General features: G+C 48.4%; 2 protein-coding genes across 6 annotated transcripts; both read left to right on the forward strand.

The window, feature by feature from the left end:
- Positions 1 to 18,075: 18,075 nt before the first annotated feature.
- MIEF1 (mitochondrial elongation factor 1) lies at positions 18,076 to 58,817 on the forward strand. Of its 5 annotated transcripts, none has more exons than XM_063395943.1 (6): positions 18,076 to 18,329; positions 34,556 to 35,685; positions 50,732 to 50,880; positions 51,014 to 51,194; positions 53,197 to 53,459; positions 54,554 to 58,817. In XM_063395943.1, the coding sequence occupies exons 2-6, from the start codon at positions 34,557 to 34,559 to the stop codon at positions 55,358 to 55,360; spliced, it is 2,529 nt and encodes an 842-aa protein (XP_063252013.1). In that variant the 5' UTR covers positions 18,076 to 18,329; position 34,556; the 3' UTR covers positions 55,361 to 58,817. The 5 variants fall into 5 exon arrangements, with proteins under 5 accessions (XP_063252013.1, XP_063252015.1, XP_063252014.1 ...); XM_063395944.1 differs by lacking the exon at positions 18,076 to 18,329 and adding an exon at positions 28,040 to 28,096; XM_063395941.1 differs by lacking the exon at positions 18,076 to 18,329 and adding an exon at positions 33,221 to 33,363.
- LOC134549883 (mitochondrial ribosome and complex I assembly factor AltMIEF1) lies at positions 48,762 to 49,240 on the forward strand. Its single transcript, XM_063395948.1, has one exon. It carries the CDS (start codon positions 49,020 to 49,022, stop codon positions 49,230 to 49,232), a length of 213 nt encoding a protein of 70 aa, XP_063252018.1. The 5' UTR covers positions 48,762 to 49,019; the 3' UTR covers positions 49,233 to 49,240.
- Positions 58,818 to 64,077: the final 5,260 nt, after the last annotated feature.

The following is a 64,077-nucleotide window of genomic DNA, read 5'->3' on the forward strand; positions in this document are numbered from 1 at the left end:
TAAAGTGAGCCCCATTTGCGTTTGAACCATAAAGCTATTTGGAGCCCTTGCATAAAAACCCCAAGATACATGTAAGCTGTTAATATTTATTACGTGAAGCTGAGAACATCACTGAAGATGGACGGGTTACAGTAACTGAGTTCAGGCTGTTGAATAGCCAGACAGAATGAAAGAGAAAATAGATGCCCTGAAGGAATAAGAGCAAAATGCATGAGAAATTTTCTGCATGCAGGATTAGACTCCAGTGGAGCATGGAAAGAAAAAGGCTGGGAATGCTCCAGAGAGCCAGGGCAGATAGAATAGAGGCAGCATTACAGCTTCTTCCTTGGAGGTGAATCTTCCCATCTATGCTTCCCCCAAACAGGCATCAGTTCACCCATGGGCTTGCTGGGGTGCAAACAGTCGGAGCCCTGTGAGGAGGGACAAGGTGTTTCCAAGGCATGTGAAAGAGGATTTGATCTCCTGGGGTGTGCAATGCTTGGCCATTGGGCCTCTCTCTGCCTGGTGTTTCAAGAGTCTTCTAAGCTGTTTTCTCTTTGTCTCATCTCTCAAAAACAGCATGACCTAGAAACTCTGCCTTTCTTCTGCTAGTTCTGCCTGAGCTGGGCAAAGAGTTTTTCTCTTCCTTACAAAAAACAATGGTGGAGAACAACACCAGGCCCTTTCTGCAGAGCCAGATCCTCGGTGATCCAGAGTCTTTGATGTCCAAAGGACTGGTAACAAGGAAAGTCAAGACTCAGAGAGCAAGAGTTTCTGGAAGGGCAGACAATCCCACGCCTCTCACTTCAGAAGTTACAGAAATGCTTCTGCACAAAACCCTTGTGGTTACTACAGAACTAAGGTGGCCATCAGCCACTAAAATATCTTGGGAAGCCACTGTGATTTGTTTCCAAAAGCAGCCACAAGCCCAGTCATCCAAAACTAAGGTCCCTTGAGGTAGTTGGGCATTTCTGGACATACAACTCAGAGTTCCCAGCCAAAGTGAAAATGGGCAAAGGCAGCAGCTTCCAATCTCTGATGAGACTTGGTTGCTTTGGAAAATTCATGACTCTTTTCAAAGTAGTGGGATCAAAACTGAGCTATTAGTGGTTTCATGTCTCAGAGATTCATAAAGTCCCTTGTTCCAGCAGCTCCAATGGCAGCTGGCATTGAAGCACAACAGATAGCTGCTCTTGTTTGCCTGTGCATTCGGGGTTCCTCTTGCCCTTGTTGGTGCCAGAGCCCCTTGACGCCTGCCTTGGCTGCAAACCTGCTCAGCAAAATGGCCAAACTTCCAGTGCATCCATGACCTCAGAGGGAGCCAGACAGGGTCCTGCTCGTACAGCTAGGGAGAGGGTTATCCCATGCACATGGGTAGTGTATAATGGGAGGGGAGAGCCCCAGGGCCTTGTCTCCATCAAATCTCCACACCTGCTGTGTGAGGGCCTCCAGCCACCCACACCAAGAAAGGGATAGCTCTGTGCCTAGTTTCAGGCAAAGTAGAGCAAACTGGCTGGATCACTTGGTGTAGCCTTGGCTAGAGGTTTGCTGTGGGTGCTGCTGCAGGGTGGGTGTGAAGGCAGAAACACAAACTCATCTCTGAATGGACTTGCCAGGCATGCTCATTGGTTCAGCATGGAGGATGGCCCCAGTCCTGCAGACACTTTCTATGTAAGGAGACAAGTGGCTCATCCCTCTCTCTGAAGCAAGAAACAGACAGAAAAGCAGCTTCAGAGCTCATACCTATAACACTTACAGCTCTTCAATGCCAGTGAGAGTCAGGCACTAAGGCAAAATAGGTTTTGATATTAATTCTTCATCCAGGTAGTTCAATAATTTACTGAACTCCCCACCCCTTAATCCAAATGCATTCTGGAGCCAACTCTGCTTTTCCTTATTGTTCCTGTTGTTAGCTCTTCCAGGATTACTCAGCTGCTGCATTGAGGAATAACCAAAATAGCTCCACAAGGGACTTCTTGGAGATCTGAAGGCTTGAAACAACATTTAAAAAAAAAAAAAAAAAGCTAGATGGGAAATGGAAAAGGTGAGGAGACAAAACCAACATGCAGTCCATAAAAGCTTTCAGAGGCGAGATAAGAGCAACAAAACATAGAATGGCTTACTGCTTGCTAAAGGTGTGATGGGAATATGAAAAGAGCTTTTGCAAATGTCTGGAGGGGAAAAAAATTAGAGAAGGATATCCATTAGTAAATGAGTGTGTGAGTGTATTCATGGCTGCAAATATCTGAACTGCAAAAATGCGACATTTTTGTTTCTCTCTGTCTTTAGTGGCAAATTTAAGATTTTTGGATACCAAGGATGTAATTGAGACCTAATAAAGCAGCTTGTGCCTGCTGCAGCAAGCAATGAACATGGCAGCCTCCCTCCCAAATTCTAAAGGGCTGTTCACATGCATGAAGTGACTCTGTGTTTGCAGAACTGCAGCTCGATTCAGCATGAAAAAAACCCAAAGAGATACAGCACTTAGGCAGCAATAAGATACAATATTCAATGATTTAGCTGAGGCACATATTAGCTGGTGCTCTTCACCATGGGATTTCATTTTTGGTACCTCACCGAGGTCCTGCAGCTGTTTGGCACCTTGCAAGGGATCCTTGCTGTGATCTCCTTGATCCCTGGCAGTATCTCTTGGAGAGAGAAAGGTGCAAGAAGACTATGCCATGCCTAGAAGCAAGGTGGGCAGCCGAACGCGCCTGCAGTTTGCAGCTGCCATTGCCAACCCCTCCACGAAGCCCCTGTTAATTGTTATGCTTGGCACCTCCAGACAGCCTGGCTACATCTGGTCGGCCGCCTGCCAGGCGGGTGAGCGGATGTGTCGTTCTGGGGAGACACCTCGTCATGCTAATGGTCTTATGTGGAGCTTTAAGTGGGCTGGGGACCTGAGGCTCTCCAAGCAGGAGAAGAAGTCTTATCTCAGTAGATCAATTTCTCGAGCCGGAGCATTGGAGCAGGGCTGTGATTCCCAGAGAAATAGATGGCCTCGTGGGCTGTTTGCCAAACCGGCTGTGGACTTTGCAGGATCCCCCATGCAGGGAAGCTGTGAATCAGGCTGCTGCACTGAGCCTTTTGCCACAGTCTCTCCACACTTCACCACCAGATGGACACATGCTGGTTTTGTTGTTCTCAGGGCAGTCAAACCCTGTGACACAAATCAAAACATGTGGTGAACATGGCAGTGCTGGGTTGATGGTTGGACTTGATCTTGGAGGTATTTTCCAGCCTAAACAGTTCTATGACTCTCTGACAGGGGAGAAGTATGAGGTCCAAGGGTTAGTAAGGTTCTGCATCCACTGGGTAAGCCAATTTGGTGCCCAGCAGCACAGAAATGAGAGTAGTTTCCAGAACAAGAGCAGCCACAGCTAGTGGAGATAAAGGGATGAGAGAAGATTATGTTGTGACAAACTTTGCTTTGGTGGCTGGTGTTTATTGAACCACAGGTGGGTGGCAGCTTCGACAGGAAATTTCAGCAGAGGGTATCAGTACTTCTGTTTCTGAAAAAGAGAATGAAAATTGACAAGGCTATAAATACAGCTATGTGAAAGCGCCGCTGCCTGGAGGACCAGGGCTGCGATGATAAATGACTGCTGAGTGCTATTTAGGGCAAGAGGCCTAAGGAAGTGCCAGTGAACTAAATATCCAGTCAAGCCTTGGCATCTTCACTAACAAGTTCAAAGGAGGATGGCAAAGGGAGCTGCTCCCAATTTATCCGGTGCTGATGAAGTCCCCGTGGTGTCCCCTGAGCTCTGAGAGGCATGAACTGCAGCAGTGTCACTGCAGAAACACTCCCAGGCAGCAATGCTGGGGTTGTGACAGCCTCATTAGAAGGCATGTTCACCAAACCGTGTTAAGCAGATCATCTGGCGTGGGCACATAGCAGGGAGGTAGCAAAAAGGGGGGCTCTGGCATGTGGACTTGGTGGGGAAAACCTATTGACACATTAGGAAAATATAATGGGCATTGAAACCAAAAGGACTTGGTGTGACACACCACATTGGACAACCTCTGGAGAGAAAGCCCTGTGGAGCTGGGAAGGCCAAGCATCCTGATCTGCTGATTTCTCCATGCCCACTTCAGTGCCTCCACTTGTTTTTGCTAGCATGATGAAAAAAAACCAAGTCACACAAGGGTTTTCAAATCACAATAATTCCCTGGCTGAACACCAATAACTTTTTATTCCTGCCTGGTATGTAAACACATTTCAAAGGGCTTCAGCAGCAGAGGAGAAGGAATCTCTAATCTGAGCCAGCTCCTGTGAGCAGTGGCTGTGCTCCCTGGGCACCAGCTGTGCAGTAGGATGGTGTCACTTCTGATCTGCAGGGAAGAAGGGAAGGAAGTGGCTCCAGAATTTGATGTTTGAACTTGCCCTGGACTGCTGACACTGTAGCTCTACTACTGGTGGGCTGAACTCTGCATCCTCCAGCCTACCCCCAGGCTGCCCTTTGGCTCTTTTGGAGGAGCCAGAGGAAACCAGGTCAAGGACCTCATCTGGATTAAAAAACAACACAGAGGAAAAAAGAAATTTAAAAAAAAAGGATTTTTTCAGCCAGATAAGTTCCCCAGCTGGGCTTGGCGAATGTACTCACATGCAGCCGAGCTGCTTGCAGCACTCGGTTTTGGAATCATTCCCACCGTGGGGGTTGTGCTGTGCATGGTGACTGCAGAAGTGCATGGGGCCTGGGAAACATCAGCAAGATGCAGCAAACTTCACTCAGCCTTGCTGAGCTGGTACCCGACAGGGACCACGCACATGAGGGAGCAGAGTGAAATACACATCTCTGAGGACTGGGGAAACTGGAGAGGAGCCACCACAGGTAGTGGCAAGGTGATCATGTGGGGAAAACTGGATTTTGTTACCCTGGTGGTAGGAAAGGGCTGAAGAGTGGAGGGCAGAGAGGGCTAGTGCTGGCATAGAAAGCTGAGGAGGGACTGAGTGACTGCACTGTGCTGCTTGTCCTGGTCCTGGCCACTTGTAGTGTTGGCCAAGGTGCCCTGAGCTTCCTCCCATCAAACAGCTCCCAGAGCTGGCTCTTGCCAACAGACAGGGAGGGCTGCAATGTGGTGACACAAACTTGGAAGGCTGAGGACTCTAGAACGGATTTAGTCCCCTTCTAATGCCTGAGATCTGAGAAAAGATCTGCAAACCACCCCATCAGTGGCAGAAACCCCTGTTTCCACAGAGCTAAGGACAGGGCTCCCCAGTCTTCTGAACTCAGCTCCCACGTGCTGGTGGTGCCTGTTTGCAGAGATGTACAGCAATGACTTGCTCATCCCCAGCTCCCTCGCTCTCCTCTCGAGTCCCCGAATACCTCTAGTTTATCACTCCCAAAGGGGAGCAGGTGCCATCATTGGCTAACTAAAGTATCAGAGAGACACTCTTACTGTCTCTTGTTCTGGCTACACTGAGCACACAGACTGGTTGGAAATCAGAGAGACCAGGGGAGATCAGCCCCCTGGGGATTGTATCCTCCCAGGGAGGATCCACGACAGGGATAGAGTCAATTCTCCATTATCTGCAGCACAGGGAAGGCAGCTGGGGCTCATGAGGAGCTGGCAGGGAGATGGAGGAGCTGAAGGGATACAGCAGAGCTTGCACTGTATTTACTAAATGTGTCTAAAATGTGAGGCCAAACCATTCCTTTATGGTCTGGCTGATGTGCAGCATTTTGATCACAGTGACTGCTGCTAGAGGGAGACCAGACACCCTCAGAAAGGCACCGGGACAAACATCCTGCAGTTCCTCCTACACCAGTGCAAAAGCCAGCACAGCCTTGCAGGAGCAGCACTGCTGCACACAAAAGCGTGGTGCAAAAGCAAGGGGTCACAAGTGTCAGCAAAAGGAAACTGTGCTTGGAGAACTGCCCTTGGCTACTTGCAGGAGCCTGAGCCTTTATGTGTGTCCTGCCCTGAAACTCCACTGCTTGCTCCTAAATACCTATGATGTGCGATGCCTGGCCACTGCATTGAGCAGATTACCTGAAGGCAGAGAGGGTGATCAGTGTGAGGGGTTATATGGATGGAAAGAAGTAGTGAAAAACACTGCCATGACCAACAACAGTAACACAGATCTTGCTAATTTAACTAAGCCCCTACATGAATGCACTGATACCTTGAGTAGAGATTGGCTAGATGATGTTTGTTTTAGATTATACACAGGGAAACTCTGGTGCTTCTGTGGAAGCTCTGCTGTGCATCACGCCCAGGTGTTCAAACACATGAATTAGATTGCTTAATATTCTTGTGTTTGGCAAAAATAATGCCAGCTTCTTTCCATTTGTGTTCTGTTCTTCCAGCCTCTGATGTGCCTCAAGTAGCTTATCCAAGTAGTTCTTTGCAACTTCTAGGGCCCAGAGCTCCCAGAAAAACGAAAGGGGCTCAGTAGAGAAGATGCAGCCAACAGACATCATCTCCTCACCCTTCTATCCACCTCATCAATTTCCCCCATCCCACTGACGCTAAATACATCACCAGGCCTGAGCTTGGTCTGTCCTCAAGGCATCCTGTGGTATTTGGACACACCCATGTTCTTCCCACTCTCCAGCTCCCAAGACCCATATAAGGGCTGGGGAGGGGCCTGCAACCGCCACCAGCAGTAGCTCCCACAGCAGCTACTTGGCCCCGGGTGGGCAGGAGCTTCCCCTCAGCACCATCACATCTACTCAGCCTTGGCAACCAACTTCCTGGGAACAATCTGGCAGCCCTGGGGAACTCAAACTAAAACTGAACCACAGACCATCACTCTGCATCCCCACCAGCTGCAAGGGCTGGGGAAGATCTTTTTAAAGAGTCTACTGATCCCTCCCTCAGTCCAGAGGAAAGCTCCACCAACATCTAAAAGCCGCCTGCTTTCACGTGCAAGGATTGTTCACTACAGGAAAAACAGGTTTAAATAAGTAAAAAGAAAAATAAAAGAACACTTGAAAGGGAAATAGTTCCGCAAATTGAGGTATTTGATGTTTGAACGGCTGAATGAGATGCCATTCTGCAAGGCGAAGCATTCAGGCTCATTTATTTATTTAAATTGGCATGGAGATGCTGCGCAATTTTGCTGCCTGCAGCCATCCATCAGCCAGGATCCAGCAGGCTGACAAAAGCATCCTCAGGCACAGGGGGATTCAGAGCCCCCCTTACCCATTGCCTTCCTCAGGAGGGATTTCTTTTGTGAGGTGGGCACAGTAGGGATGGTAGGGGAAGCAGGGGGCAGCTTACCCTCCAGACCCCAGGAGTGCACTGCCCTCCACTCCTGCCATGGTCTCCCAAGTCAGATGCAATAGCATGGGTGGTTCTTGGGAGACCCGTGGGGATGGGGCCAATCCTTGGCCCCCCCCAGGCTGTGACCCTCCTGATATCACATTAGATGCTGTTGAAACAGCCCAACAGCAAGGAGAGCAATCAATCTCCTAAACTTCCTAGAGTTTTTTGGCCCTTGGCCAACAGCGTGTAAGCAGAGCAGGGAAACCCAGCTCTGGGGCACCTGTGAGATGGGGCAGCCAGTGGCAAGTTTCCCCAAGTTAATTTGGGAGTGAGAGTTAGCAAAAGGCAGGAGCAGCCTGTCAAACCAGTCCTTAGAGGTATTACAGTGCCGGTAACACCTGTACCTGCCCAGACAAGTCAGCAGGCTCCGGGGTGGGATGCAGACCCCATGCAGCCATGCGAAACTCAGGCTGACAGTCCAAACACACTGCAGTCTACTTAGAGGGAGCGCCCACAACTTGTATTACTGCTTTTTCCACCCTGTAGTAAGCAGGGACAGAGAAGTTTTGGCCCTGGCATGGGAGAAGTGCCGAGGGAAGAAGTCAGTAACTCTTCTGAGCATTCTCATTGCCCAAGCACAAGGCCCCTCGCAAGGCAGGAGTGCTCCCAGCACCGACTCACAGAAGGAAAAGGTGTTGGTTTTGAGGGGTGGGTCCTCCAAATACAGGACCCACTTTGGAGGTACCTTCTAGCCCCTCTTCTGCTGCATGGTCCAAACAGAACTACTGCAGTTGGTGAGGACAAATGGCTGTCAGGCAGGAAGCAGCAGGAAATGGGAATTTATTGCATAAGTTTTGACAAATTCACATAGGACCAGTCTCTTCCTGGCCTCTCATGGCTCAGGACATATAAACACCCCAAGGGTTACTGTAGCCTGTCAGGAATGACCCTCAAAAAATCAGGCAGTTGGGAAAGTGGAATTTTGTTTCCCATTACGAGCAGGACCTGAGCTCAGCTACAGCCAGAGGAGAGGTTTGTTGGTTGAAGCTGAAAGTAAAGGTGAGCTAAACCTAATCCAGCCTTTGCTTAACTGTGTTACATTCCTCTCCTTAGGGCTCTGCTGACATTATATGTTGTTTTCCAGACTAGTGCCAGACATTTTCTATGGACATATTCCCAACGGTTTTCCAGATGAAGACTTGTGATAAAAACCTGACCTATTATGTTGTAGGGCACTTCCTCTTCACCCCCACATAATCCAGGAATGGGATTTATTTGGGATATTTACAGCTGTGAAGGAATGGCACCTAGGTAAAACATCTCATGAACCAAAAAAGGAAACTCCAACAATTAAAATGCAGCTAAAGAAAACACGTGAAACCCGAGATATAGAAGAAATCCCAGCTTGAATCATCTAGTTCCAAGACCTACGGTGGAGCCCATTGAGCTTGAGCTAATATCTATTCACAACATGCAAGAAGCAAAGACAAATAGGGATGGCCTGGAGCTAAAGTTACACAGCACTGCATCCAGAGACACCAGCCCCCTCTTCTGCTCTGACACCGGTCAGGGCACTGCCCTGCTCCTCCTGTACGTGCCTCTCTGGTGCTGGCACTATGCTGTCCTCACACATTCAGCTCTTCTCCAGGCAGGGCAGGAACACCACAAATGGGAGCACACAGCCCTCTGCAAACTCAGGAGCTCTTTGGTGACATGACCTCAGGCTTGGAAAATGCCTCAGTCTACTCCAGGCCCTGTGGCAGCCCAGCAGTGCCAGAGTGATGCACTCAGAGGGCAAGAGTTTGGGTGAAGTACCTTCTGTCGTCCTGACCCCCAGCTCATCCCCACCAGGGAGCTGTCTGATTGACAGGAGCTGACACGGAAGCTCCTGGCCAGGTATTTCTCCCACAGGAACTTGTCTGAGGGGTACATGCAGCAGCCTCTTTTGCATTCGTCCCATGGAGGTACCCCAAGCACAGCAGTTAATTGTGGCACCACATCCAGGAGGCAAGATGAAGCCAGCTCTGTATAGCACTTTGGAGCATGCAAACCTACCAAAGCCTCCTTTGCATCCCTAACTGACCCACAGGGATCAGCTGGCAGCTGCACCCTGACATAAAGCCACTGCTTCTTCCCTCTCCCCTGGCCAGGACAGCATTGATGCTGGCCAACCATCCCACGTGAAGCTCTGCTTGCACTGGCACAGGCAGCGTGAGCTGGGCAAACAAAGGCTGGCCATGAAACGGTTGTGGTTAACCTGAGCCACTTTGGCAAAACAGGTCACTGGCTGACCCAGTAATTTTGAAAGTGCCCAGGAGGAGGCCAAGCCTTCTCCTGAGGAGGCTGGTGGTGACAGAAAGTCAGGCGCAATTACCTTTTAACCCTGCTCAGCTGCAGGTAGCTCAGATGCAATCAGATCTTTCAGTGTTATTTCCTTTCCAGGTCTTGTTTTGCTTTCTGAATTTTGTGTTTCTGGGCAGTTGGGAATCTGTCCTGCTTGGAAGATGAGCAAGATTTCATTGAGAACTCTATGGGGCAAGCCCCCATGCAGGCAGGGACTGCGGTTCTCTGTGAGAGCGTGCCAGGCCAGGCAGAGTGTGCAGCTCGTGGCAGCACAGCCCCATTAGCCCTGCAATAAACCATCACCCCAAGCAGGGTTTAATGGTTCAGCCACATTAATGAGCCTGAGAGAGCTGATCCGGTTCATGCCTCACACGTGTGGTTCACTCAGTGCAGCCCAGGAGAGCATCATGATTAAGCCAATGCAGCCAAAATTTGCCAGCTAAGAGACTGCAGTGTCAGAGTAGTCCTGCGGACGGTGGTTCTGTTGGCTTTCCTGCCTGTGCCTGTCACCCCTCCCAAGACAGTTGAAATGGTTCTATCTGGGATGCCTCTGTATCTCACAAGTACTTCAGGAAAGAGCAATACAATGAGACGTAGATAGGACAGACACATAAGGGGACAGCAAATGGCCCATGTGTTGTAGTTGCCAGTTCCAGACACAGACAACAATCAACAATCCCCTCCTTGGGTGTCCCCTTTGAAGGGAAAGGCAGCTATTGGATATAAAGGCAGCTATCTGCTTTGTGTCCCCATCTTTGCCGAGGGTGGAGGAGTTGTGGGTTGGTATGACAGAGGTGCGAGCAGGGCTGAGGCAAGAAACCTGCCAGGACAGTGTGGGGCAGGCTGAGGTCTCCCTCATGTCCTGGTTGCTGCCCCCCATGGCGCTGCCTTGGCTGCTCACTACCTGTAAGGGATGTCTTATGGGTGGTGGTACCTGTGTCCATCTCCCCTCTACCCATGGTGAAGGAGCAGTACCTTCAAGACAGCCTCACCCAACACTGATAACTCCTCTCCACAATATTATCAAAGGCCTTATCAATGCATGCAGCTGGTACTGGTTACAATAAAAATGGTTTCAAGCCTGATTTCTTTACTGTTTCCCATTTGGACATGGTTGAATCAGTCACAGGGGCTAGGAAAATCAATCTGGCCCCAGTCAAAACCGATTCAGGCAGCAGCAGTTTAACTCATTTGGCTACAAGTTCCATGGTGCCTTTGCCTATGTTGGAGGTTGGATGGGGGAAGGTGAGGGGAGCAGCAGCTGTTATGCTCCCAGGGGAGGCCAGCTGCAATGTGAGCCAGCCTCACCTGGCATGGGGCTGTGCTTATCAGGGGCTGCAGGACTTCTGGCCCTACCCTCACCCCCTTCCCAAATCCACTTGCCATGTCTCTACATGTCTGGGTGGTTTAAAGTCCAGCCTGTGGCTTTTTGATAGATGTGTTCACAACAAGACAAGAAAAGATGCTGAAAAAGATGCCAAATCAAGGAATCAGATCAACATCAAGGCCTAAGAGGGGAGGGCAAGGGAAAGCAGAAGGGGTGGCTGGACTGGCACCTTGCTGAGACCCTCAAGGCAAAGATGTACTTTCAGGGAGGCTGTGGTGAAAACCACACCATAGGGAATGTTTCAAAGCTAACTCCAGAAAACATTGTTTCAGGAGCAATTCTGCAAGTGTATGGGGATGGCTATGGTTCAATGTGTTTCTCCTGTCTCTGATTTAAAAGAGGAAAAGTCACAATTCAGAGGTGTTGGGGCCATCCCCAAGCAAACAGGCAGCCAGAGAAAATTCACAGGTGGAGGTGAGCCTGCCTGGTCCTGGCCAACACCCCCATCTCCAACAGAAAAGGCCCAGCGAGTGTCCCTTCCTGGGTGCCCCAAGGTAAATCTTTCCTGCTGCTGGTGAACACTTTAGACCCCCACAGCATGCATGGAAGAGTTAACTGCTGCTTCACCATGCCACAGGGAGCTTCCTGTGGTTTCTCTCACTGTTTTCCATCCGTGTCTCCATGACTATCTCACTCATGTGCTGCCCGAGCAGCTCTTGGCATCCCTCTTGCTGCAAGCTGAACACTACCGCTCAGCCAGCGCTTTGCAGCCAAACAGTTGAGCTGCAGGTACACGTGAGAGTCCTGCTATGGCTCAGGCTTCACATCGTGGGGAGGATGTGGGCTCTGGGATTTGACCACGTCCACTCTGACAGCACCTTCCCGCATTTCCCTGAATTTTCTCCTTCAGCCCCAGAAGGTACTGACTACATTAATCACTGAGATCAGCACCAGGGTCTAGGTCAGAGGCACATGCCACTACAGTGCTGTGGCACCAGGGCTTTTTCTCCTCTGTGGGTGCTGGATATGGGCAGCATCAGACACACCAGGGGGCACTCCAGCAGCTGATGGAGGTGAAGATTCATCCAGAATGAATGCAAACAGCAAAGTAAAACTCCTCCATATTATGGCTACCAGACAAAAAGACACCCCAGCATGCCATTTTCCTTCCTGCCCATGCTGGTGAAGTGACTCTGACACACATCTCATGTGTGTCACATGGCTGGTGCTGCACTGGATGGGCTGTTGAAAGAAAGCATTTCTCAACAAACCCCCGTCTTGGCTGTGGTTACTGCCTGGGACAATGCTGGGAGGGAATATGCCTAGAGATACTGTGACCAGTGAGTAACTTGACATGTAGGTGCTGGAATTCAGGTCTGGAAGAGGCCCTGCAGTGAGGATTGAGGACAGCAAGGCCGGAGAGAGCATGCAATGATCTTGTCTTCCCCCTCAGTGCCTCCATGGGACCAAGACTTCCTTTTCTGATGGCACAGCTCCATTTTAGAGGATTTGGAAACTATATCCTAGTGGCAAATGAGAAAACTGCTTTTGCCCCTCCCTTCTCCATGGTACTTTTCAGTTCTCATTTGGGAGCTCCCAGCATGCCAGAACTGTAGCAAGGGGGGATAAGAGAAGCACATGAGCTGGGGAGGCAGCAGGCCCAGGGAAGCATGGGGAGATGGGTCAGTTTAACCTGACCCTGGTTTAGTGAGGAGAAACACAGAGTGTCTGCAAAACTGCGAACCAGGGACTGGAGAGGGGTGACAGGTGATAGCTGCAGGTGCTGCATGTGGAGAGAGAAGTGAAGTTCACTTTTCTCCATTTTTTTCCCCTCTCATGTTGTGATAATTATATTTGCAGAAGCAAATTAACACTCAACTGTGAAGAGCAAAACCCAGCCTTGTGAAGGAGAGAAAGAGAAAACTGCCTCCCTCCAAGAGGTCATCTGCCTCTCCTTGACTACAACAACAGCTCTGTGTACCCCCAGGGCTCCCAGCTATTTCTTTGGGGTACACATGGCGTCTAGCATTGTTCCCAGAATCCTTCCACTCCCTATAGTTGCATCATTCACAGAGAGATGTTCCTTTTGACTTCACCTTCACCTTTGCTTTGTCCAGTTCTGGACACTGGGAAAAAAAAATCCTCTGCCTTATCTGGTTTCCAAAGCCAAATAGTGATTAGCTGTTGGCTCATGCGTCCATCACTGGGAGAGCTGGCAGTTCCTCACCCCCTGCACTCCAGAGAGTGCAGGCTAACCAAAGCTCAAACAGTGAAAAGAACTAGAGAAATGAAAGCAGACATCATTCTCCTTTTCTGTTTGCTGTTGCTCCTGAGGGGAAGACACCAGAAAACACCCAGCCAGGCAGGATTTCTTCCACAAGAAGAGTTTGCTGTCATACTCAGAGTAGGTGATTCAGAACAGGAGCATGCAGTGACATCAGGATTCTCAGTCCCCTGAGCTTATATTCAACTCCTGTTAAAAAACTCCTCTGCCTTGCAGCAGAGATACCTCTGAAGCCATTTGCTTTTTCTGTTTTTTACGGTGGAGCTTTTTATCAAACTTATGTTGAAACATATTCAGTTGCTGCCAAACCAAATTTTTGCTTCACCTTTTCAACAAGCCACCACTGACTTGGTATTATTTACATTTCCGTTGTTTTTTAGAGGCAATGGTGGAAACTCTGATACATTAAGTGGGCTGAAACTCTACCACAAAATATAGCTCCATGCTAAGGAGTTTGCAGGCTGGAGAGGCATTAGCAGGTACATGTGGTGTGAACTGGGCCTGTCAGGATGCTGGTGGCAGCAAACACTCTTTGTCTCCATGCCCACTGTCCTCCTTTGCCCTCCCAGCTGCAGAAAGACTGGATTTTTCATGCTGCCCAGAATTGTTCTACAGTAGGAGATGAGGATGAAACTCAATCTCTTTGCCTTTATGATTGCAAACTGAAAAATAGCCAAATGCTATTTGCATTTCAGCAAATAATCCAAGGAGCAGGGCTGCCAGAAACCCCTAAATGAGAGAAAACAGTCCTTATCTGGCAAAGTTTTATGTTACTTAACACCAGTGCAAGCTTAAAGGCATTTGTTTGTTTCTGTTGCACACAAGGCATCTTTTCTGGGTGGATCCTGCTATTAGGGTTAGTCCCTGAGTATTTATACCAGCACTTGTTCATCTTCCCACTTGCTCAACTACAGCCTGATTGCTGAAAATGGTGATTGCCAGTGACTATAATTTTCTTCAGATACAAGGCCTCTGAGCACTCAAGAAGGAGATAAATATCATTCTCATGCTGTTTGCATTGTGACTGATAGAAATGTCACTTTGTTGTTTCCCTCCCTGCCACCAGCAGTGCAAAGTGAACAAGGGCATTGGATTTCAAGACTGGTTGGCTCAAAGGAGGACTTTGTTTGCAGAGTCTAGCTCCCAAGGGCATTAAAAGGACTCTAATTCCAAAGGAGGGGGAAAGACGTGACCTTTTGGTGATCTTCTGGAGAAAGGGCGACAGTGAAAGTTTGGCTCTGCCACCATTAACTCTGCTCTGTAACTCAGGGTGAAGGAGTTAACCAAATGTCAGTGAATTGCACACACAGAGACCAAGAGTCACTTATCAGCATTAACCACAGGGTGAAGAAAAGTTACCTAATAGCAACTGAGCACATCCCCTTGGGTGCAAAGGTTCACCCAGAAGTGATGGAGAAGGGCCCTTCCATCCCCTGCCTTTGGCTGGCAGGTTGGAGCTACCACCTCTGCTGGGTTTGTAAAGCCCAACATCCTGCCTGGAGGCTCTTGCCCACACCATCTTGCCACTTTTGGCACTGCCCAAAACAAAGAAAATAGGGCACATCACAGATCATGGCTACCAAAATATAAGAAAAGAACCCACATAGAACAATATTTTGCTTCAAAGCCTTGTACCTGGCAAGGCAGAAGCATGGAGTGGAGAGATGCAAATTGTCACAGGACTGAGAGCACCACCTTGGCTTCAGCTGCAAACACAAAAGCGTCTCAGTTAGTAAACAGGCTCAGCTGTGGCTTGCTGCTTCCATTAGAATTCATTTGCCTGCAGACGTTTGGATTTTTAGACCATTGAAGGTTAACTCATTGCACATGTTAATCGGCTGTTTTCCCCGGAAGAGCAGCCCGCGGGGGTTAGGGAGTGTGGAGAGCAGAAGTTGCTCTGCCAGCGGCAGGATGATCAACTCTGCTACATTCATGCCTGGGGTTGCTGCATGCCCAGGACATCCCTGCAGTGTGCTCAGCTACTTCCTGGCTTTACCAGCCCCACACATTGACCTGAGCTCAATCCCTCTCTCTTGCCCCAGAGAGGGGCTGGAAGCATCACATACCATGCCAGAAGTGCTGTTTGGATGCCATGCAGCCCACAGGCACACATGAGCATTCTCTTCCTTCGCCTCTTCCTTTCCCTCTTTTGGCTCATCATGGAGCTCATCTGAATTGTTTTGCTGTCAAATCCCTTCCTTGTTGCTGGGTTGAAATTGGCCAGTGGATTCAAATTATATTGTGGGCAGCTGATAGACAGGCAGATAGACAACATGATTGTGAGACCTTCATTTCTGTAAGGAATCAGGCTAAAAATGACTCCTTATCCCAGGGGAGCTTGTCCAGCATGCCTCAAACTGAAGTACGCAAAACAGAGTGAAAAGGCACCACAGAGAGCAATGGTTACAGTGCTAATTCAAGATCCGTAGTAAATTTTCTACCTTACCAGAACCTCTCTGTTTGGCCTCCAGTAAATCACATAACCTTTCTAATCTTCTGTTTCTTTTATGTAAAACAGTGCCAAAGGTCTGGGGTTTTACCTTTAGGAGAAGGGATGATGACTGAGTAAATTAGAAATCATGAGGTGCTTGGATACTACATCTAAGACTACAACCTCACTCTGGTGCCATCAAAGCACCTAACACCATTAATAAAAATATATAAACGCCCCCAACTTCTGTGTCTGGACCTACAAACCCAGAATCACATGGCTTTGGAAACCAGGTCCCCCTTTAGAGGAGGTACAGATGCAGTTACAGTGGTGTGAAGGAGATAGCATGCTGTTGCATCTGGCAGTGTACTAGCACAGGCTGAAACAACAGCCTTCTGCATCATTATGGTCTGTGGTTAGCTCAGGAAAGATGAGCAAAATCTTGTCTTTCCTCAGACAAATATTCAGAGGTGAAGCTAAAATCCCACATTCCCCTTCACATTGTTGCATAGTGTAGGAAAGGGGCAGACACCTCAGGGAGGATGCAGGAGCCTGTCTCTGTTGTGAGGAGTATCAAGCGTGGCAAATACTGTCACGAGACCAAGGAGCTGTGGTATTGCAAATGCCATTCTGTGCACAGGATGTTATTCTACCTCTAGGTTTGTGGTCTGATGCTCTTGAACATTTGCAATCTCTGGGTGAGCCCATAAGGCTTCAGTTTTATCATATTAACATGGAGAAGTGTTAGCTGTCTTCACATCACCCCAGGGCTAATATTTGAAGCAGAGGGATAATATTTTATGAGCAAAAGAGATCTGAAATAGTGATGTTTTCTTCCTGTTAGTGGCAACCATCCCCGCTGTGATGGGTGTTTGCTGGCTGGGGGAAAGGAATTGGTGATGGCTGCCCATCCCTAATTGGATTTATACTCCCAGAGCTGAAATCACCCACATATGCCAGACTAATGCCGTCACTTGCCAGCCATCTCAAAAAAAAACAAACCAAACCCGCAAAAAAAAAAAAAAAAAAGCCGTCATGGACCTCAATGTAAGTTGAATCATGACTGTCAAATTCTTCCTAGGGATGTACAAGCTGAGGACTCCCTTCAAGACCAATCCTCTGCTAGGGACCCATGACTGTCTTGAAGAGCATAGTCTTGTCAGAGAACAACTTCATCCTGGACCCCCAGAGATGGGGATGTTGTTGTCTTCCCAGTGTGTTCCCACCAATATGACACTGCTGTCATAGAGGTGGAGCCTTTCAATATCCTCAAGGACTTGTGCTGGTGTGGTATTGTGTCTGCCACATAATGGCCTCCCTCATGTTGTGAGAACTTCCCTTGCTGTGCGATTGTCTTCCTCCTATGTCATCATTCCTTTCCCTCAATACTTCTACAATACTCAGCTGACCTCTGGCTGTCTTTACTCATCCTTCTAGCTGAGTTTGCATGGGGGGAAAATTCCCCTTCAATTACACTGTCTCTTTGCCTGAGCTCTGACATGTTCTCAATGTTGGCCTTAAAACTCAAAATTAAGGCCGCCCTTTCCCATGGAAACCCTCTGTGGTGCTGGCCAGGCACCAGATCAGAGCGTGCAGCAGACCCTTGTGCATCCCCATTGGGACGCTGCAAGTGCTCAGAAGAGGCAGTGGCAATTTGACAGAGCTACTTCTCACCTTCTCCCCACAAGCTGCCCAGTGTGCCCATATGATAAATGGCAAGTTGGAGAGGTGTTGGCACCAAGGCTTTGTTTGCAATGTGCTGCTTTTCCAAATTCCCATGAAATGCTGAGGAAGGGTGTACTCAGTTCTGCTTCCTTTGACCTTTCGCTTGCTCTTGGCTGCAAGGAGTGAGGTCCCAAGGTTGTGTTACGGCATGTTTGTAGCAGTGCGGTTCAGCGAGGGGAGAGGGGGTGGCGGTGTTATGGTTTCGCTTGGCTTTGTTTTCCTTCCCAAAAATGGGCCCAATGTGGAAGAAGGCAGGGAAAAGTTGAATTGAGGAAAAGGTAGCTTTTGCGGTTAGGGTGCACGACCGGGAGTCAGCAGACGCAGGTTCTATTTCTGGCACAGCAGCAAAACTTCCTGATGTCGCCGGGCAAGGCAGCTCACGCATCCCCACCTCGCCTCGCCTCCCTCCCGCCAAACAGCGAGTGCTCCCGCCCTCGCTCGCCCCCCGGGGCGCGGGGAGAGATGCTGAGAGGGCGGCTCTGCCGCGGGGCTGCGGGCGGCACAGCGATTCTGCTTCGGCTCCGCAGCATCCTCGGGGGGTCACCGCCTGGCCCGGCATTCACTAACGCAGCCCGCTCGACAGCCCAACCCCGCACACCCCGCCCGTCCGCCCGCCATCCGCGGCGCTCCTTTGTGCGGGAGGCGGGGGGCGGCCGTGCCGTGCCCCTGGGGGCGGGCAGCCCGCGGCGGCGGCCCGGAGGGGCGGGCAGGCTCGCCGGGGGAGGAGACAGGCAGTGAGGGCGGCACAAAAGGGGCTGCTGCAGCCCTGCTCGCTGCTGCCGGCGGGGCTCGGCTCGCCGCGGCTTTGCAGCGTAGCGCATCTTTTCCCGCGGCTGGGAGGAGGTGCCGGGCCGCTCCGAGGCGGAGAAGGCGGAGGAAGGCGGCGGGGGGCTGCGGGCTCCGGGTTCGCCTGTCGCCTCGCCTCGGCCGGCGCCGAGCCATGCCGGGGGGCGGCGGGCGGGCCGGGGGCGAGCGGCAGCCTCGCCCCGCCTGGGGCCCGGCGGGCACCGACACTGCGCCGGCCGGGGGTGAGTGAGTGAGCGAACGGGCAGCGGGGCTAGGGCGGCGGGCAGAGCACGCCCCGGGGGAGCCGCCCCGGGGCTGCGGGCAGCGGCGGCGGGACCCCCATCGGTCCGTCCTCCCCGCCGCTGTCGCCACCTGCAAGTTGTGCCTCGGCCCGGGGGTGCGGCGTCATCCCCTGCGAGCGGTGCTGGAGAGGCTTCCCCCACCAAGCCCGCACCTTCGCTCTCCTTATTTATTTATATTAGTGCTATTTTTTTTATTCTATCCCTATTCTTCCCCACTCCCGCCCCCCCGCCCCCCCAATAATCCCGGCATCCCCTGCTAGGGAGCAGCATCGGCTGTGGGGAGGAGGCGATGCTGCCAGCCCCCTACCCGCAGCGGAGGGCTCGCCGGGGATGGAGGCACCCTCCCTTCAGCCGGGGCACTGCAGCCAAGGCCCATCTGCTGCCCGGGTTCGGCTTGCAAGGATGGCACGGGCTGGGGATGCGTGCCAAGCCTGCAGCAAGCGAGAAGGAGTAACAGGAGTGCGTGCGTGGGAGGGAAAACATCCATACAAATAAACGTGTATCGTCAAACGTCCCCTCTGCTCTGTCTCCATGTCGGATGGCTGCAGTCTCCCCGTTCGGGGCCGGCCGCAAAGGAACGCAGGCACCCAAGTTGTCCCCACTGGTGCTGAGCTCTCGGGTTGTTTGTGGGCTGGAATAGCTGTATGTCCTGTCGGAGTAATACAAATTGGTGTACCTCAGTCCTTGCGAGAGTTTTGCCCCCGGGGCGAACGTGATAGGGTTGATGGGGAACAAGGTATCTGCTGCAGCTCTAGACTTCCTCAGACAGCTTAGCAAGGGAGGGAGCGTGGCGCGGGATGGAGATCAGCTTCTCGCAGTGCTTCAGCTCGTAGTTTTCCTTCGGGGATTTCCACATGCTGTGTTTCCTCGAGCCTGGGTCACACGGGAACCCTGCCTATTTCCCAGAAATGATGGTGGGGTCTTGCATTTCTCCTTTGCGTCCTAGGGTAGAGCTTGGGTCAGGAGCCTGCCTGCCCTATCTCCAGAATGCAGTGTGGGTGCTGAGCTACTCACCTCCTATAGAACAACCCTCCAGTTCATTCCAAATCTCTCTCCTTTAACAGGAAGTTCAAGCCTATGAAAACGCTTGCTGGCACCTCTGCTAATAAATATGACTTGAGTCACCAGGAACCCCCAAGCCTTTGCAAACTGAATTTCAAATTCCTGCCTACTCTTGCCGCTGTGTCCCTCACCTTGGCAGAGTGTGAGTCAGCAGGGACTTTTCAGGTTCCCTCCCCAAAGGGCGTTTTTTGTGCTCTGTGGGTCCCCCCTGCAGCTGTGGGTCCCCCCTGCAGCAGTGATGTTTAAGTCCAGCTGGCACCTGTGATTTAGGAAGCACTGGCAAGTTTCTGTTGCTGCAGCTAGAGTGGGAGAAGAGCAGTCCTTTGAGCTATTGCTAGGGAGGGAGTGTCCAGCCCTGCTATAGCACTATGAAACAAGCATAGAATGAAAGCCATTGCAAACTGCAGAAGAGGAGTGAAGCTGTAGACTCTTCTACTGCATGTTGTAAAAGTCCCACAAAGATTTATAGCTCCTCTCCACCCTCAGGTGATTTTGTAGTAGGGGTAAAAAATCCATGGCAATCATTCCTCCCTTTGAGGATTCAGTTATATCTGCATAGCTTGTTTATTAACACCCTGGATACAGCAATTGTATCCTTAGGAAAGGGGATGGAGTCTGGCTAGCTGCAGGTGTGTTTTGTTGCCCAGTTCCTAACTTGGTGGCCTAGCTGCTTTTTGTCTAGTATACCTTCGGTCCCAGGTGCTGCTGTGGCTCACCTCCTTTGGAGGCACCCTCCACACTCTTGCTTCTGAAGTGGTTTTGGTAGCTGAGTTGCCTGCTTGCTTTCCTTCCTCCCTGCAAATGCTGGTAAGATGGGAAAAAGAGTTCCCTGTGTGGCACACAAGGGTTGCCTTAGCAAGGAGGTCAGGAAGATTGGGTGGACAATAGTGTACTTGCAGAATGTTAGCTTCAGTGGATGCTTGGAACTATGAACTAACCTGAAGCACTGGTGCCCAACCTGAGACAAGGCTAGCTGGGCTGCGCAGTGAGAACAGAGCCTGTTGAACCTCGGCTAGGCACAGACACACTTGATGTGTTTGCCTGAGGGGCGTACCTGTGAGGTTTATATACTTGTGGGCTTCCTGTGTGCCTTGCGTTTACCTTTCTCCTACTTCTCCCATGCACAACTGGCTAAGTGCAGTGTGACACTGGGCTGTGCCAGATTGATGTAACATGCTTACTGCATGCCTTTGAGGGATGCTTGTGTGACAAACATGGGTGGCTGTTTGCTGGATGCCTGTAGCAATGCATGCAGGTCCTGCTGGATGCACTTACCATGGAGCACAGGCACTTTTGCTGAGTTTATGCCCACAATAAATGCGGAGCATGTAAGGAGTCACGGGTATGGCAATTGTTCATGGCAGTGTATGTGATGTCGTTGTGCATGTTCAGTATGTGAAGGGCACCTCGGAATAGACAAGTTTCTCTCAGTCCCTCCTTTGCTTTGACCTGCCAGCAAGCAGAGATAGATAAACTATGTCTCATGGAAGGGTCTACAGCTGAGTTTACAGCTTGCTGTTTCTGAGCTTCTTCCTCTCTTGAGAACAGCATCTTTAAGGTGCACCTGCTGTCACAAATTGACACCCCTACCCCACCTCAGCCTCTGTGCTGGATCATGAAGGTGGAAGAAGGAAGTGGGGGAGTTTGGTGATGAATAGATGGGTCAAGCTGGGCCAGCATTCATTCCTAACAGCCGATTAGGTTTGAGGTGGGGTTAGTTGCTCTAAAATGAGCCCTTTGTACATTGTTGCAGTCTGTGACCCAAGCAGTGGGAAGTAGCTGGAGGAGGTGGTGCTAACGAAGGCTGGTACAGATGTCAGTAACTCTGGCGGAGAGGAAGGCAGAGAGCGTACTTACTGGCACAAGAGATGTCTTCATGACTTTAGGTCAGTGAAGTTGCCTTAAAGGGCTGGTCCATGTTATCAGCTCTAATTACAGAAGCAGAAAAGTATGGGTAATTGTGCCCATGTATTTTCTGCCACTGTCACCCATCAGTTCTGCACAAAAGGTCAGACTGCACTTCAGTACCACAAAATGCCATCAGGACGCTACAATGAAATATTACAGTGGGATCTGATGTTTGGGAAAGATAGGCACATGGGGCAGTGCAATCTAGGGAGATGTGGGGGTTGTCTTAGGAATGCCTGTTGTTCCCCATCCTGGATGTTCTTGGAAAGGTAGTGATGTAACTGCAGTGCACATGTGGACTATGCTGTCAGTGATGCAGGCTGGCCTCGAGGAGCCATGACCCAGCTGCATGAAGGGGCCAAGCCTGGCATTGTGGACAGTTTTAGGTTAGGTTTGGGGCGCTTTGATAGCATTAGGTGAGCATCTCGCAAGGACTGAGCTGTGCCACAGCAGCAGTGCTGGGAGGGGTGCCAGGACCAGCTTCTTGTGCCAGAGGCCAGGGCAGAGCTGCTGTCACAGAGCTGGTGAGCTCCCCCTTCTCCAGGGGAAGGTGTAGAGAAATGCTGTGTGCTGGAGCAGGGGTGTAGGATTTACAAAAGCACTCTATGCATGCACCCTTGTGGAATAAACTCTGGCTGCATATCTCAGGAAGGCAGAAACATGATTCCTTTACCTTCTTTTTCTGACTTCTGTGTTTTCCTTGGCATGCAGACCCTTTACTTCCCAAAGCTCTTCTTGAAGTACAACAGGTACCTCCTGCTCTTCAGATCTCTGAATACCTGTAGCAGGGCGGGTGTATTTTTGTGCTCAGAAACTTGCTCAATAGAGCTGATAGGCAAAAGGGAGTGCAGCACTGCACTTTGAGCTTTCATCAGGAGGGCTGAGGGAAGAAGCAGCACGAAGGGAGATGGCTGCCTTACAAACAGCAAGGGCTTGTTCTAGAGCTGTGATTTTGGAAGTGATTATTCCCTGCTTTAGGACAGCAAAAGTTATGTGAGCTGCTTGCTGTTGGGGACTTGGCCTTTTGTACCGAGATAACCCCCCTAGATAAATAGGCACCTTGGTGACTTACTCTAAGGTTCCTTGTTTCCCCACCTAGGGAGTGCTGACGCCTGTGTCTAAATAGGCTTCTTCCAAAACATCAGCTGTGGCTGCAGGGTATGACCACACTCTGCATTGCCAGACATCTTTTTCAGCCTGTAATGCAAAAATTGCAAGCAAGAGGAGAGGTGGATGTGGCTGACCAGAAGAGAGAAAAGCAGAGGTGGCTTCTTCTCTTTCTGAGGATTATCTCTGTCCTGCATTTTGACAGAATTTTTCTCCAAGGACCCTGAAGCAACCTATTAAGCATCTTTTAATTAGGTAAGCCCTTACCCAGAGCAGAAAAGTGTCTCACATTTCCCACACGGGGAAACTGAGGTATGGAGCATGGCTGTGCTGTGCCCAGTGGCAAATGCAGGGGCTTGTCAGGAGAGTAGCAACCAAAGTGCCATGCTTCCTGTACTTGCTTTGCTGCTAGCTGTCTCAGAAATCCTGGAGAATGGCTGGGTGTGGGTGCTTAGCCAGGGGTTATCAATAATTTTCTGGTCACTGCTTGGGTTCTGCAGCCCTTTTCACCATAGATATTGTCTTCTTCTTGATCTGCTGCCTAATCTATAATCCCAGCTCCTTGCTGTCTTTCCCTCAGAATGCTGTTTTCCCCTCAGTGTGTAAATCTGTACAGGTTGGCCTAGGGTTAGTAGGCAGACTCAAACTGTTCAAGGCTTCTTCAAGGCATTGGGGTAATTTTAATTTTGGGATATTGCTGCATATCTCTTGCATGATGGCAAAGCTGTGGCAAGCAGGTTTGGAGCACACTTGAGAGACTAATGCAAATCAGCCCTGCTGCATAGTGGCTCACAGCTGTGAAACCTGTGAACTAAGCACAGGTATCCCGTCTTGGTGTGCAGACATGGAACTGAACAGAAAGCCAGGGAGACAGCATGGCAAAGAATCATGAAAGGGAGTTTCCCTTCTAGATATTGAGCCCTTTAAGAAGGGGAGGGTAAGCTAGAGCCCTGCGATTTTAAGCTGGTTGTGCTGAGGCTGAAGAAAGGGTTATGGTAGTGCTTTCAGTTGTTCCTTTTTCTAACACAGATACCTCTATCTGGGCAGCAGGGAAAAGGAGGAGGATGGAGGCCTGTGCTGGCTGAGCACGTTGGGCACAGACAGATCTTGAAGGCTGCAGCAGCTAGGAAAGATAGTGTTTTGGAAGAAGGATTTGGCTGTAGGGGCTGGGAGTGCATGGTGCTCACTGTGTGTGAGGAAGTTGTGTTTTCGTGGAGCTTGTAGTGTGAGGGCTGGCTCTGAGGCAGAGCAAAGGGCAGGGTGAATGAGGACAGTGGTGCCCTGGAGTGATCAGCATGAGCTTCACTCTGTTGCTTAATGACCCCATTTCCAAGGGAAACTTTGGAAGCCCTGATATTCAGGGAAGCAGGATTTCCCAAAGACAGAGGATTGGGACAGCAGAACCAACTGTGTTTCTCTCTGCTTTCAGCTTAGCCTTCCCTGTATGTTATTTGTGTTAGCAAAACTCTTCCTTCTGTACCACTCCAGAGTATTTTTTTATTCCCTTTTCTCTTTGCCACCTGCCCAGCAGTCCTTTCTTCCCTGCCTTGCTGTTCCAATGCTGCCCAGCTGCAGCTTTTGCCAGCTAATCCGATCCATGGAGGCAAGACCTACTGAGCAGCCTTGCTTGAAGGGGACATGATTTTCTACATTTGTTCCTGGGGCCATGTCAGGTCTCTGGAGAAGAGGTGGGTTAAAGGAGCTACTGTTTCTCCATCAGCTCTGTGTCCCCAAATACCTCCTCTCGTGCCGTTGCTCGGTGCAGGCCTGGCTGTGAGCAAGTGGCCAGTGTGCTCTCAGATATGTGCTGTTGGTACAAAGCCTCTGTGGCCTCAGAATCCCTATCTAGCAGTAACTTCTGGAGGAAGGGTTGACCACACCTGCATTCAGCTTGGCTAGGGGGACGATGGGATTGCTTTTGCATAATTTAGCAGTCCCTTGAATTATTTATAGTGCAGTTGTGCTCTGGAACAGAGTCTTCTTGCTTCCCGTGAGCACTGCTGGGGGGAGGGGAGTTTGTCAGGCATCCAGAGTCTGTCACTTAGTGATGAGGAAGTGCTGTGGGCTTCCTTTCTGCCTGTGTTTGTTTGCATATAGTTCTGTGCAGCTGAACTATCCTGAAAATGCAATTCTAGTTTCTGCATCACTCAGGTGTGTGATACTGCTGAGCATCTCTGTGGCTTAGGACTGTGCAAGAGGTTCCTGAGTTCAGAGCCTTGTTTTTGTAGTAAAGAGACTGTGTCAAGCTGGAGACAATGAATCTGATGCTTGAATTTGGTTCCTCACTCAATTATAGTGCTGTGTTGTAGATCAGGGGCAGGGATCTTCTGGACTGTTCTGTAAAATATTTAGGTGCTCAAAAGCATTTTTTGTCTTTCAAAGGTCCATCTTGTCTTGCCAAAGTGTTTTTTAGATTTGTCATGACATGGTCCGCTGGACTTTACACAAGATCATCAGGATCTGAGCACTGCGTAGATCAGGTGGTTGAGTAGCAAACCATGCAGCTGAAATTCCCATCACTTCTCAGTGATTAAAGTCTGAAGAGAAACCACCTGACAGCAGAGGCAGACTGGGGGAGTTTGTCACAAGTTCTTGCAGCAGTGGAACATCATGAAGATGAGCTGGGTAGCCCAGCTATGTCTGAGCTTAATGCCTTTTGTCCCTCTGCCTCACTGTGGGCTGTGGTACCACACAAGTGGGCTGTCCTGCTTCTGCCCTGCTTGTCCTGTTGACTTCAACATGACCACAGCTCCCTTCCTGCACTACACATCCTTCTTGTTCATAACCAATTTTCACAATATGCTTACACATTAGTTCTTTCTCCTTTCCTTCCTTTTTGACCTGTTTGTGACAGCTGGCTTCTCAGAAACACAGTTCAATATAAAAGTTTGTGTTACTGAAGACCTGAAAGGGGAGGAAAAGGGCTGAAGGTGGAGAAGGAAGGAAACTTGGCCTGTAATCAAGTGATTGTGGTAGTAAACTGCTCTGTCTGTTGTACAGTTGAGCAGAAGTGCTCAGCTTCCCTGTTTTTATTTGCACAGTGACCATTTGTGGCTTTTGTGTTTGGGGCAAAGTTGGACAGGTAATCACTGTATGTTCCCTGGACAAGCTGTGCTGTCCCACCTTGCCCTGGCTTGGTTCTTGGTCTCATCAGCATGAAAAAACCCCATTCTTTCATCAAATGGTTTTACCTCTTGTCAGGGACATCACCAGCTGGCTAAACACAAAATTCCTCCTAATCCTTCTCAAGAAATAAGGCAACTTAAAGAAAGAATGTGAAGACAAGTGATCCCCAAATCTGTGTGATGTCCAGGATGGCATTTGATTTTGCTGATGAAAACAAACTTTCTTCCTCTTTCCCTATAGACCTGCTCTCAGTTCTTCCTGCTTGGATTAATCTGGAGATCAGGGTACTGCTTTGCTTAGTGAAAGGGAATGTTTGTGCAGAAGTAGTAAACATATTGTTGAGATCCAGGCCTGCTGCAATGCCTGTAAACCAGATCCAGTTGTCAGTGGGAGGCAGAAGAGAGATTTATGTGACCCTGAGTTAAGTGCATTAGGAGGCTTCTGATTTCATTCTGAGAAACTGCCCCTTTTCACAGTACCATATGCCTGTTATCGGCAAAGAGCTGTGACTGCAGAATTGATTCATGGGGATTTAATCCAAGGGGCTGCAATACTACAGTCAAAAGGGTAACATAAGCAGAGGGTTGTCTCTGCAAGCCAGAGCCCCTGAGCTCATGCCCTTTGTCCACCCTAGAGGTGGGAGTTTGGACTGACTTATACCTGCCTTGGGGCAAGGCATTGAAGAGCTCCCTGCCTATCATCACTTTCTTTCTGAAAAAAATAACAAAGTGAAATGGCAGCAGGGGATCCAGGCAGCACTGTGTCGAGGTCTTCCCTAAGTCATGAAAGAGGAAATGAAGAACAAAGGCAGAAGAGACAAATAAATAAGGGTCTGTTCGTGGTCCAAGAAAAATTCCCATGGGCTTGTGTAACATTCTCAGGAAGATGTGACACTCCCTGGGCTGGAGTTAGTTTTTGAGAAATGAAAGGAAAGGGGGGGGGGAAAGGCAAGAGAGTGAGCAGCAGGGGTTGGAGAAGGGGGGGGAGAGAAGGAGGGAGAGACACCCCAGAGAAACCTCTCAGCATGGAGTCAGGTTTCTCTGGCTGTTTCTGGTGAAGAAGGTCTCTTTGCATGGGATTGGCTGGTCACCAGACATTCGGAGTAGAGGGAGATCTGGGGCCTGCCAAGCAGGACCCCTGTGGCCTGAAAAGGAGGGGAGGAGGGGAAAGGAAGAGGCTCTTCCAAACTGTAATAGATCTGCTACTGTGGGAAAGTGAGCACACTGCCAAACCCCAAGTAGTTGCTGATGGATGGGGGAGGAAAGAGGGTGGGGATGGAGGGTCAGTTCTTCTCCTGGCAGCTAGGACCTTGCTGCTATTCCATGGCCTCTCTGTTTATTGTCTTCCTGGGGTTTAATTGGTTCTCCTTCTCGATCCATCTTGGAGAGCCTTTATTGTGGGGATGAAAAAACAACTGCCCGCTTCAAAAATAGTTGGAGTTAACATGGTTTCTCCTGCCTGCGTGGATCTGTGCACTTCAGCCATCACCATGGCATCAATTGTTTCTTGCCTCTTTCCTCTTTTAAGTGCCTTGCTCTGGGCCTACAGGGCACACACTTGACCTTCCTCTGGGCTATTCAGCCTGCATCTCCCTGTTGCTTGGGGCTGTCACACAGTCCCTGCTTCCCTTTGAACAGGGTTTGTGTGCCTGATCTGGTGTATATGCCATGTGCTCTTCACCCATGGACTCGCAGGTCTGAGGATAATCTGGACTGTTCATCTTGGAGCTGTTCTCAGGATTTGTGGCTTGTACTCCTCTTGCTTGGCCTGCATGGAGTACCTGCCAGGATCTGCATTGAAAGCAGTTGCCTGTTACTGCTGCTTCTTTCAGTTCCCTATTTGAGATGTGCTCCTTCTCTCTGATGCGGCTGGGAAAAATTAGTGAGCTCATGGTGTTTGAATGGGGGCCTTGCAGTTCTGTAATTTTGTATGTCCGAGGATGTATCTACATGTTTTGCTCAGAAATGAACTGGTGAAATAATTTAGAAAGTTTCTGCTGGTCAGCTGCTTCTTCCCTAGAAGCCTAGGCATTTTCTTCAAGTTTATATTTAACCTAGTTAAATCTGCTGCTGATATGCCTGTAAAAGCAGACTTTCATGTGATTGACAGCTTGAATTCATACAACTGAGGGATGGATAAGCTGTGATGGTGGTGGGTAAGAGGGGGAACCTATGACACAACAGCCTGTGTTGTCACATGCCTCACTTGAATTCTCTGAAAGCATGATTAGGTTTTGACCTGTCCCTCTTTGAAAGGCACCAAAACTAGAAGGGAGATCTTACATACTTGTTTGATGACCCAATGGTCTGTCTGAAGACATAAGTTGCCTTTTTGTGTAGTGTTGTCCCTCTTCCCTTTCCTGTTCCTCATGATGGAGTACTCCTTCCCTCTAAGATACCAGAAGACCTAACCGGCTCTGTTTTGCAGTGACTGACTGCTGTGCGGTTGGAGCAGTGAGCAGCAGCAGTCCTATGTTTGTCTGGGAGAAGAGCCTCGCATCCTGGGTGAGTGCAATGAGCAGTGCCTCAGCTCGCCCTCTGATGTGCGCAGAGGCCCAACCTTGAAGCCAAGTGGTGATGCAATCTCTAGGGCCATTGCAGCAGACTTCCTGGAACCAGATGTTTTGAGGAGGCAATAAGCAGGGTTGAGGAAGAGTCCTTCCAGGATATCAGGAATAAGTGAGGGAGAGAGGTGCTGCTTCTCCTACAGCAGAAGGAGTGCTCAGACTAGTGATGCTAAGTAATTAAAGGTGCAGCTTCTGAGAGCCTCTGAAGGATTAGAATGTGCAGAAGCATCTCTGAAGCAGTGAAAATTCCTATGGTGAGATTGGATTTAGCTGGGGAGAGAAGATTAGCTACAAGGGAGCCCAGCATATCTGAAGGATACTGAGAAGAGTATTTGATAGATTCCAGTAGAGTTGGAAATCCAGCTTAGTTTCCTTTAGCATGCAGTGCTGCACCCTTGCGACGTCCAAGTACTTCTTGGATAAAATTAAATTGGTGTCTTGTAGGCCATTACTGGATTTCACTAGAGTTTTCTAGTCTTTTCTGAGATCTTCTTTTAAACCAGGCGTTGGAGAATTATATCATTATGTTGCTATTAGTAATATGGTAGCTACAGTAAAAATAGTCTGTTTGAGTGGAGGGTTTTATAACGGCCTCTGAAGGCGTTCAGATGTTGGTCTGTTCTGCTAACTTCTGGAAGATCAATCTTGAGACAAAATCCTGTCAACAAAGAACCACTTTATCTCCAAGTCCCATGTGTTTTGTATGGAGGGTTAAGAGCGGCTTTGTCCCACAGTGTGCAGCTGTCTTGCTGCAACTGGAGGTGTAGCATCTGAAATAACCAAGGCTTAGTCCACTGAAGGGCAGGACAAGACATTTGAGAGAACAGTTGAAACAATGAAAGCCCATGGGAAGTGTAGATTCTGAAGATACTGTGCTCACAGAGGTGAGCAGCCACAGCACTTAAAAAGCTGGAGGCTTTATGTTGTATCCATCTTAGTTTCTGTGTGCAGCAGATAGTAGCTACTAGTGTGGAGCACTTGGGTCTCCTAGAAGAATGCATAAAAGAGATACTTGGTTTGTTTATTTTTTGACTGTAGATGCTGCAGGTCTGTTGAGACTTAGCAAGGTCTTGCAGACAATCTGGAGTCTTGTGGTTGACATGTACATCATGTGCCTGCTTTTCCTGGGAAGGGGAAGGCAATGCCTTTCTTTGTGCTGTGCTGTCACCCTTCCATGGCCAACCTCAAACCTTAGTTTTGTGTAGATTCATCATTTAGCTCTTTTTTCCTCAATCTGGTTTTCTTTCTGACTTGACAAGACCTATTACTGGTGTGTGGATGGCAGCTCTGGGGAGGCAAATGGAAGTTAGGGTGGCACACTGTTGAGTGGTTACCTCACCACTCTTTTTACCTGTCTGCAGAAATGGAGGGAAGGTGCTTAGGACAGAGCCTTGCTCTCCCTCAGCCTGACACTTCTTGGAGAGTGACCGTGCTGGATGGCTTGATCCAGCTGTTTGGCCTGACACCAAGTCAATGGCACCTTGTGGTCTGTTGCCTCAAGGCTGCAAAGGAAACAGAGTGTGAGCTATTGCTGTTTTGCATTAGTGCTGTGGGCAGCAGCTCTTGATGAAGGACACAGAAGAATATTTTATTCTGTCCTTGGAACTAGAAGGGAAGCTGATATGGACCTGCTTACATTCAAACCACCTTGTGCTGTAACTGCCAGAGCTTTTTGCTGACATCCTTGTAGCTTGCAGTCCCTGAAAACACTGTGGCATCCTTCACGTGAGAGATGCTGAGCCCTAGCTACCTTCTGGTACATCCTGCTTCTCTCAGATTTTCCTGCAATGTAGGATATTCTTCTTTTCCTACCCTTAAGCAAAGTGCAGGCCTGCTGTCCCAGAGCTTGTTCTAGTTGTTGACAAATACTAAGTTTTATGGTTTCTCCTTCTGTGGATGTTTGCAGGACAAAAGTAACTTTTTTGTTATTAGATTTTTAGAGTGTTTAGAGGTACTGTGCCTCTGATGCCTGCTTGATTCCTGTGCTTAGGGATAGCAGGTAGACCTAGTACTCCAGAAATGTGGAGCCTGTTCCATTTGTCTCTAGCTGGAGCAGAGAGAGAGTTGGGCCCACCACGTGGAGTGGGAATTAGAAGTCATGCTGGGTTCTTTATCTGCCATGTGAAAGTGATTCTAATTTGAATTGCTGCTTTGTGTTGAAGTGTCTTAGTGATCTGCAAATATGTTACTGCATGGATTTTACTGAATAACTTCAGGCAGAGGAGGTGACCATTTTGGTATTGGGGAAAACCAGAAGCTTCTGCTCTGAATTGTTCTCCACAGCTGCTTTTTCCCTGTGACCATGAGAGAGGTCTAAGGAGTCTTGAGTCCCATGCCCTAACAAGATAGGGTAGCCAGTATCCAGGAGCCTATGGTGTGGCCTCTTGCCAGTGTTCTCCAGAAGAGAACATTGGGGCTGGTGAACTGCCAGCTCTTATCGGTGCATATCTTTCTCTCTGGCTTCTTGAAAAATAAGTGTATTATTTCAGGATGGTATAAATCAATTGGTCAACATGGTATAAAATGGTAACAGCTACCTGGGGATAACTCTTGTGCATAACACTTCTAGCTTTCCTCCTTTTCTGAAAGCATTTCCCCTCCATGGTAGAGACAGAACTTCAAGCAAGGAAATATTAAAGGGGCCCTTTACAAAAAGAAGCTTTCAGCTTGTCTCTCCAGGACTGAGTGTTGCTGAAGCAGTTTATAACTGTGTGCTCCCTGAAGAGTTTTGTCTTAATGGAGCTGACTGTCCATACTACTTCAGGCTTTTTCTTCTACTTGAACATTAATGTTTTTCTTGCTGCTGTTTTTAACCCGACAGCAGCTTGGTCACTCTCCCAGAGATCAAGTTGACTTTTCCCCCCCCTTCTTCAGTCAAAATTGTCGGAAGGGAAATATATCTGTTTCTGTGTTCTGGTCACTGATGGCTGCTTTGTGTTAGAGCAGCTGTGCTCTTCTGTGACAAACTGAGATGTCTCTCTGACTGGTACCTCCTTTCTCATTTCCACCACATGTAAATGTTTTGGATGGGGAGGGTGGGTAATCCTCCCTTGCTGGCCTTTGTCTCCAGCTAGCTGCCACCAGACACGTCTTTCACTGCAGGTTGATCAGAGGATATGGGAAGGGATACATGACTGATGGTATTTAGTGTTTTGGCTCACCCAAGGGTGCATGAGTGTTCTCCACTCCCTGGCAGAAGAATCTCTGGCACGTGAGAATGAAGGTGGTTCCCAGGGAAGAGATTTTGACAAGGCACATACCTTGCTTCTTTGCTTCCCCTCTTCCAGGAGGGGTTAGGAAATGGGTTCGTGTTCTCACTCCCTAACAAAACCAACTGAGCAGTGAAAATTGCCTCCTGGGCCATGTCAGCAGTGGAACAGCAGAGGGTACTGCAGGGCCAGCTTGACTGGCAGAGCAGCCGGGGAGGGCTGTGCACACCAGCCTGGCGAAGGAACGGAGGCAGTGCAGCCCTGCCCGGAGCTTATTGTGCCTGACAGATACTGATGTATGCAAATGTCAAGTGAGGAAAATATACTTTACTTCCTAAAACTGTGCATCCTGCTATGTTGACACGGCATGCTGCATCTCAGAAAGCAGAGCAGTTAATTGAATTTCAAGAGTTACAGCTTTTTGTCTGGGAATTTACTGTGCCATGCAGAGCATCACAGCCATCTGAGATGATGTGCTGTGTGTGATTCCTTTAGCATTTGCCTTCAGCCCTGGACTGGCTCAGAGGGAGCTGGCTGCCCTGCATTTGTGTGTCCTATAGGAACTGTAGTGAAACCAACATTACCTCACAGTCATTGGGATTGCTGTATTGGAGCAGATCGGCTGTTCATCTTGCCCAGGTTTCAGTGTCTGAGAGAGCACCCTGATGTCTGTAAGTAATGCCTTGGAGATGCCACAGGACATCTGACTGGAGAAAGCTGTACTTATTTACCAGTGAGGGACACTTTCTGCTGACACCCAGTCACTGCTAATTTAATGGGCTTTTGGCTTCCTTGTGCTCTTCTCTTCCCCACACTTTAAGACAGACTAAAATCTGGTGATGTGCAAGGAAAAGGCACTGAATATTTCTCTACCTTACAAGTGATCTTGGTGCTTCTGCAAGACAGTAACAGAGTCTTAAGAAAAGAAAGGATCATGGGTAGAAAGAGATGCTCATGAGGATTTCTGCAGCTCCTTGTTTTGCCCCCATGGAGAAAGCTTAACAGCAGTCCCCAAGACAGTCTTTTATGGCTTTTAACAGAAGAATATCCAGCCCCTTAATGTCTGGGCCACTACAAAGGGGATGTCCCACCACCTGGGCCATGACCAGATGTGTGAGTTTGGGCTGTGGAGCTGTGGTAGATGAGTGCTGGAGGCCAGGGTCTGCTGTGGTGCAGCCCCCTGAGGAGAGCCATTTCTTCCCTTTCCACATGCCCGACAAGATGGTCTCCCAGTGGCGCTCAGTGCCAGCACTCTGCCCTGCCACTGACTTGTGTTGTGGCAAAGTATATCAAAACCCCTACTAAACATTAACCAATAGAATCAAACTCTTTCTCCTTTTTCCTTGTTTATTTTTCTTTCAAATTTTTCCCCTCCCATGGCCATACTGTAACTTTTCCACCAGCTTCAGGCTTACAGTCCTTCAGTCAGAGCTCAATCTGGGACTCCTTGCCCTGCCAAGGAGTCACCTCCTGAGCGCTGGTGACAATGCCAGTGGATGATAACTTCCACTAAAAAATGTGACCACCAAGTGTCCCGGAATGCTGTTGCTGAGCAGTAAGGAACAACTGTGGACAGCCCCTCTGCCGAAGTCCATGTCAAAGCCATCTGTGGAAGGCAAGATAAGTTTTCCTTTGGGCAGTTGCCATCTGTCTAAATGCTTTATGGCTTTTCACTTTAGTATTAAATTCTCCTCAAGTTAATCAGTAAACACACTTTGCTGTATTTTACCTATTACCCTCTGAGGTGGCAGGAGTGGATTGGGTTCTTCTTGCTTCTGCCCCCACACCTGCCTACATGTCAACCTTGAGGAGCCTGTGGCGCAGCTCCCCCATGACCCCCAGGAGCAGGGACTACCTCCAGTGGAGGCGTTGCTGGCACCACTGTGCCAGGTGGAACCTTTATAGGTGATGGTGCCTCTCAGGAACTTCGGCCCTGGAAGGGAGACTGCGCCAGGGAGAGAACCACCAGAATGGAGCATGTGGAGGGGGTGAAGTGGTATGTGGCACATGTGTGGGGATTTCTGCCTCTGTCTGTCACTGCAGGAAGGGTATCATGCTCCAGGACAGCCTCTGACTTGAAAACTACTTTTGGATGATCTTTTTCCCATGCACACTTTTGCCCCAATTTGCCTTTGCCTAAGCAGCAGATGGTGAACACCTTTTCTACTTTTCCTTGGTGAAGCACTGTGTGAGATTAGGTAGGGTTTATTTTTTTATCCTTTTTCTGAGTTTTAGTCTTCAATCACTTCTCTGCCTGACAGCAGTTCTATGTTCCCTGCCTGGGCTGGAGGAGGGGAGGATGAAGACAATATTTCATGTTGTTTGGAGGGAAGGGCTCTGCAGCGCTGGCTTCTTCCTGGCCTGACATGGATCCATCATGATGGCACGGTATTACTGGCAGAGACAGCTAGGCATTTATTTTTGTCACCTTGATCCAGATGCAGAAAAACCTCAGCATCTGGTCCACAGAAAGTGAAAAGCAAGTGGCAATGTATGGAGATACAGAGGACTTGAAAGTCGCAGGTGGGAGAAGAGTAAATGTGACAGGATCTCAATTTTATTTTTGTTTTCTTGTCCTCTATGTGAACTTGGGTAGTATTTCCTAAGAACAAGGGTGGGTTTTCAGGGTGTGTATTGAACAAACACTGTGAAGTTCTGGAGAGTGTAGGCTGCCTCTATCAGTCTGACTAATGATTTTGGGCCTTTAAAACTACCTCTCTTGCACCGGTCATATTTCAACCATGCCCCCTCCCCCCCCAGCTCTCTCACCCTTCCTGCTCTCTGCTCTCTTCATTTTCCCCCAACCGTCGAGTGATGCACCTCTGGGGAGGTTTACATTAATTTAATTTCCATTGGTGAATAATCTGGCAAGTGTGGTGAGTTCACTAGATCATGAATTCCTGTTACCCTGGATTTCCTGTCTTTCTACCCCATTGCCAGTGCCTTTCTTGTCTTTGTGGATTTATGAGACTGATCTAGCAGAGGTTCAGCTTGGTATAACCCAGCTGAAGCAAAAGGCCCTCTGAAGATGGCAGGGGGTGGGGGTGTAGTTCTTGGAGTGAAGTCTCTAAAGATGCATGCTGAATTTGGACCAGCATTCCTGTCTTCCCCAACCTGTTAACAGGGGTAAGCATTTTGCACCTCAATAACTATTGAATGTGACTTTGCTTTTCATGGCTCTTCCACAGGATGAAGATGAGACGCCATAAACTCTTTCTGACTCTCTGCATGGCTGGTCTCTGCCTCATCTCCTTCTTGCACTTCCTCAAGGCCCTTTCCTATGTCACCTTTCCCAGGGAGCTGGCTTCACTTAGTCCCAACCTCGTTTCTAGCTTCTTCTGGAACAATGCCCCTGTCATGCCTCAGGTCAGCCCTGAGCCAGGGGGTGCGGAGCTCCTCCGAACACCCCTGTACTCCCACTCCCCCTTGCTCCAGCCCCTGTCTCCCAGCAGAGCCAGCGAAGAGCTGCACAAGGTTGAGTTTGTGCTGCCAGAAGACTCAACGGAATACTTTGTCCATACCAAAGCCGGTGGCATTTGCTTTAAACCAGGCACCAAGGTGTTGGAGAAGCCACTTGTGGGAGGTCGGCAGGAGGAGCGAGCGGATGGCGCAGCCTTGGGACGGCCAGCTCGGAAGCCGCTGAGCGCCAGCGGAACCAAGCGGCGCAAGTGGGTGGAATGTGTGTGTCTGCCAGGCTGGCATGGCCCCAGCTGCGGGGTCCCCACTGTGGTCCAGTACTCCAACCTGCCCACCAAGGACCGCCTCGTGCCGCGGGAGGTCCCCCGGCGGGTCATCAATGCCATCAATGTGAACCACGAGTTTGACCTGCTGGATGTCCGCTTCCATGAGCTGGGAGATGTGGTGGATGCTTTCGTGGTGTGTGAGTCCAACTTCACAGCCTATGGAGAGCCACGGCCCCTCAAGTTCCGCGAGATGCTCCTCAATGGCTCCTTTGACTACATCCGCCACAAGGTGCTCTACGTCTTCCTGGACCACTTCCCCCCCGGTGGCCGCCAGGACGGCTGGATTGCTGACGATTACCTGCGTACCTTCCTCACCCGGGATGGCGTCTCTCGCCTCCGCAACCTGCGCCCGGACGATGTCTTCATCATCGATGATGCTGATGAGATCCCAGCCCGTGATGGCGTGCTCTTCCTCAAGCTCTATGATGGCTGGACAGAGCCCTTTGCCTTTCACATGCGAAAGTCGCTCTATGGCTTCTTCTGGAAGCAACCAGGCACCTTGGAGGTGGTCTCGGGCTGCACCATGGGAATGCTCCAGGCTGTCTATGCTACCGATGGAATACGTTTGCGACGCCGTGAGTACTACACCATGCCTGGGTTTCGGCAGTATGAGAACAGTACAGGACACATCCTGGTGCAGTGGTCGCTGGGCAGCCCCCTCCACTTTGCTGGCTGGCACTGCTCCTGGTGTTTCACTCCAGAGGGGATCTACTTCAAACTGGTGTCAGCCCAGAACGGGGACTTTCCCCGCTGGGGTGACTACGAGGATAAACGAGACCTCAATTATATCCGGGAGCTGATCCGGACTGGTGGCTGGTTTGATGGTACTATGCAGGAGTATCCCCCTGCTGACCCCAAGGAGCAAATGTATGCTCCCAAGTACCTGCTCAAGAACTACCAGCGGTTCCGCTACTTGTTGGAGAACCCCTACCGGAAGGCGGAGGGAGCTGGGTGAGGCCACCGAGGCTCAGGCTTGGGTGCAAAATCAGAACTTCACAACAAAGGGAAAGAGTCGGGTGTTTTCATCTGTTCCTTTTCTTCTTTTGTTTCCTTTGTTTATGGGCAGGGTGTGCTGCTTTTCTGGGGTCTCTGTCCTCCCTCACTTCCTGTTCTTCCCTTCATCCCAGGGTGATGCCTGGGAACCCAAATTACTCAGTCAAATGAAGGGAGGCCTGGACAGGAGGAAGAGAGATGTTGAGGACCTATTCTGTAGTAGCATAAAGACTTCCTTGCATCTTCCAAACCTCTCCTGCTGGCTGAAGAGAACCTCTGCAGCCAGCTGGCAGATTTTCCTCAGGGGGAGGCTGAGAGGGTCCCATGGGGAGAGAGGGCAGCTGTTCCCATCCATCCTCATCTTTTGTGGATCGGAGCAAGCATAGATGCAAGCCTGGGCTATTCAGTGAGCATGTAAGTCAGCAAGCACAAACTCTTGTGAGTGACTGCGTGTGCAGATGTGTGTCACTGGCATTTTTTGGGTGAGTGAATGTACAAAAGCATCTCAATATGCTTTTTTTTTTTTTTTAATATCTCTATATTCAAAGGTTATTTTGGGGAAGGGAAATCCTTTGCTTCCAAGGTGTTTCGCTCAAGATGCAACCCCTTGCACAGGCTTAATGCATTCTGTCCTGGGCTAGATCTTGCCCCAGTACTACCAGTCCTGGAGCAGATAGATAGGAAGCAGAGGAGAAAGCTGGGTTCGAGGGAGTTTTCCACTCATTTCCCCCCCCTGCCCCCACAACACTGTATGGACTTGTCCTACAGAAGCCAAAGCGTCTTCCCTGCTGTACATGCTTCTGTTGGGGCTGGGATAAGCTGCAGGGGACTCAGTCAGATGGTGGGAGTGGATGTTGGCAAGTGCATGGTTGCCTGTGTGCAGGAGTGCTCGCATACATGGGTTTGGTGTGCACCTGGGTGTTTGTTACCAGCATTGGGGGAGAGGGGCTTGGCTGTGTGTGCTTGCAGAAAATGGTGGGATCCAGAAGCTGTGATCTCAGTGTTGGCATGGATGACTTCTTGGGCAATTCATAGGAGAGGACCAGGGATAGCATTGGCTCTGCACTGCAGTGCTGCACACATGGGACTATTGCATGCCTCTCTGGCTGTCTTTAGAGCCCTGCAGGCTGTGCCTGTGGCAGGGCTGCTGCTTACTTGTGCTGGCTACTTTTCTTATCATGGGGTAATAAAAGGGAGAAGAGGAAGTGCAAAGTTCTGATTGCTGTGGGCAAACAAAGCCTGTCAAGGCACAGGATCCATCTGTCTGCCCTTAGGGTGTGAGGAAGCTCATGAAGAAATAGGCCATGGCCAGATTCTCCCTGGGGCCAAGAGACTGTTTGGGGACCATCATGCAATCCAGAGTGTGTGCAGCCCACATCTACAGCCTGGGCCATGCAGACAAGACCATGGAGAGGAGAAGGGATCTAGGAGGGTGCTAGTTACTGTTGGTTGGGCTGGTGTCTGCTCAGGCATGGGCAGTGAGGATCTGGCCTGCTGATGTATTCGATTGTTTAGCTCACTGAGGAGGCAGATTCTTGTCTCCACCCTTACCACCACCCTTCCTCAGCAGATGGCTTGACAGGATGCCCAGAGCCTGGGTCGTAGTGGGCAGAGGGTGAAAAACATAATGAACTTGCTCTCTTAGTCTTGCAGTGGAAAGACTGACTCATGTTCCAAGCAGAAATCATGTGGAGGAGGATAAAGAGGAAGGCATTGGCACAAAGAAGTGTGGCCCTTCTGGCCAGCTGTTCTAAAGCAGGAGGGTTTTCACTGCCCTGAACTCCATCAGGGCTCCATAGTCCTGTGCTGCCCAGCATGTGCCATCCTTGTGCTTCATTCCTGTCTATGTCTCTCTTCACCTCTTAGTCCCCTCTCTAGAGACGGGAAAATTGTCAACAAAATCAACTTGCTTGCCTAATAAGGCTGAGGCTGGAATAGAAAGATGAATGTGTTTTTATGATCAATGGAGAATGCAGTTAAGCTTAGGTCCTTCCACATGTTGTGTGCCATAATGCCTTCTTAGAACTGAAAGAACCTCTTTTTTGTTATGATTTTGGGTTTCTTTAAAATCACTGTTCTCAGTTCTGTTGTGTCTTCCCCACCGGCAGAGAAGCCCCTTTGGGAACTGGGTAGACAGACAAACTTTTCTAGGCAGAATGCTCCTCCTCCAAAGGGAAGTTATGGCTATTTAAGTCTAGACTTACTCATGTAGCAGAAGGAACTCCTGTTACAGTGATGGGGTTCTAGTGCTGAGCAACTGTGTGGAGGACTTAGGTGTAGAGAGATTGTAGAGAAATGGGGTCCCAGCTGAGAAAAAAGGAACCTGTATTGAGCAAGATGAAAGCCACAGTACTGGGAGTGCAGCACAGGGGAAAGTTGCTTTCCCCAGGGACAGCTGGAGGAGAGCAGGTGTGTTAGCTCATGCAATTCAGCAGCAGCAAAGTATGGAAGGAAGAAGGCGTCTTTTGTTTTAACTCTGAGGAGGGAGGCTGAGGTCTGCTCTTGGACCTTTTGACTTTGCCTTGTCTCGGTGATGATAATACAAGGCCAGTGCCAGGCTTTGCTGGAGACAGAGGAGAAAGACAAGCCAGTCTTAGTGTGGGTGCTTTGACAGCACCAGAGCCCCACTTCAACAGGAGCTGAAGTTCACGTGTGCTGGGGCTGCACCTCCTTATCTCCCACAGTGGGAGCAGCCTCTCTTCTGATATCAGCCCTTCCCATGCATGACCATCCTTGGGGATTTTTAGTGCACAGCAGTCACATTTTCAGTGTTGAGGTATGACCCTTGTCTCTTGGGAGTTTGATAAGCCCACAGCTGCAGTATCTGCTTCTCCTGTTCCTGAAGTACAGCCTGTTGCCTTCTCTCCTCCATTATTTGCTCTACCATTCTCCTCCCTCTGATTTGTCTCACCCTTCTGCTCCCTTGGGCTGGAGAAGATGTTGCTGGAATAGGACTGCTGAGGCTGTTCTGCAGAACTCCTGCCCTGGCTGCCTCCTGGACTTACTTCCTTATTCTTAGGAAATTAAATTTAAACCAGACTTCTTGCTGTAGTGGGAGAAAGGGGCTTTACAGATGAAATGCATTTTTTATTGTTTCTCTTTCTCAAGAATTGTTTAAACATTTTTTGATTTAAGGCCAAACCAGTCAATGTTTCTGTCTAATTTGTCTGGCTGACCCCTGTATTATCCTTAGGGAGCTAGAGTGCTTGTCATTAAAAGTCTTCCTTCTTGTCCCTGGAGGGAACAGACACTACTAAGCTGGCTTTCACATAGTGATTTTCCAAGGTCATGTCTTACCCCTCTGCTCAGCCTTGCCTGTGCTGCCTGCTGGGACTTCTGCAGCCAGCTCTTGGTGAGACAGCCACCCCCTCCATGCAATTGCCACAAGAGGGAAGTCAAAAGTATGTGGGTATGTGAGTTGGTGAGAGAGACAAAGCAGGAGGCAGGTTTATGTCAGATCCTTGTTTCCTAGTGCTGGACTCTGAGGTGAGCCCTGAAGCTCCTTCATGTTATCTGAATCAGGTTCTGAAATTTGAGAAGGGAAAGACCAAGATCCTTGCCCTGGCACTGGGATCAGACTACCAGACCCTGATGTCTGTGGATTGTTGCAGCCCACAGACAGTGGGCAGTGAATCCTGCTGTCTCTCTTGGACCAAACTGTCCAGTAGACAGAGGGTATGCATCACCAGCCTTTACTTGCAGCCGTCTTCAGCCTTGTTCTTTTTCATTCCCAAAACCTTTTTTAGCTTCAAGTCGATAAAAGTGGGGCCAGGAAATAGGTGAAGCACTATGTGGCACACCCAAGCCTTGCACTTCTTTCTGTCTGTCTCCTGTCTTTCTTTGTGCTTCCCACCTGGAAAGAGATTGTGTGCCTGTGCATGGCTTTGTACTGGAGAACGCCTCTTCCTCTTCTGCCCCAAGTGAAAGGAAGGACCTGGGCTTTGTGGGACCCTGCAGCAGGTGAGCTTGGTAAAGCAGAGGGAGTAGGGCAGGTTAGACATATTTGCCCATCTGGGGGTAATGCCATGCCCAAGTGACAGAAAAGACATGGTGACTTTGTGCCTGTGGATGGTATGGAGGATTACATGCTCAAGCCTGCTCTTGCTGTTGCTTTCTCTGATCCCTGTGTCCTGCTGAGGTGTTTGCTGTTGCGCTGCCCAGGCAAACCTACTCTGTGTCTCTGTGACAGGTAAACAAGGAAACCGAGGAGGAAGAGTGTCAGAGCAGAATGGATGTTCATTCCACTCTGCCTGCCTTGCTGTTTCCTTGTGGGATGGTGTCTCTTCCTCTCCTCAGGGCAAGAGGCTTGGGCTCCTGCCAGGGCTCTCGCCCTGTGTTCCAGCTCCTGCCGGCGATCTCTGTGGCTGCTATGCCTCTGCACTGTGAAGATGCCTGCCCAGGGTCACTCCTGGTTCCATTAGTGAACACTGGTGGTGAAGAAGGAAGGGGTGGCTCATCCTGGCTTCAGTGACCTCTAACCTTGGCGAGAAAGGAGGGAAGTGAGTGGGTGAATGGATCCTTCCATCATTGTGTTCTCCCTACCCTCCCTAAACCCCTCCTTTCTGATTTGAGATGTTAGACAAACTCACTCCTATTACAGAAAGGGAAGGGGAGCTGGAGGGTAAGGGGGTGGCAGGAGGGGCTCAGATTCAGCATTGAGAAATAACTGTTCCTAATGCAATACACTGACATTTTAAAGCTTTGGGCACTACAGGTAATGGATTAAGAAGGGATCTGAAATGCTCTGAGACTAAGATTTCAAACCACTGTTTTTCCTGCCTGTGCGGATGATGATGCAGTATCATCCTGGAGACGGTCCAGCAGCACTTCTGAGCCTGGGGTCCATCTGGACCTACTGCTGGTGTTGCTCCTGGAGGGGCTCCAGCACACCCTGCGTTGAAAAAAGAATTGCGTGGACTTGCCAAAAACTAAAAAGGAAAGAAAAAATAAGAGCATCTGCAAAGCTCCTTTCAACTCTGTAATTTATAAACAGCAAGTAATAATGAACTTTTTGTAAGGATAAATCAAATGTACATTCTGAAATCATTTTCTCTGTAAATGGTTGGATTTCATTTCACCCTTAAAGGGATGCTTAAAAGGAGGAGATAATAAAAATTTAAAAAAATTTACAAAGTATGAAAGGAAACCAAGATGTGTAACAGCTTTTATTTCTGATTGCCTGGCCAAGGGGGCTTCCTGTCTTGGTGGAGCACTGTTCCCAGGGAGGGAGATTGAAGGGTAGCCTAGCTGGTCTGGGGACTGATTCCTGATTTTGTAGGCCCATGTCAGACCTAATTTGCATGTTAGGTGAGTAAGGCACATGAGTGGGGAATGATGGCTGCTATGTGGTTCTCAGAAGAGCTGTTGGACATGGTAAGCAGCATCATCTCATAAAATGGTCCTTTGACACCAACTTTTCTCCTTTGGATGCATCCATTTTTCCAGGTAACACACTGGAAACCCTGTGGCCCGAAATTAAACCTCTCCACTGCAAAAATGCCTCTTTTGGCATGGTGCATGAGAGAACATGACCTCCTTGTTTTGGTTTATTTTTAATCTGTCTGCTGTAGTTTTGGCTTAAGTTCCTGTTACTTGGTATCAAAGCCTGGTCCTGCTTTGAACCCTCCTAACCATCTGGCCTCTGCAGTGCTTTTGGCAAGGGCCTTTTGCAAGCTCACGTTTCATCTACAGGTATTTAATTTTTCTACTTTTAAAGTGTCTTATGCTTCAGGTCCATTCCTGATTCCATTTAGAGACAGTGATGGTAAGCATCATAGGTTATTTTCCTCATAATTATTAGCTCCAGTAAATTCACTCATCTTTCTTTCATCCATACCAGTTTAATGTTTTTAATTCTCCTCTTGTGGAAGGGTCTAATCAAACTAGAGGCTTGTGTTGTGCATTGCTGAATGCAATTCTGCTGCTTCCATATCCAAAACAAAGTGTGTGAAAGAAACCTGCCACTCAAAGTGAACAATTAAAATTTTCTATTTAGAATTTTTAGCATTCTTAGTGGTCACTGTATTTTTGTTCCTGAACGAGGAATAATCTAAAAATAGTTAATGACCAGCATGCTTGAAATTTCAATTTTTTGAGAGAGGAAGTCTAAGTCTATAAGCATAGACCAATGGCAATTTAGTGACATTTTAAGAAATGAATGTTGACTAGGTCAAAGGTTCTTCCATGTTATTTTTCTTGCCTCTAACACAAAATTTGTACTGACATTTATATTATTTTAAAAAGTAATATTAATGGTGTTTCTTTTGTTTCTCGTGAGGTTTTAAAAGACTTTTTTTTTGCTGGAGAGACTTGTGCTGCAGGAGCTTCAAGTGCCTCTGTGAACCGAGGGGTTGGCTCTTGGACAAACCAAGGGGTGGAGACCTTCCTTTGCAGGAGCAGCAGGGAGCACATGGCCCCACCAAAAGCCCAATTTACCATGTTAGAGGGTCCCTCAACACACCAGAAGAGATCTCAGCATGTGCAGCATGCATCCTGGGTATGGATAGAGAGCCTTAAGCACCATACTGAAGCAGGAGCCTGCAAGCCATCTAATGCCAAGTAATCCTGCATGTTTTTCAGAATTTCAGTACCTCAGCAGGCATTAGATGGGGTGATGCATTGGAGGAGCTCTGGCATGACCTGCCTTGATTCTCCCAAGCCACCTGCACGGGTTTCTCCCAAGCTCTTGCTCTTTGTCATGGATGCCAGGTTCTCATTCTGGGCATTGTGGAGATTGTGGGGAGGCTTTGAGGGACTCTCTGGCTCACAGAGGGGCTACCTCCAGCTGATTCTTTGTTGATGCCTATCAGGTCAGCTGCTAAAGGGATGCACATGCTGTTTCCAAACACCGGGGTGCTTGTAAACAAAGTGACTTCATTATGAACTTAGGACACCTTTCAGAAATCTGGAAAAGGGATACCAGACCCCATTTTGTCAGTTGTTTGTTTTTGTTGCTGGGATATGTTTGTTCCCTGTATGAGAACACATTTTAACATGCCGCTTAGCAGGGACGGTTAATTTTTAAGTATTAATCCAATTCCATATTATGCTTCTAAATATTGCCACTTTAGCAGCTCAGCTGGGGAAGTCAGTGAGGTCTCAGCTGGCTGGCAAGCAGCCCGTGGAGCAGCCAGGGAGAGTCACCCCAGCCCTGGAGAGCATCACTAGCAAATGGCTTTATGCTCATGTCTCCACAGCTGCAGGCACTGGCTGCCCTGCTTTCCATTACACCACCACAGAGAGGATTTTGCCATGGCCACAGCAGAAGGGGAGGCATGTTCTTGCTTCCTAGTGGTGGCTTGTGTTCCTGAGGCTCCTGGGTGTTCTGAAGGCAAACCTTCACCTGGGTGCGAGCTTTGCAGGGCTTTGCTCTGTTGCTGCAAAACTGTCCCATCTAGAGAAGGGGCTCCAGATCACTGAAGTGAGAGGCTGACATAAGGAATATAATCCATGGATACTTGGTTGAGTAGCCTGGCTTGGGGCAAGGCTGCTGCAAGCTCTGCCTCTGTAGCTGCAGCAGGGACAAGCACATTAGCAAAAGGTAAAAAGGATCAGCCCTCTTCAGATAATGTTTGGGATGTTACTGTAAGCATCTGAGATCCCCAGACATGAACCTTTAGTTGGAACTAAGGAGCATCTGGCAAACCCAGCATTTTCAGCATTTCTGTATGTGCTCTTTTTTTTAGGCAGAGTGAGAAGTGAAAATAGTCCTTAATGTCTTTTAAAAAATATATTACAGCTATGTAAGAATACAAATCTTTCAAGGCCATATCTCTTCTCGCCCTGCCAAATGAAACACAATATAAAACTCCATTGTTTTACTCTTGTGTTTCCTGTGCCTTATGGCTTGAACCATGGATCCTCTTGGCTGAAGTCCATCCTAGATTTAATTTGGGAACACACTTCACCTTTCTAAAAATAAGGAAAACTGAGAAGAAGAGCAAATAAGCTGTGCTGAATAAAGATCTAAAGTCTTCTCCAGGATCTGAAATTTAAAAAAAATGTTATCCAAGGAATGCATAAAATAACATAAGCCTGCCTCTATGTAGCAAACACTTTCCTGGCATTTTAGCCCTGTTCTACAGTCTGGACTTTTTCCAAAGAGAGAGCAACAAATCATCAGTGATATATATATATATATATTTTTAATTATTATTATTTTTTTCCCCTCAGATGCTTACTAAGAACCAGGCATACACACAAAAATAAAAGAATGTTGAAAACATCTACCCACTTCTTTTTGCTTCACAGTGTTTTTAAAGCATTTGTCTCAAACTGTTACCCAGAAGCGAATGTCAGACCACGGCAAAAACAAAACCACCAGGTAAACAGGACAAAAATAAATCTAAGGGCCTGTGACTTAATGGGGCAAGGTGTGCAATAGGTGTGAAGAGAAGCAGCAGGATACAGAGCTGTGCCCTTCGCATGTAGGCGATATGGACATGGGACCAAACCACAACTCATGCTGGATAACCCTTACATGTTAACTAATGCAGATAATCCTTACACAAACCAAAATCCCATATTCACACCGAGAGGGCCTCATCCCAGCACACAGCAGGCAAAGGAGCGCAAGGAAGCCTGAGGTCAGTGTGTGCAGCTCAGCTCAGGCAGGTGGTACTGCCAGCTGCCCTCTGTCCTCTGCTGACACTTCCCCTGCAGAAAACAGGGGCTGTCATAGGGATGCAAGATTGCAAGGACAACAGCACTCACAAAAGCAGTGTCTCTGAATGGCTGTAAACCTCCTGCAGCATGCAGCTGGTGCAAGGTGAAAAACTGGGTGGGGGAGGCTGGGGGATGGAATCTTAGTAGTCAGGGAAAAATGAGAAAAACCCCCAACAAACTCAGCCACAGGGAAATTTGTTTGGAGAAACAGGAGTTGCACTGGGAGTGAAGATGGGCATAGACCAATTGTAAAAGTACTACAGAAGAAATTTCAATGTGTTAGGTAATAAAACTGAGCCTCCTCAGTGACTGTCAGTGCAGCCTCATGGGGACAGAAGCTCTGCTTCACATAGGAGACCCCTCACTGCTGACTGTTTTTGTGGCCCCCTGCACTGCAGGGATGGAAGTCTGGGGATCTGAAAAGCCCCCAGACTATCTGAAAAGCTGAATACTTCAGCTGCAGTGAGGCTGTGGCCTTTCCTTTCTTGTCCCTGTTAAAAACATACCCTGAGCATGGCTTCCCAGACTGGATATTTACTGTCCCTACTAAAATGTGGGTCTGGGTACTAAATCAGGAATACTCCTTGAAAGGTAGTTCTGTACCAGTGGTCTCTCCTCCCTCCCCACCTGTCTTCTTCCCACATGCACTCAACATCCAAACTGCTGGAGCTTTAGGGAATGAAGCCATGTGTGCTACCCTTGGGCCTCTGCCCCTCCTGGCTTGTCACAGTGGAGAGCAGGAGCTCAAATGCCATTAATCCTTGCGACTGCTCAAGAAAAGAAAAGAAACAGGGGTGCAGTTAAAGAGAGAGCTGTTGAATGGGGTTGAGAATGCCAAAAGATTTTACTAGAAGATACTAAGGATATTAAGCTCAAGCTCAGATACCATTGGTGGGTCACTATCCATCTTCACCCTCAAATTTTAGAACTGCTTTCTGGCTCCTTTCGAGACCAACGTTCTGCTTCTATGCACAGTTTGTTTCCCATCGCTGCAGAGCCCTTCCAAGATGCCATTTGCAGCTCTGAGGCTCACATTCACCTCCCTGCTGCCCAGGAAGGATTTGCTGGCTGGTGACAGGCAGCACAGGGATGTCTCCCTGGCTGGGAATGGTCCTGCCCTTGCAGAATGGGTGGTGGGAAGCCCTGGGCATGGCACTTGGCTCCCAGGAGCAGAGGCTGCAAGCCAGGCTCAGGAGCAGCCATTTGCTGATTTTAGTGACCATCAAAGCTTGTGGCAGTGGCTGCTTGAGTGGGAGGACTGGCTGCAAGCAGGAGAAGACTGGCAGAGGAGTGATGGCTCTGGAGACTCCCAAGGAGATGAAGGATGGGGGGGATTTCAGTCTTTTTCCAGGCAACAGCATGGGTTATTGTGCCCTGTCACACATGGTGCCTTTGATATTTCACACTCACTTGGTCATTTAGAGAAACAAAGGTTGTTATTGTTCTCCAGGAGCACAGTAAAAGTCTGCTCCCTCCTCTCTGCCTGCACCTGGCCCTGTCAGGGCAAGTAAATTCCCTTTTGTACAGGGACACAGGCTGAAGTCATAGGGGGAACCCCATTCCGGTGAGTCCCTGGGCAAAGAAGCCACCAGGCAACAGGGTTCTGCAGGCAACAGGGCCCTAGGGCCCTTAGGGGGTGCTGTGTGGGTCCAACCAGCTGTGTGTAGTGGGTCATCAGAGTTTGGGAAACCCTGGAGACGGGGGGGGGGAGATCGTGCTTCACTGTCTCAAGGCAGAGTTCAAATTTACAACCCCCAGCACTTGCACGGCAGCTAGAACAGAGTCAGTCATGTGCTGCTCAGTCCTGACACTCGCTCTCCTTTTTGCAAGAGAGAATAGGCAGGTTGAGGCCCCTGCCCACACAATGTAGGCATGAGCAACACACAAGGGGCAGCGAGCACAGGGAATCAAGTCCCGCAGGGGCTGGGGCACTTTGGAGACACTGCACAGTGTGGGTGGAGGAGCTCAAAACATGCACACGCAGCTGCTGGCGAGGGGCCCAGGAGCTGGCAGTGAGCCTGGGGAAGAAAGAACAGAGAGAAACACCAAAACAGGCACAACCCAAGGGGGCCAGGCTGGGGAGGGGGCACTTATGGAGGTGGCAGTCCTTGGCTGCCATGGCAGGAGGGCAGAAGGGAAGTCCATCACTGCTCGGCCTGACCTGGCAGATCCCACTGGTAGTGTACCAGGGGTTTGCCACATGTAGCTGTTCAAGTTTTGATCCAGTCTTGGGAATTTCGGGGACCGGGCTCATCAGCACACCTGCCCAGGGTGACAGAGACTGCTTGTGAGAAGGGAAGTATTTCTGAGGATTAATAACTCAAGGAGGCAGGAAGCCGGGAAGGTTCAAGGATCAATTTTCATTCTGGCAGCAGGTTAAGAGTAGGGAATATGAATGCTGCCTCCGATGTCTTAGACAAACCAGTATATGAACTGATGATCTGGAAACAAAGATGAGCAGTATATTGAACCTTTTTAAAAGATGACTCAAAGCTATTGACTGAAAGCTATTGAGAAGATCAAAAAGGACTGAGTAAAATGCAAATGTTGCAAATGAGGAACACCACATATTTGCCAGAGATCAGCTGGATATGTGCAAGATCAGAAGACGAAAAATGAATTGCACACAAGAATTACAAAGCCCCAGGTGTTCTCTAGCAACCCAAGAAATAATATGGACGTCACACAAACCGTGGCTCTGAGAGTAGCTTCAGGTTTAAAAAAAGCACACACAAAATATTAGCATGCAGAAGGAAGAAGGAGGGAATAATGTGGAAAATATGATAATGCTATTATGTAAATCACTAGCATGGCCTCTCTGGGAATACTGTCTGCAGTTCAAGTAAGCCCTTCTCAGAAAGGGCTGATTAGGCGCATGGCAAATTCGCTCACAGAGAGATCAAAACGATTGAGGTTGTTTATCTCAGAAGGGAAATGAACAAGGAGATTGAGCCAGTCCAGAGCTTCTGTTTTTCTTCCTGTTCAGTTCTATCACTGTCATATCTGGTGTCGCTGAGAATTGTGTGAAGTGATGTGGGTCCTCTATCACAAACCATTTGCTTTTTCTCTCACCCTCCCCTCCAGGGGAGGCACAGCACATTATGTTTTATATTTAGGAATGACCTGGGGAGGAGGGGATGGCTAAGGAGAAATATATATGCCCCAGAGACACCTAATAGTAGAGAAGGTGAGAATGGAAAAGTGGAATTTGCACCTGGACGGTGGAGCAAAAAGTTCTGGCTCTGGGAGTCTCCTCCCATCAGCTCAGGCAGACCTCAGAGAGGTTGCCAGCTACTGCCATTCTCCTAGAGCCTTGAGCTTGTCATCCAAGCCCTGGTCTCTGGGGGTTCCTTGGAGATAAAGATAAGGAGCTTGAATTTGATAAGTTAGTCTGTAAAAAGCATTTCAGAAGTCAGAAGTACTTTGAGATGCAGCACTGACCCACTGCACTCTTGCAGGGGAGGGTCAGGTTGGACGTTAGGGGGAATTCCTTCGCAGAAAGGGCAATTAGACATTAGGGATGGGCTGCCAGGTAGGTGATGGAGTCACCGTCCCCGGAGGTGTTTAACGAAAGACTGCACGTGGCACTCAGTGCCATGATGTGGTTGACAAGGTGTTCAGTCAGAGGCTGGACTCCATGACCTTGGAAGTCTTTTCCAACTTAACGGAATCCGTGCTCCCTTGACCGCGGTGCACGGCAGACACGCTGTCTCTCGGGGCTGGCAGCCCAGCGCACTGTGCTGCGGCACACGAAGCCGCACATGGCACACGGAGCCCGTGCAGCACATGGAGCCCGGGCTGCCAGCGGGCCCTTCCCGGCCGAGAGCATTCCCGGACTGCCGGGGTGCGGTGGGCGCGGGCAGCGCCCCTCCCGGCCGCCAGGTGGCGCCGCCGCAGCTCAAGGGGGCGCGGCTCGGTGCCGCGGCGCCAGAGCCATTGGCGGGCGCGGGGGCGCGGCCCGGAAGCGAAAGCGCGGCGCTGCCGAGTGACTCCGGGAGCGGTCCCGGGGCGGCCCCGCGCGCAGCCCGGTAGAGCGGGGCGGTCGCGCTGCTCCCGTGGGGCTGCAGCGGCCTCCGCGCCCCCCCGGCCGTTACCCCACGCCGTTGGACAGGTGGCCCCGGCACCGAGCGGACACCGCCACGGAGCGGCAGGCGGCGGCCGGCGGGTCCCTCGGGAAGAGAGAAGCTGACCCGGGTCCCGGTCTCGGTCACTTCTCTGCAGGTCGGCCGCCCGCGCCGCACACTTGTCCCCCATGGCCGCGTGGTCCCGGGAGGCGGTGCTGACTCTGTACCGGGCTCTGCTGCGCCGCGGCCGCGGCCTGCGCTACACCGACCGGGATTTCTACCTTGCCTCCATCCGCCGCGAGTTCCGCCGGAACCAGGGGCTGCAGAGGCTGGAGGACAAGGAAAGGCAGCTGGAGAAGGGGCAGGCTTTCCTGCAGAGCAGGCTCGGGGGCCTGGTTTAGAGATTTTCTGTAGCTCCCACTGGTCCTACTTACCTCCCTCGTCCTTCCAAAATCCCCTCGCCAACCAGAAGAGATGATTACGACTCACTCCCCACTACTTTCTTGAAGAAGTCCTGAAGGTGCTTCCATAGGCACACCAGGAGGGCTCTCCTGTTCTGTTCACAAATGCATTAGCTCACAGGTAGGTCATCTACAATGATATAGACGCGTTCTTTGTGCTGCTGTTAGCGTGAGCTTTGCGAAACTGTGGGGTTGTTTCTGCTTGGGGAATGGCAAGTGAATGTATTCTTGGTTCATCCAGGCAGGAACATTCGCCTGGCTTGACTTCAGAAAAAACAAAGGGCAGTTTTAAACCACCCCAGTCAGGCAGGTAGGCTCAGAAACCTTGGACACTGACTCAGAAAACAGACCTAAAGCCACAGTGCAGGAGTTCCTTGGTGTTTTCATGTAGGTTCACTGGGGATCCACCTCTGGGTACAATGACGGTAAAGTGCGTTTTACAGGATCACAGAACCATTTAGGTCGAAAAAGGCCTCTGAGATCATTAAGTCCTATCTTTGACTGATGACCACCTTGTAACTAGAACATGGCACTGCATGTCACGTCCAAGTTAAACACCCCTGGGGATGGTGACTCCCCAGCCCATTCCAATGCCTAATCACCCATTCTGTGAGGAAATTCCTCCTGATGTCCAGCCTGAGTCTTGGCACAGCTTGAGGCCATGTTGGCCAGAGAGACTCTTTAAATTTAAATCTCAAGGTCAGGTTAAATGGAAATTTGAGGACACAAGTACATATGTAAGAAAATACTCATATTAATGTTTTACATGATTGGTCTGAGAATCAAACCCACCAGTGTCGAGGGCAGGAACAAACATCAAAGGAAGGCATGGGAGCTGTTCCTTTTATGGTGTGTTGCGGTCTCTGCTGTTGATTAGGTGTCTTTGAAGGATCTGGGACTGGACACTGTTCAGAAATTAATTTGTGAATGGAAGCTCTGAGACTGCTTGTCAGTTCTTGGGGAAGATTCCACTCTGTTCCAGACAGTTGACCAACCCTGTATTGCCTTGTCTGTGAGCAAAATCACACTTGTTACATTAGAAATGAGAAAATAAATTGGCTGTGCTTTGGTTGAGAAGCACAAATTATAAGAAAAATACCTGAATAGTCACAGGGTTTTGCTTAATACACAGGATTTCATTGCAAAATACTGTGGAAGTATATTCTATTTTCTTTCATTAAATCTATTCAATTATTAGAAACCTCACATCAAATTTTGATGTGTTCCCTCAGGTATTGGATTTTGCTTGGTCAGTACTGTCCTGGCACTGCTGGGAACAAGCAGCTCTTTGAGGGAACATAATTAGAGAGGATGCAGGGTTGAGTGGTCCCTTCCTGGAGTAAAACATGGGAGTAGCAGGTGTGAGCTGTGGGAGAAGGGAGTGAACCTTCAGGGCCGCGCGTTTTGGCCCGTGCGCATAACGTTCCTGCTCCTTGCAGGTAAGATGGCAGGCGCTGGGCAGCGCAAAGGGAAGAAGGATGACAACGGCATCGGCACCGCCATCGACTTCGTGCTGGCCAACGCACGGCTGGTGCTGGGCGTGGGGGGCGCCGCCATGCTGGGCATTGCCACGCTGGCCGTCAAGCGGGTGAGTGCCATAGCTGGCACCGGGCACAGTTCCGGGAGCGGGGAAGGGCAGTGAAGAGAGCCGGGGTGCTGGCAGTGGCCTGGGTAAAATGCAAGCATCGGGCCTTTGGTGACTCAGAGTTTTCCTGGTTTAGATGTATGACCGGGCAATCAGTGCTCCCAGCAGCCCCACTCGCTTGGGCCAGTCAGGAAAGAGAAGCTGGGAAGAGCCAAACTGGCTGGGCTCCTCCTCACGCCTGCTGACCCAGGACATGAAGACCAGCCTCAGCCGCTCCCTGCAGACCCTCCCCACTGAGCCTTCAGCTGCAGACACAGGTAACAGGCATGGCCATGCTCCTGCATCACAGAATCATTCAGTCTATAAACCCTGTGTTTGTTTAAAGGTATGCAGGGAAGGAAATACCCTGTCTGGCCTGGGATTTTTATGTTTTTCTTTTAAGCAGGTCCACTGGTAACTTCAAGAATCAGAACTGACATTGGGAACTAGTCAGTAATGGTCATCTATTTGCACCCTTGATTCCTTTCGTGACTTCATGGTGTTAAGCTTTATTCTCCCTCATTTTTTCTCTTTCAATTGGAATATCTAATCTTTCCTGATAGAAAGCTATTCCAATCGTTTCAAGCACTCTGTTGCCTTTCTTTGGTCATTTCAATTTGCTTGCATCTTTATAAGTGGGGAGTATTTGAGTTATGGATGTACTAGCAATTTATAACAGTAGTTCCTGTATTATTGTTATTATTTTCCAAACAATTTCTGGATCGATGTTTTCCTGTTTAGTGCTGCTTATCACTGTGTTTGTTGTCAATAGTCCATAGAAAGTGTCCTGTAGTTTTCTTTCTGGGTGGGATAATCAGTAATTTAGAATCCAACCATCTTTTGTTAATGTGTGGTTGGTTCTTTGTTCTCAGTGATTTTATTTTCTATCCCTGATCACTCATTTCAGGAGATTTACACTTGGATATTTAAACTAAAAATCAGAGTCAAGCTATTAACTTGATTTCCAGATTATTTTAAAGGAAGTTATCTTTGGCATGGCATAGGTTTTCTGCTGAGGAAACATTAAAAACTAGACACCTGTGTTAAATGGTGTCAAGATCATTTAATTGGAGTCCCCAAGCATATGGACTGAGTAATAAAAACACTGATGATGGTGTCTTAAATTTTTCAATTAGAAGTAAATTAAAACTCAGTATAGAAAAAAAAATCTCATAAATAGGCAATGAAATCCAGTTCTCTAGGTTTTGTGCATTATTACCTTTACATAAAAATGCTCAAATCTGTCCAAAAGAGTCTAGTGGGACAAGAGACAGCAGCTGAAGAGGCTGGGCTGTATGGGTTTGTGTACAGCTTGGCCAGCCATTCCTCACATGCTGTGTCCAAGTGCCCATCACCAAACAAATCTGCAACAGCCAGTTGCTTTAATGGAGCCACTAACTTGGCGATTTCTCCTGCACCCCTTAGGTATCACAGCCCTTCCAAAGTTCTTTTAGATCTGTAATTCCCCTTTAATTCTCATTGTTAACTTCTGAAACTCTTTGTCCATGTTAAGAGAAATCTGAAACAGGAAGCATTGATTCATTTCTTTGGGAAACCAGTCAGAAAAAAAGGGGCTTAGAGAATCTGCACAGGTCAGACGTTGTTTAGTAATGCAGATGACAATGTAAACCTTGTGTTGCATTGTGCCTCTGGGTGGGCTCTCTGGTCTTTTTCCAGTGAAGGTGTTGTGGGGTTATCGCTGGAGCTAGAAGGGCCTGAGCTGGGATGGCCCCAGGATCTGTCAGCTCATCATCCTAATAACTGTGCTGATCAGACTCCCAACAACTATTTCATTTCCAGGTGGCACAGTCTTCTCTGATCTCATATGCTAGTCAGCACTGGATTTCACTGGTAATTTGTAATAATATGTTTCAATGTTAAAAACTCAAAGAGATCATGACGGTTGTTCAAAAGTGTTTTATTCACTGGTGTGGCATCACACTGAAAGCTTTTGAACTAGTGACAGCACTGAATTTTTGATAAAATTGAGCTGAGGTACTGCCCACATAGCCATTAAAATTACATTGTTGTACACAATATTTGTCTGGCTAAATTTCAAATCTAGTAACTTGTTTCCACTCTTTTTGATGCTCTTAGTAGTATATTTTGAAGTTCCTCAGCACTCTCCTTTGGAGTGCTACCTACATAAAGCCTGCAAAATGTCTGCCAAGGGCTTTTTGAGACCTGGGAGACCACAGTTCTGCGCTGCAGATTCTGTTCTGTGGAACACATCACAGCGAAATCAGCTGCAACCTCAACAGTTTGCCTTCTGTCTTGCAGACTTTATTCGACCCACAAAGCCCAAGCCATCTGCCAAGCGGAGTCAGGTGGAGCTGAAGAAGTCCCGCCTTCGCCTGTCCCTGCAGGAGAAGCTGTTTGCATACTACCGACGGCGGGTGGCAATCCCAGCAGATGAGCAGGCTCGAGCCAAGCAGGCAGCTGTGGATATCTGCGCGGAGCTGCGCAGCTTCCTGCGCGCCAAGCTGCCGGACATGCCCCTGCGGGACATGTACCTCAGCGGCAGCCTCTACGATGACCTACAGGTAATTCCTGGGCACACATCACGGCTCCTTATCCTGGAGGCTGACCATGCAGGGGCATGTCAGGCTTCCCTGTTGGCACTGCTGGCTCATCACAGCATTTCTCAGTAATAAGGCCCCTGGTGTTGCCTTTCCCACTGTGGAGCTAGGCATTGATTTCCGCAGTGCAGTTTGAATAGGCATGACCAGGCTGCTCTGTCACTGTCTACAAAGCTTTTGCTTTCTGCTGGTTTATTTCTTCAGAATATCTCAGTTCTTCCTTGCTTCCTTTCTGTCTCTCCTTTTAGCTGTGTTTTTCTTTCTGTTTCTCTGGTAGATATCTGTTTTCTCTCCATCCCTCTATAACCGTTCAAATACATTATATTCCATTAAAACTCCCATTTATTCATGTAGGTCTTTCCTACCCTTTAATTTTTTTTTTTTTAATGCATGACAGACCTGGATTGGACAGCAGTCCCTGCTGCAATATCTCCCTGATGGCAAGATGCCCATGGCTATAGTGAGTGATTCAGAGGCACACTTCTTTGTTTGAGTCAGAGCTCTGGAATGGAGCATGCAATGTCCAGTGAAACTTAGACCTGGGCTCTTAATCACATTGGTGAAAAGGGATCGTTAATGACCTTTTCCCAAACAATGTGGCAGACCAGGCGAAGGCAGTGTACCTAGCTATAGCATTGGATTATTAGACCATGGTAACAGAAGCTTGTCAAGAAACGTAATACTCTGTCTTCTGTTTAAATTGTCATGTGGTGTTGCTGTGCCCTAGGTCAGCTGCACTGCACAACCAAGGAGCAGACTTACAGCAGTATGAGACAGAATGATTCATCTATATGCAGTCCATGTCAGGTCTCTAAATAGTACATACCACGTAAGCACTAGCTTCGGCTATACCTTGGAATTATCTCGGTGATGGTTGGAAATAGCCCTTCAGAATGCCTTTTAACAAAGGGAGGCTGGGAATCCCATGCAGAGAGGAGAGCGGGACAGCTGAATCCTTATTCCAGGTTCCTTTGGACAGAAGGCAATCTAGAGGTGGTAAATAAAATGAATATGGAGAGAGAAAGCTTATTCTTACTGACTTTTCTCTCTTGTGAAAGGTAGTGACAGCTGACCACATCCAGCTTATTGTACCTCTTATGCTGGAGCAGAACCTGTGGTCGTGTATCCCTGGGGAGGACACTATCATGAACATTCCTGGCTTCTACTTGGTGCGTCGAGAAAACCCAGAGTACTTTCCTCGCGGGAGCAGCTACTGGGACCGCTGTGTGGTAGGAGGTTACCTTTCCCCCAAAACTGTAGCAGACACCTTTGAGAAAGTTGTAGCTGGGTCCATAAACTGGCCAGCAATTGGGAGTCTCTTGGACTATGTGATCCGTCCAGCAGCTCCCCCAGCAGATTTGACTCTGGAAGTCCAGTATGATGCAGATCGGCATCTTTTTATTGACTTTCTACCATCCCTGACACTGGGGGACATCGTCCTCGTTGCTAAACCTCACCGATTGGCCCAGAATGACAACTTGTGGCGACTGAGCCTGCGGCCAGCGGAAACAGCTCGCCTCCACGCCCTGGACCAGGGCGATTCTGGCTGCCGCTGCTTGTGCCTCAAGATCTTCAAAGCAGTATGCAAGTTAAACCCAGCTCTGGGACATCTCACTGCCAGCCAGCTCACCAATGTCATCCTGCACCTCTCCCAGGAGGAGTCCAACTGGTCCCAGGACATGCTGGCCGATCGCTTCTTGCAGGCACTGAAGGGGCTGATCCACTATTTGGAGGCAGGTGTCCTCCCTAGTGTCCTGAACCCCAAGGTGAACTTGTTTTCAGAGCTCACCCCTGAAGAAGTGGATGAGTTGGGCTATACCCTCTACAGCTCTCTGTCGGAGCCAGAGGTCTTGCTGCAGACGTGATGGGGCCTTACCTAGGGAAGTGTTGATAGGGTTTAGCCAATGCAGACTTTGATTACTGTGAATTACGTCTCCTTCACTTCTCCCTATCTCCCTCTCTCTCCCTCTCTTATCACTCCCCCATTTTAGTTCATTAGTAATTCCTGCTGTGGAGTCGGTGCTCCCACTGAATTTCTTGGTGCTGCTGGTCCATTTCCACCATCTCTGCCCCAACAGGTCCCCTTTGGCTAGGGAAGAGAGGCTAAAACTGCACCTCTGAGATCTTCATATAAATTCTGCTGAGTTTAAGTGTCTACCAAAAAAATAAACCAAACTATGCACTTCTTTATTCTGTAGTACACTTACTACAGCAAAACATTTTTGGTCTCAAGAAGGTGGAAGTTGGCTGGTAAATCTAGTGATGATTTTAGTAGAATTGCACTGAGGTTGTTTAATTTCCTCCAGCTTGACTTTACCCCGTGTTTATTTTTCTCTGCTCTCCCACACTGTGTCACTTTCCTTTCTTTTATGTCCTTTTGGCCCAGTCATGCAGGGCAGACTGAGTGAGATATTTTGGATAGGGTTCCTTTTGTATTTATGAGTGGATAATGACTACACTGGCAATATTTAGGGCTGTAGAGCTTGAAATTGGAGAATTCCCACAGCTCCTGCTGCCACACAGAGCCTTCCCATCCTTTGCAAGCTGGGGTCGGGGTTAAGGACCAAAATTTGTCCAGTCTGCTGCAACACAACCTCCTGTATGGGCATTTCTTGTTGAAGGTGTCACGTGAGGAAGGAACCTTTTTGGTCTGGCTGTGTGATGAGGCTGAAGGAGCAGAGCTTGCTGTTCCTACCTAGCCAGATCTGCTGGGAATGGCCTCAGGAGTGGAGAATAAGGCAACTCTTCAATTGTTTCTGGCCTAGAGGAAGAGAGGGTAATTACAGGGAAGGGGTGGGAGACACACATGGGAATGGGGATTGGTTTTTTTCATCTTTTCCCCAAGAGTTTATGGCTGTTCTGGTTTACTGAAGGTGGAAACAAGACTGCATGCCTCAAAGAGCTTTAGAATAAGCACATATAAACCAGATTCTCACCAGCTCTAAAGGCTGTGAAGGTGATAGAATGAACTGGTGTCCTCAGCAAGGTTCTGTCCCATATACTGGTATTAGGGTACGTATACAAAGCTGGCATTTAGCCAGCTTTGCCATCTGCTCTGTGTGCTGTAGTCTCATCCCCAGAACTGAGGCTGTCCAGCACCTTCCTCATTCCCGTGTGTTGACTTTCCAGTGCTCCTATTTTACAAATACTTACAGAAAGCTGGTGAGGGCACATCTTCCCATTCCATCTGTTTGGACCTGTTGGCAGAGCAGTTCTGCCTACTCCTGTCTACGGCTGCTCTCAGGCTGTAGACCCTTTATACTCTGCATTAAGCCACCTCCTGTCTTCAAAAAGTGGGAGAGAAGGTGTCCCCCCGCGTCTGGAGCTCTGTGTGTATCTCAAAAGATCAACATAACTTGTTTCAGAAACATATTTGCATTTCCCTGCTTTAGCAACTTTTTACGCCCTTGCTGTTCAGTCTCATTAGCTAGTGGAGAGGAGTACTGCAACAGCAGAGTTTGGAGGGAGCAGGAATCCTTTTCTCCTTTTCTCCTCCCTTCCTCTCAGGACTTCCCCCATCTTTGACACAGAAGTTTGGAGGTGAATTTCAGGAGTGAAACCATGGAGGGAAGTCTTTCACACCGGGTTCTTTTTATAGGCAGTGCTGGTGAGGTGAGAGAGGGAGCATCTTTCATGGACAATCCGTCCATTTTAGCCAATGTGTCAGCATTCTGTATACAGTGATAATGCAACATTGCATTTTAAATTATTTAATCCTTAGGGTACTGGTCTTTTCTAGATTGCCAGATGTGTACTTTGAAGTCTGAGTGTGTATATAAAGTCTATAGTCTATCAAAGGTTAACAGGAATCCCATTTGTATGACTTTGTGTTTTGTAAGTTTCGCAGCAGTCAGTGTTGGTCAGCTGTTGATTGCACTTCACTCTGGTTCCCAGATTTTTTCCCCTCTTCCTTCCCTTGCCCCCCACTGCCTTTCTGATGTCAGCCTTCCTACCCTAAAAGCAGACAGATGAGACTTGGAGCCTATAGGCTATTGGGGGAAATGCCCCTTGTTTTTAATTACTTGAAGGTCAATAAAAAATATTAAAATACCTGGGTTGTCAGGAGTTCCCCCAAAGCTCATTGCTTCAGTGTGATGTCACCCCTCACTTGGTGCTGACTCCGGTACTGTGGTCTTCACATGTTAGTAGCAATGTGGTTGGAAATGATTAAAACTCTAGATACAAAGAAAAGGTGAGAGACAACTTGAGAACAGTTGTCACATACATATCTGTATATATAATTTTTTACATGAATGCTTTTACTTCTTCCTGGCAACCTAACTAATTAATATTTTATGGCCATTTTTTGCTGCTATTTAGCTCAATTTGTGTATCAGATGAAGCTGCCTTTTTGCCTTTTCTGTAGACTCTGCTCCACTTCATTTGTATCATCCGTCTCCATCATTTCTTCCCTTCAGTTTTGCCCTCTGAGCTAGCCACGAGCCTGTTCTCAGGAGGCTAATGATCACTTCCTACAGGCAGCCACCACAGCAGGCAGTAGCTACCCTGGCAGTGGCAGTCTTGACAAAGGCCAAAGATGTCATGGGTCACAGGGACACTGCAACTAGGAATATTTTAAGAGCAGGGTCAGGTATAAGGGTCAATAGAAGCAGGGAAGAAGGTGTAGGGTAAATATGCAGGAAACTTCCAGTAATGCTGCACCCAGCCTGTGGGTCAAAAAGAATGTTGCAGTCTTTCAAACTGGCACCTGTCAGTATTAAATGTAGTGCATGTGTTGACATACAGCCTAGAGGGCTATCTTACCTACAGGTAAGCTACTTCCTGGTCAAATAAATCTGTAGCAGAGCAGGAGAACCTAAAGCTGAATGTGAAAAGGGCAGCTCCTGGCTACCTTCCTGGCAGAGCAGCTCAGAGACAGATTGATTGTAATAGGCTCAGGGCGTGCATTAGGCTGGTGGCTGCCTCAGCTCCAAGAATGTCTCCGTGTGTTCTGCTGTAGCTTAGCTCACACAAGCTTCCCATGAGATTGTTGTCTTATTCCCTGTAACTACAGGGTGAGGACCAACATGCTCAGCTGTGGGTTTCACTGCTGCTGAGCTCCACTGCTAATCTTTCAAGTCAGATGGATTTCTTTTTCTGTGTTCAAAAAGCAATTATGGAAACAAGAGGCTGCATTCTGCCCCCTGGCAAGCTGCCATCAGGGCCCTCATTCTTAGCATGTGGGCATGCAGTGAGAAGTGAAGAGATGATGCCTCATCTCTCCCAGGCCTGGAGGCTGTGGATTTGCAAAGGGGAAAGTCCAAGTGCATGATCTGTGACAGAGTGTGTGGAATTCTGAAATAAAATTACTTCCCACAGTAACCTGGTTGTCTTTGGCATGTTTATAAACCAAGGAACATCTCTCTGCTTTCATCTCGGTGCGTCACCTTAATGCTGGTATAATTCTGCACCACACCAGTGCTTGGAGACTGACTTGCCCCTTGCTGATTCACTTGCTTTCCCTTTGCAGTTCTGGGCACTCAGCACTTTGCAGCTTGTCTCAAGGGAGCAATCAGCTCTGCGCAGCAGCGTCCTGGCTCCTGGCAGCTTTCACACCAGTCACAAGGTGATGCGTAATTGTGGCGCTGAGCCTCTCATCCTCTTTCTGATAGTCCGCGTGCCCAGACAGGCACCTGCTTTTCATGTGGCTCCCCAGACTTCAGAGGGTTCTGTGCCTCTGGAATATTAAACCTGCCTGTGCGAGCTCCCCCACCCTTATTCAGTCTTACCTTGGTTTTGTGTGCCAGGCCTCTCCCCTCCCAAAGGCACTTGTCTTATCCAGGCATCAGTCTTGAGGCAGTGAGGAAGCTGCTTTGCCAGGGGCTCATATCTGGTGTGTTGAAGTTCTTTATAGTAAGGCTGAGTTTTATGTGCCTGCTTGGGAAGACGGAGTGGAAATGTTGGATGTCAAATAAAATGTGAAGTCGTGCTGTTTTTGATGGGTCCCAGGCTTAATTCTTGGAAAACATGCTACAGTGGAAACATTGTCCTGTAAGACGTCTTAATGAGGACTCTGTAATTAACTGTTTTGGAGGGTATTGTATGATACAAAGGGAGTCTACATCTCCAACTTTTTTTTTTCCTAATATTCCTTGCCTGCATTGCTTTGGTTTTTTTCCTTTAATCTGTCCTGTGGTAGAAACAGATCAGATGAGATCAAGCACATTTTATGCCATACAGAGTCTTGCAGGACCAGCTAAAATAAGCTGCTTTGTGAAATCTGTGACAGGTACTACCCCCTCAGGTTAAAGCCCCTGGAATGCCTAGAGCCTGCGATACATGGTTAATATATGCAATGGTTTACACCTCAGCATAGAAGCTATCCTGGCATGAATAGGGAGGAAAGATCGAAAGATAAGTGTCTGTTTAATGTAAAGAAGAAATATTTTTTTAAAAGGAGTGGGGAGTGATGATAATTATTGCAAGTATGGAAAAAGTTGCTACAAAGAAGAGCACAAGTAGTTGTCCAGGCTGCAAAGACTTAAAATCTCTTCTGTTCCTAGCATAAGGAACAAAGGATTTAGGAGGAAAGTGAATTTTGGAGAAAGCAAAATATTTTGCTCACTTTGTTATATAACCACAGTTCTGTCCTGGATATTAATGTAGATGAGTTTACATTTTACTTATTTATTTTTGCATCCCTTAATTTTAAAAAGAAGTACATAAATTCTAGCCTATTTTGTGTCTAATCTTAAACTACAGAACAAAGGATGACTGAACCCCAAATTTGAGATTAGCATGCTAGACTGTTGAACTGCATTAATAATGTTTCTTTTTTTGTTCCCAAATAATTTGTTGTATCCATGATTTTTAAAGGTTTATTTTAATATTCTAAACTTTAGAAAAGCTGCAGACAGCTGCTGCTTTTTAAATGTAGTCTCACAGAAAAAAAAAAAGAGCCTCTTCAAAATTTTAGTTTCACAGAAAAAAAAGAGGAGCCTCTTCCAAAGGAGGAATTTCTCTTCCAGATAAGATATGCTTCCTCAATACCTGCACTATTCAATGGCTCCAGCTGAGTTATTATCTGAGTTTATGATCTGAGGGATTCAAAAAATATCCTCCCCCTCTCTTTTATACTTTTTATTTTTTTTGTCCTTTTTTTCCCTTGTTTTTGTTTAAGATTTAAGACCTTATTTGAATAGCTTTCATTTAACAAATGTGTCCCTTACACAGTCAAGGATAAAATTTTTACTAGCATACTTTGACAAGGACAGCATTACTCACAAGTCAAGGACCCAGAAATGTGCTGGTGACAGGCTATTATTCCTTTCTTTATAGTATGTGATCCTATGGAATAATCTTGCAAACAATAACGCAAAAGAGGGTGGTAAGACCAATGGGTAAGGCAAGGAAGATCAGAAATCATTCTGTATATAGGAAATGTTCTTGTCATTTTACAAAAAGCAGAGAGTGGGACACAGAGTTTGGCTTAAGGAACTCAAACTTCTCATGATCTTAAGCTTTCCTAAGTACTCATGCAGAAGTCAGTTCTGAACAAAATGAAACATGAAACACACTAAAGTTGGATTGATTTTTATTTTGCTGCCCTGGTTCAATTTCCCTGGTTCCTGTGGCTAAGTAGCTCTTTGATCTGTCTATTAACACTCAGTGCTAAGCTTCTCAGGGGAAGTATATATATATAAATTCTAACCACGTTCTTCATGAAAAGCCTTCTCCATGCAAATAATGGGCAAAAGTTGCTCACTTGTGTTATTTGTTTTGTTTAGGATTTTCTTTTGTTAAGCAACAATTCCCTGGCTTCAGTGCAATTCCACCCTTCCCCTTCCTCTCTCTGTGGTGGAAATGTTACTGTTCAGAATCACAGGGGTGATACTGTCCCATAAAGACATTGCACTACAATGATCCTGGTACTGTACAACCCTCTTGTCTCAGTCTGCTCAGCATTACAGAGGAGGGCCTCAGAAACAACAGACACGAGGGCACAGATGGCAAATGATGGACTGTATTGGCTCTTTACCTCTCCCAAAATGGGCTTTACTTCAAAACTCATAGGGCCCTGGCGGGTTCCTTACCTCCCTTGAAAGGCAAGAAATAATTGTTCCTGGAAGCAGTATGGCAGAATGACATTTTTGCCTTCAGATTCTTGAATTTATTTAGCACAGGGGACCTTGGAGACAGTAAGTACCACCACTTATATGGATAATAAGATGTGAATCATATTTAGCTGCTGCTTGTTTGCAGCAGCAGCAAAGTGCTGTCAGAGGCTTCGAGGTGTGCTGGAGCCAAGGTAGTACAAGGCACAGCAGTCCCAGAGGCTGCAGAGTTGCAGCTCCCACAGTGTTTGTCAGAGAGCAAGCTGGCAGGGGCCCAGCTCCCTGGCACTCACATGGAGGGCTGGTTTCTGCTGAGGCAAGGATGTGACCAAGGCACAAACTTTCTCTTTTCCAAATCACTGCCTGTGATTGTGAGAGAGAGACAGTAGAAAGGATCTAGTCTGGTGCCTTTTCTTCAACATGGAGCAAAGAGCTTATGTTTTGGGCTAGGAACCTTTCTCGTCCCTCCCACCCCCTTTTTTTTTTTAATTTTGTATTTTTTTTTTCTTTTTCTATGTAAAACAAAATAAGGAATGAAGAATAATGTTTCTTGAGTCAATCACTTTGCACTGTCAAGGAGATGTTTGGTGTCACCAGCAGACTGGTGAATCCCAGGCTTTGTGCCCTGGGACAGACTTACCTTTTGTGAGCCTGCCCTGCCTAGGTGAGACCTGTATTTCTGGTAAGTGCTGGGCATCCAAATGTGTCTTACTGAGACTGCATGACTGAGGTGCATGGCTCCAATGTTACCTTCCTGAATAACACCAGCATTGCCTCAAACCCAGAGATGTCTCCTCTTGAAGCCAGGACACGGCCTCAACAGTCTCACTCTGAGTGGCAGAAGAGCAGGCCAGCTGTACCTCCCCAAAAGAGCTGGGCTGCTGTGGCTGGCTCCTGACAGACCTGAGTTTAGTCTCAAACCAGTTCTCTCAGCAGTCAAGCACAGAAACCTCCCATTAAGGGAACTGCAAACCTCCCTCGCTAGGCACCACAGCAATGGCAGTTAAGAGGGCAGGTGGGTTGAGAATATGGTTGAGAATATTGAGAATACTCAATATGGTACTTCGGCTGCAAAGTCTTCTTTGAGGACTATTATCCAGCCTGCCTATGGCCAGTCCACCTGTAACACACCTGAGAAGGCTCTGCTAGAGCCACCCATCAGTCCATGTACAAGTGCAGGGAACAGAATAGGCTCAAAGTCTTCTGAAAGAATCTTTCTGACATAATTTGCCAAATCCCCTAACACAGAGACTTTAAGAGGGAAAATGATATTCCTTCAGGAAAAAGATATAAACTCAATGGTATCACAATTGTGTCAACATCCACCAGGAATTTTCTCTCCTCCTTTGTAAACAAATATATATTAAAACAGTACAAAGTGCTAGTAAATCACTGAGCAGCTGCCTATGGAGAGTGGAAAATCATTACTGAATAATGGCTGCAGCATTCCTCTCCAGGGACTTGGGCAGCTACAGCCTCAACAGTGACTTATCCTCAAATGAGTTTCAGAGCTTCATCTGAACTTGTTGTGTCAGTGTTCTTGCTGAAGCTGCCTGCCACTATCAAAGAGATGTCACACACTCCCAAAAGATCCCTAGAACTCTGTTTTATTTCACCATAGAGTATGCCTGTGCACAGTCTCTCTGGCCTCAAAACGCTCTGATGTGACACAAAGTGAAAAACAAATGCCCCAAAGGAGCACACAGAGCACAGCCTGGTATTATCCTTTCACTGTGTGCTCCCTCCTCACTGAACAGAGAGGCTAAAATAAGCTCAAATAACCTTTCCACCTGCTTCAGCTGAAGCTGCTGGTTTGGGTGCCAGGTTCAGGAGTGCAGTGTAACTGCTGCTGGGCTGGTACAGCAAGGGGCCCTCTTGCTGACCGGTCTAAGGGGCACTGAGACACTGAAAGAGAGCTCCACTGAAGTTAACTCATTCACTGGAGTCTGGGCTGAGATGCTGCAGTCTCATAATGCGTACCTACTTGTCAGGCCTCAGCTCTTGCTAACTTCACACTGCAAGGAAATAAGCAATATGCATTGTCACTCTCCTCTTCACCCTTTTGCACAGGAGGACACAAGACACATGGCACATGGCAGATGCTGGTAACAGGTACATAGAGTTTGATATACACTGAGCACATGGTCTGCAGGGGGTCACATCAACTATAGGCCCATGAAGAACAACAGTTGACATGAAATGTGTTCCTGTTCTTTTATTGCTTGGATAACTGGAAGGCTTTTGTTTGTGTGCTAAACTGAGCCCACATGTGCTAATGCACATGAAGGATTATTCTTGATCCTCAAGTCCTTTCATCATAATAAAACAAGGCTGGACAATGAGACAACTAAAAATATCCCCCAATGGTCTGAACAAAAGTCAGTACCCCCTCCTCTCCCTCCTTCATGCATATTTGTTGCTAAACATAATTTTCAGCCAGTTGTAGCTTTGCTTAGGAAACTCATGCTTGGGCAAGTTACAACTTACCTCCTTCTTACCAGATTTGGACAATGTTTTTACTTGTGGCA

This window comes from Prinia subflava, chromosome 4 (genome assembly GCF_021018805.1).
Source record: "Prinia subflava isolate CZ2003 ecotype Zambia chromosome 4, Cam_Psub_1.2, whole genome shotgun sequence".
NCBI lineage: Eukaryota > Metazoa > Chordata > Aves > Passeriformes > Cisticolidae > Prinia > Prinia subflava.

Coding starts and splice junctions, on each gene's coding strand:
- MIEF1 (XM_063395941.1), top strand. CDS start 33,338: ATGGAGCATGTGGAGGGGGTGAAGTG. Junction 33,364..34,555: donor CATGTGGAGGGGGTGAAGTG/GTATGTGGCACA, acceptor GCTCTTCCACAG/GATGAAGATGAGACGCCATA. Junction 50,881..51,013: donor CCACGCTGGCCGTCAAGCGG/GTGAGTGCCATA, acceptor TTCCTGGTTTAG/ATGTATGACCGGGCAATCAG.
- LOC134549883 (XM_063395948.1), top strand. CDS start 49,020: ATGGCCGCGTGGTCCCGGGAGGCGGTGCTGACTCTGTACCGGGCTCTG.